At 35.2% G+C, this 64151-nt stretch overlaps 1 protein-coding gene across 1 annotated transcript; it reads left to right on the forward strand.

Moving 5' to 3' along the window:
• The first annotated feature begins 13859 nt into the window (after positions 1-13859).
• Positions 13860-17299, forward strand: LOC140818788 (uncharacterized). The gene is made up of 3 exons (XM_073178836.1): positions 13860-15388; positions 16332-16418; positions 16986-17299. The coding sequence occupies exon 1, from the start codon at positions 14033-14035 to the stop codon at positions 15380-15382; it is 1350 nt and encodes a 449-aa protein (XP_073034937.1). The 5' UTR covers positions 13860-14032; the 3' UTR covers positions 15383-15388; positions 16332-16418; positions 16986-17299.
• The last annotated feature ends 46852 nt before the right edge of the window (positions 17300-64151 follow it).

Below are 64151 nucleotides of genomic sequence, written 5' to 3' on the forward strand. Positions count from 1 at the left end.
ATTAAGGAATGAATTAGCGTCCGGGTCCCCACAGGTATGACCTGTGATATCATTGACGTGGGATACATTTAAATACATGTTTTACCACAAATATTTTAGCAAAGATGTACGAGACGAGAAAGCTAGTGATTTCCTTAATCTAAAACAAGGAACCATGTCAATGACTGAATACATACAACAATTCGAGGCTGGAGTCCAATATGTACCATATATTGCACATGATGACACAAGTAAGGACTAACACTTCATGCGGAGACTTCGCTCGGAAATTAAAACAGATGTACGGATGTCGAAGGTTGTTACATATGGAGAGATAGTGGAAAGAACACTTATGGCAGAACAAGATGAGCAAGACATTGACAGAGATAGACAACAACGAAGGCAGCAGTACTAACAAAGGAGCCAAGGAGCAGGACAAGGCAAAAAGACTGATAGTAGGGGTACTCGACAAGAGGAACCTTGTGGCAAGGGTCCCCCTCCATGTAAAGAACAAGAAAGACCACCTTGTCCTAAATGTGACAAACTTCATGGCGGGGAATGTATGCAAGATTCCAATGTTTGATATCGTTGCAAAAAGTCAGGGCATCTCGTCAGGAATTGTCTAGGGAGTTCTGAGAAAGTACAGGGACGCCTTTTATCCATGACCAAAGAGGAAGTGGATGCGGATATATCGATGATCACTGGTATGTTCTTGATTTCTGGTATTACTGCTTTTATTTTACAAAACTCAGGAGCCACGCATTTCTTTATTTCGGGGTCGTTTGTAAAGAGACTGGGCATTGCAGCAAGTACAACAGAGACACAACTCTCCATAGCCTTACCTTCCGGGCAATAATTACAGACATATCATATGGTGCGAGGGTGTCCAATATATGTCCAAGGCCATCAGATGTATGCTGACTTGATAGTTCTGAGGATGACTGATTTTGATTTGATATTGGGAATGGATTGGCTCTCGAAGTACAGAGTTACTATTGACTGTGGCATAAAGATGATCAAATTTGCACGAGTAGGAGCTGAACCATTCACAGTAGCAAGTGTAGGTATATCCTTACCTCTTCGGATAATCTCTTGTATGAATGCTTTTAAATTACTACAGAAGGGGTGTCAAGGATACTTAATATATGTTTTAACTATTGACCCTCATGTTCGTGAATTAAAAGATACAGATGTTGTTTGTGAATTCCCAGAAGTATTTCCTGATGATGTAACAGGCTTACCCCCAGATAGAGAGATCGAATTTGGGATTGATATTGTGACAGGAGCTCATCCGATCTCAAAAGGTCCTTATTGATAAGCTCCTATAGAAATGAAAGAGTTGAAAGAACAGTTACAGGAGTTACTTGATAAAGGGTTTATTAGACCGAGTTTTCATTGTGGGGTGCACCTGTTTTATTTTTGAAATAGAAAGACGGTACCCTTCATCTATGTATTGATTATAGGGAGATGAACAAAGTGACAATTAAAAACAAATATCCACTCCCCAAAATTGATGATTTGTTTGATCAATTACAAGGAGCTGCTATCTCTTCGAAGATTGATATACGATCAGGCTATCATCAACTAAAAATGAAATAAGATGATATCTCAAAGACTGCCTTCCGAACGAGGTTTGAGAATTTTGAATTTCTTGTAATGCCATTTGGACTAACGAATGTACCAGCTGCTTTTATGGATTTAATGAACAGAATTTTCAAGCCATTTCTAGACAAATTCGTGATTGTGTTTATAGATGATCACGAACTATAGATGAGCATCGAGAACATCTGAAATTAATTTTGCAAACTTTGATATGTCAAATGGAAGAAATGCGAATTTTGGCTTGAACAAGTAGCATTCTTGGGTCATATCATTTCAAAATAAGGCATATCTGTGGATCCAAGCAAGATTGAAACTTTTAATAACTGGCTACGACCAACTACTATTACTCAGGTACGTAGTTTTCTTGCGTTAGCTGGTTATTACCGTCGGTTTATAACGGGATTTTTCGAGATAGCATTGCCTTTTATTGCTTTAACTCGAAAGAATGTGAAATTTGTATGGAACGAAGCATGTGATCACAGTTTCCAAGAATTGAAAACAAAATTGACATCAGCACCGGTCCTTGCGAAACCAGAAGGACCAGAAGATTTTGTGGTATACAGTGATGCTTCGAAACAAGTTTTAGGAGCAATCTTAATGTAGCACGGGAAGGTGATTGCTTATGCCTCAAGACAATTGAAAGGATATGATGGCACAAGTTACTTTGTCAGTATCTTCCATATGAAGGTAGGAGAATATGGACTCCAATGACTTAATCCATTCTTCTGCTACAGTCGGATCGGTGCTTCCCATGAATTCAGGGGGATTCAGAGGTCGAAAGCGATCATATACATCTGTTTGAACAGACCTTTTTCTGGGTATCATGGCTTGTGTGTGTGCCTGCTCATGAGTAGTCCGTTGCATCTCAAGTAATTGATGAATCTGCTCCCCATGGACTTTTGCTTGTTGTTGTAGCAGTTGAGAAAAATCATCTACAGGTCGTGGCACACTGCCCTCACCTTCGACTACTGGGGCATTGCCCTTAGATGACTCTCCTTCATGTACCTTGCGTTTAGGAGGCATCGTCTTTTATCTTAACCTACATGTAGGTCACGTAGGAGCACATAACTTAGCATAAACTATGGCATATAAAGATACTTACTTGCCGAGTTCCCTAGGTATGGATGAAGTGCAGTTCCTTCCCTGTCGAAGAACTGTGGGCTCTGATACCATTCTAAAATGTTACACCCTTACTCTATACTTGACATGATTACCATAATCAAAATAGGATTTGAATGATATATCTATATTATGAAGCAATTTAAACAAGGGGTATCAATATGACGGCTTATAAAAATTATAACCGCAAATTTTTTTTTTATTTTACGAAAAACAATAGCGACAGAAACCATGAGACAAACCATCGCTAATTAGCGACGGACAGCTTAATAAAAATCGTCGCTAACTTGCGACAGAAACAATAAAAACCGTCGCTATTAGCGACGGAGTTGTTTAGAAGAACCGTCGCATTAAAATGATTAATATGAAATCGCAGCGAATCCAAGGAGGGATTTCCATGTCAATCCCTTTTCAAGAAGCAAACACAGCACTCGAGAGCATGTTTTAGCGAGCAAAAGACGTGTGCAAAGATCCGTCGCTTCACTGCACCACGGACTGGGACTGGAGTAACAGATGCCCGCCGTGATTGGAAAATATCGGGCTTGGAATCGAAAGCCGCGTTGAACTTGGCCATTGTATAGGGGAATTGCACGGTTTTGAGTTTGATCTGGGCTCTCTTTTACAGGGGTCGGCTTGGCTCAAACGTGGGTCCCGCTGGGATCGGGAACGGGACGGTATTATCATGGAACACGCTAAAAAGTTTTGGATTGATGGATTGTTCTTATTATATCTTCGATCATTACGTGGGCCCCATGTTTTGTAGTAACGAATTGTTGGGATCTGGGAAAGGGGACTATGGTTCAGTCTTTATAAGCAAATTGTTTGATTTTGTTTAGTTTGATTTCCAGCTTCCGAAAAATCGATGAGAATGTAACAAAAGAATGGAATCAACCATTCTTCGATATTTATGCTTTAAATATTAGGCCATTTAAAAAATATAATATAACGGATGGTTTTATTTTGGAAAACATTATTTTTATAATAAATTATTAGTGTCACGTCAACCACATGTTAGAAGTTCAAGTTAAAAAGAGACTAAAACCGCAAGCTATTTTAATGGTCAAAATGGCAATGAGTGCAACTTGCCGCATCAAAGTCCAAATTTTCCTATCCTTTTTCGTGCCCCGTCGTGTAGTTTAAAGTAGGTTTAAAATTTTATTGTATGAAACCAAATAACAAGACTTTCCTGGAAACAAGTCCATTCTTGCAAAAAACTCCACGTAATCAAAGTTCCAAAGTGGTACAAAATCCCCGGTCACAAATTCAAAAGTGTTGTCCCAGAAATAAATGTTCTGCTTCTCAAGTGGGGCAAACAAACTACTACGACTATCATGGTTCACTTTTTTAATTACAGGATTCCAAAAATTGCCAATAGTTGTCGTCTCAATTCAATCGAAAATTACGAACCATCATGAAAATTGTAATAGTCTCATGCCATAATCACGATTTCATATATTATTAAATTAATAATTTATAAATATATATATATATACTATATTATTAAGTTATATCATGGTTTATTTTTTAAAAAACAAAAAATATCTTTTTCCAAAACTACAAAATATATAGATTTTGAACTTTTAAATAAATAATTATATTTTTCATAACATAAAAAAATACAACATTCCTTTCGGGAAAAAAGCCTATGTCTTGGTAGCGGATTATTACATATATGTACACATCGGTGATGAACAAGGTAAATTTGGTGTAAATAAATTTATTTTGTGAATTCGAAATATTATATTAAAATTTTAAAAAAAATATTGGGAGAATTGGAGAAAAATCCCCATCCAGAAACTGAAATTTGTATTCAGTACCTATGTCAGAATTTTTTTAACTGCACTCCCTCACAAACAAAAAACTTTATTTTACGGTACCTGTGTAAAAAAAATTCGTATTTAGCGACGGTTTTAAAAACACCGTCGCTATTTACATATAGCGACGGATATACAACCGTCGCAGAAGTTTTTGAGCTGCACTTCCTGACACATCAAAATAAAAAAAAATATTCGTATTTAGCGACGGTTTAAAAAACCGTCGCTAACGAAATATAGCGACGGATATCAAAAACCGTCGCTAAGTTTAAAAATGCGACGGTTTTTATTTACGTCGGTCATAGCAACGGTTTAAACAAAAACCGTCGCTATTTTATCCATTTTTTAAAATTTTTCTCTTACACGATTGTGTACATAAATTGATAATTTGAGCATATATTCTGAGATGAGCTACTAACAAAAAATGCAAACTCATGTCTCGATTTAATGAAGTAAGAGTTGAGAAATCAACTTTTTACCATGGCTTTAATCCACCTAACACAAGTCATTAGCATAATAATTTCCAGCACAAAATAGGTTAATTCAATGAGAATTTGAGCACTATTGAGCACATAAATTGGGAATTTGAGCATATATTCCAAGGAGAACTACTAGCATAAAAAATCAAACTCATATATCAATTTATTGAGTAAGAGTTAGGAAATCAACTACTTACCATGATTTTAATATACCTAACCAGAGTTGATAACATAATAATACTCAGCACAAAATAGGTTAATTTCATCACACAAACACAACAATTTTAGTATATATCGTACTCTATTACATACATAAATTGAGAATTTGATTGCGAGGGACCACTAGCATAAAAAAGTAAACTCATATATCAATTTATTGAGTAAGAGTTGGGAAACTAACTCCTTACCATGATTTTAATCTACATAACAAAAGTCAATATCATAATAATATTCAGCACAAAATAGAGTAATTTCACCATACAACCAAAACAATTTCAGTATATTTCATATTATATTAGGTACACAAATTGGGAATTTTTGAGCATAAATTTTGAGGAAAACCACTAACATAAAAATGCAAACTCATGTCTCAATTTAATGAGTAAGAGTTGAAAAACAACTCATTACCTTGAATTTAAGTTATTTAACAAAAATAAATATCATAATAATATTCAGAACAAAATAAGTTGATTCAAGTATACAACCACAACAATTTCAGTACATTTCGTACTCTATTGGGTACATAAATTGAAAATTTGAGCATATATTACAAGGGGAACCAGTAGCATAAAAAAGCAAACTCGTATCTCGGTCTATTGATTAAGATTTGGGAAGTCAACTCATTACCATGATTTTAATCAACGAACAAAAGTCAATATCATAATAATATTTAGCACAAAATAGGGTAATTCCACCATACAACCACAACAATTTCAATATTTTTTTATGTATTATATTGGGTATATGAATTGAGAATTTGAGCATAAATTTTTAGAGAAACCATTGGCATAAAAATGCAAATTCATGCCTCAATCTTAATGGGTAAGAGTTGAGAAACCAACCTTTTACCATGATGTTAGTCCACCTAACACAACAATTTCAGTATACAACCACAACAATTTAAGCATATTTCGTACTCTATTGTGTACATAAATTGAGAATTTGAGCATATATTCTGAGAGAAACTACTAACAAAAAAATGCAAACTCATGTCTCGATTTAATGAAGTAAGAGTTCGGAAATAAACTCTTTACCATGGTTTTAATCCACCTAACACAAGTCAGTAGCATAATAATTTCCAGCACAAAATAGGTTAATTCAAGCATACAGTCACAATAATTTCAGTATATTTCATACACTATTAAGCACATAAATTGGGAATTTGAGCATATATTCAAAGGAGAACTACTAGCATAAAAAATCAAATCATATCTCAATTTATTGAGTAAGAGTTAGGAAACCAACTACTTACCATGATTTAATATACCTAACAAAAGTTGATATCATAATAATACTCATCACAAAATAGGTTAATTTCATCACACAAACACAACAATTTTAGTATCTATCGTATTCTATTACATACATAAATTGAGAATTTGATTCCGAGGGGGACCACTAGCATAAAAAGTAAACTCATATATCAATTTATTGAGTAAGAGTTGGGAAACCAACTCCTTACCATGATTTTAATCTACATAACAAAAGTCGATATCATAATAATATTTAGCACAAATTAGGGTTAAACCACCACACAACCACAACAATTTCAATATTTTTTTATGTATTATATTGGGTACATGAATGAAGAATTTGAGCATAAATTTTTAGAGAAACCACTAGCATAAAAATGCAAATTCATGCCTCAATTTTAATGAGTAAGAGTTGAGAAACCAACTTTTTACCATGATTTTAGTCCACCTAACACAACATTTTCAGTATACAACCACAACAATTTAAGTATATTCCATACTCTATTGTGTACATAAATTGAGAATCTGAGCATATATTCTGAGAAGAACTACTAACAAAAAAATAATAAGAGTTGGGAAATCAACTCTTTACCATGGTTTTAATCCACCTAACACAAGTCAGTAGCATAATAATTTCCAGCACAAAATAGGTTAATTCAAGCATACAATCACAATAATTTCAGTATATTTCATACACTATTGAGCACATAAATTGGGAATTTGAGCATATATTCCAAAAAGAACTACTAGCATAAAAAATCAAACTCATATCTCAATTTATTGAGTAAGAGTTAGGAAACCAACTACTTACCATGATTTAATATACCTAACAAAAGTTGATATCATAATAATACTCATCACAAAATAGGTTAATTTCATCACACAAACACAACAATTTTAGTATCTATCGTATTCTATTACATACATAAATTGAGAATTTGATTCCGAAGGGGACCACTAGCATAAAAAGTAAACTCATATATCAATTTATTGAGTAAGAGTTGGGAAACCAACTCCTTACCATGATTTTAATCTACATAACAAAAGTCAATATCATAATAATATTCAGTACAAAATAGGGTAAAACCACCACACAACCACAACAATTTCAATATTTTTTTATGTATTATATTGGGTACATGAATGAAGAATTTGAGCATAAATTTTTAGAGAAACCACTAGCATAAAAATGCAAATTCATGCCTCAATTTTAATGAGTAAGAGTTGAGAAACCAACTTTTTACCATGATTTTAGTCCACCTAACACAACATTTTCAGTATACAACCACAACAATTTAAGTATATTCCATACTCTATTGTGTACATAAATTGAGAATCTGAGCATATATTCTGAGAAGAACTACTAACAAAAAAATAATAAGAGTTGGGAAATCAACTCTTTACCATGGTTTTAATCCACCTAACACAAGTCAGTAGCATAATAATTTCCAGCACAAAATAGGTTAATTCAAGCATACAATCACAATAATTTCAGTATATTTCATACACTATTGAGCACATAAATTGGGAATTTGAGCATATATTCCAAAGAGAACTACTAGCATAAAAAATCAAACTCATATCTCAATTTATTGAGTAAGAGTTAGGAAACCAACTACTTACCATGATTTTAATATACCTAACAAAAGTTGATATCATAATAATACTCAACACAAAATAGGTTAATTTCATCACCGAAACACAACAATTTTAGTATATATCGTACTCTATTACATATACATAAATTGAAAATTTGATTCCGAGGGAGACCACTAGCATAAAAAAGTAAACGCATATATCAATTTATTGAGTAAGAGTTGAGAAACCAACTCCTTACCATGATTTTAATCTACATAACAAAAGTCAATATCATAATAATATTCAGCACAAAATAAGGTAAAACCACCACACAACCACAACAATTTCAATATTTTTTTATGTATTATATTGGGTACATGAATGAAGAATTTGAGCATAAATTTTTAGAGAAACCACTAGCATAAAAATGCAAATTCATGCCTCAATTTTAATGAGTAAGAGTTGAGAAACCAACTTTTTACCATGATTTTAGTCCACCTAACACAACATTTTCAGTATACAACCACAACAATTTAAGTATATTCCATACTCTATTGTGTACATAAATTGAGAATCTGAGCATATATTCTGAGAAGAATTACTAACAAAAAAATACAAACTCATGTCTCGATTTAATGAAATAAGAGTTGGGAAATCAACTCTTTACCATGGTTTTAATCCACCTAACACAAGTCAGTAGCATAATAATTTCCAGCACAAAATAGGTTAATTCAAGCATACAATCACAATAATTTCAGTATATTTCATACACTATTGAGCACATAAATTGGGAATTTGAGCATATATTCCAAAGAGAACTACTAGCATAAAAAATCAAACTCATATCTCAATTTATTGAGTAAGAGTTAGGAAACCAACTACTTACCATGATTTTAATATACCTAACAAAAGTTGATATCATAATAATACTCAACACAAAATAGGTTAATTTCATCACCGAAACACAACAATTTTAGTATATATCGTACTCTATTACATATACATAAATTGAAAATTTGATTCCGAGGGAGATCACTAGCATAAAAAAGTAAACGCATATATCAATTTATTGAGTAAGAGTTGGGAAACCAACTCCTTACCATGATTTTAATCTACATAACAAAAGTCAATATCATAATAATATTCAGCACAAAATAGGGTCATTTCACTATCAACCAAAATAATTTCAGTATATTTCATATTATATTAGGTACACAAATTGGGAGTTTGAGCATAAATTTCAAGGGAAACCTCTAACATATATTACCGTGATTTTGGTCTACAAAATACAAGACCATATAAAAGACACAAAATATAATAATTCATGCATAATATCTCGAAAATATGGTATAATTTGGTTACAAATGAGAATATAACATGAGAATTTGAGCATAAATATGTCCTGAACCGTTCATAGTAGTCTAATATCTCGACGGATTTTAATTAGCGACTGTTTAATAAATCGTCGCTACAATTAGCGACGGTAGGTTCATGAGTTCCGTCGCTAATTTTAGCGATAGTTAATTCGTGATTTTTGTCACTAATATTTTCAATAAAAAAATTATTTTTAATAATTTAATAAATCTAAAAAAACTTACCATTCGAATAGGCTAACAATATTAATTATCTTAACTAACACTTAAAAAATTTACTAGAAAATTAAAGCGAAAAAATTTACCCTAAATCGAAACACTTAAAAAATTTACCAGAAAATTAAAGCGAAAAAATTTACCCTAAATCGAAACTAAAATCGTGTAAGAAGAAAAATTTTAAGTGTTGTGAAGTGGTAAAATCGTGTGGGAGAGAAGTGTGTGTGGTAAAATGGATCAAATAGCGACAGTTTTTGTTTAAACCGTCGCTATTAGCGACGGTAATACAAACCGTCGCTATTAGCGACGGCAATACAAACCGTCGCCTTGTTAAATGTAGCGACGGTTGTATTTTTAAAACCGTCGCTAAATACGAATTTTTTTTTCACAGCTACCGTGAAATAAAGTTTTTGATTTGTGAGGGAGTGCAGTTAAAAAAATTCTGACATAGGTACTGAACACAAATTTCAGTTTCTGGATGGGGATTTTACTCTAATTCTCCCAAAAATATTCCACTACCAAACCAAGGCTTTTTTGCCAAATAGGAATGCATTTGCGACCGTGAAATCCACATCTTAAGAGGTTGACTACACGGCCTCCAATGAGGCTGATGTAATTCAATAATTGTAGCGTATTAGTTGCTCTCTATTTTTTTTAGGGGATCTCGATAGTATGCATATTTCATCTAAAAAATACCTTCGAAAGTTGTCTTGTCACCCGTTTCGACTCAACTAATTTGAAAAACATCTCTCAAACTTGTATGATCAGCCATCAAACACCCATCACCACAGATCCCACATTGGACGGCGGTGCGGGATAAGTTGGAAAACAACTTTGATTTGACTCACAAAATCAAGGGCTCAATTATCATATTATATAAAATATAAAATTAGATAAAAAATAAATAAATCATGCAAGCACTATCGGCGCATAAACAGATAAGAATTATGAATTCAATCAACAACTTTGAAATTTATGATACCAAAATTTTTCTCATGAAAACCAGAAACTCTTTAGGGCTAAGGCCAGAATTTGTTCGGAGGAAGACCAAGAGCTCTTTCGAGAAAGGCCGAGATGTGCTCGGAGGAGGAGGATGAACTACTCTTATTCTTCGGTTCCCCACGAGAATGTTCTTCATTATATTCCTCTGCGTGGTTCTTATCCTCACGATTCTCGTTTTCTAGGTTCTCTTGACGATGAAACATCTTTCCTCTTCTTTTTTGATTTACCTTCTTATCTCTTTTTCTTCAAGGTCCCACAAACACTATCAATTTATGATACCAAAACTTTTCCGCGGGTTCAGTCTAGAGAACGGGTCTTCAAATCTTCGTTGTTGAGTGGGTCGGGTCAGGTGATCTTGGTTCTCGAGTTCGGTATGGAGAGAGTTTTTTTATGTGTCCTCTCAGATTCTTAAGTCAGTCCGGAGAGCAAACTTAAGAGAAAGATATAATAGAGCTAAGTGAGCAAGAGAATGACTGTAAAATTGTAGCTAATACCTTGTAGTTATAGATGCACGAGGATTAGTTACCTGTAGGAGTAGAATTCTAGTTGAGATTGGACACTTCCTGAGATAAGAGACATCATGCGGTAGGACCCAGTGACCACAACATTCAGGACTCTCGATGGTGGGTAGGACTATTGCCTTATCTCGATGAGATTTGATCGAATTTCGTATTTTTCAGAGTTTCTCATTTATCAACGAAGATGTCTTCATGTTCCCTAACTGCGTTAGAGCTCGGACTTCCCGACCATGGGAGTGGGCTCGGACTTATAGTAAGCAATTTGGACCTTTAATGAACAAGGTTGAGGGGTCCAGTTCTTTTAGCAATTCATGAGCTCAGACTCCTGGGCTCGGACCCCTTACAATATGGTTGGGCACAGTAGTTGGGCCCTCGATCAATAATGAGGTCTGGGCCTTAAAGTGCTAGGGAAAATTTCGAGATGGACCTGGATCCGTCTAGATGTATCAATTTTAGGGGGGGCATCAGAATTAAACAGATACCATGGGGAATTGTTGAGCAAAGAAAGTTGTGCTTACTGAAAGAAATACCTGCAAAATCATGTGTGTGTATATGAAGAGCTTACCATAGACTGTGTTCAATCCATGATGTTTATCATACTGCCGTTTTGGTTCGTTGAGCGAATGTCTGCAATGAGCATTTTTTTTGGGCTAAATTATATCAAAGTCCAATTAATTCAGCCCAAGAAGATGGATTAACCAACAAAGTTAAATAGCACAAGCCAATTAATGATTTGACAGCTGGATCACTAGTTGGAGGGTTCAGTTGAATGATGTGGGAACTAGAATTGGGAGAGTTAAGAAACTACCTCGGAGATCATTCAAAAAATGAAGAATTACCAGACAAATAAGCACTCAACAACAATACTTGCAAACACTCTGCAAATTTTATCAATCTAGTTCAAGATTTTTTTTCCATATGTTCAGTCTAGTTTCCAGTATATTTTCATTCAAGTTGTTTTGTTTTATGTTTTCTAACCGTAGGTTATTGTAAATACAAAAATCATGTCGGGAGTTTCTTTCTTGAATTTCAATTTAATTTCCATTGTATTACTTTCTTTCCGGTGTATATTAGCTTAGAAGATCAACAATTATAACTAACGATCAAATTAGATATCCACAATTATTTTGTATTTAAAAGTTAGATTTATTATTGTTTTACACATCAACATAAATTTTGTGCGAACAATCTCATATGCAAGTAACATATAAGGATTGAACCCTTGTTTTTTAACTGTATTTAGCCCATTGGCTTGGTTTTCTCCTTCTCCCTATATGAATGCAGAAAAGCGCCAAAGGAAGCAAAATGAGTCTCTATCTTCTGATATCCCTTTCGGCTTTCGTGAACCATGATTTTATAATTCATGCCAAGACTTGATTTCTTAGTTCCATGTGTTGGGACTTGGGCCATGCCGATGTTATATAAGTGTGAGTCTCATATGAGACCGTCTCACGGATCCTAATGACGGGTCAACCATATCCATATTCACAATAAAAAGTAATACTCTTAGCATAAAAAATAATATTTTTTCATGAATGACCCAAATAAGAGATCCATCTCACAGATACGACCCGTGAGACCGTCTCACATAAGTTTTTGCCGCTATATAATTGAGGGACCGACCCTTGGATCCGTCCCCATTTGGTAAGAAACAAAAGACTTGTTGAATATCTATTGAAATGTGTTTATTATTATTTGTTTTTGTTTTTTTTTTTTGGGGTTCAAAAATGCTGTGAATTATGATGGTACAAACACGATGACTATCTTTTCTTGTAAGGAACTATATATGAATCGTGGTCAACTTATATGTCTACTTTATAAGTTGTGAATCAAAAAATCGCGGTTTTTTAAAAATAATCCCAAAAATTGCCCATAGTTGTGGTCTTAGATTTATGTACTACCTATATTATATATTATATTATATTATTTATGGTTGGGTTGTTCCGTACAACCCGTGGCTTTTGTTGAAATATGATTGTCATATTAATGTTGAAGTATGTGGAGGGATTAAATGTGTCAAGTACATATACAAGTATATCCATAAAGGTCCTGATCGAGTCGCACTAGAGTTACGAAATAAACAAAATTGTGATGAAATCCAACAATATGTGGATGGAAGGTGGATTTGTGCGCCTGAAGCATTATGGCGAATTTTCTCATTTGAGTTCAGTAGGATGTATCCTTCAGTCATTAGGTTACAAATACATACACCAAACCAACATTTGATTTATAGAATTTCCACAATATTATACATGGATAAAATCTGAAAAAAAATGGAGTCGTCGACGAAGCTACAATAAAGTGGTTGGAAGAGTATATGTTGTGTCGCCATTTGAAGGTGAGAGGTTTTATCTTCGTATCCTTTTAAATCATGTCAGGGGACCGACATCTTTTGAAGATCTGATGACTGTGAATGGGTTAATATATTCAACATTTAAGGATTCTGCTCAAATGAGAGGACTTCTCCAACAGGATGATTATGTAAAACAATGTCTGGAAGAAGCACGCTCTGTTAGAATGCCATCTTCATTGAGAAGGTTATTTGTGTCCATACTGGTGTTCTGTCAACCAACAATAGTTCGAGAACTATGGGACGAATTCCACCCTAGCATGTGTGAAGATTATGGTAGAGAAATACCATCAAGTAACTTATTCATCAATAAGTTATTGCTTGAGATACGAAGGTTGTTGCATTAGTACAAAAAAAAACTTGATGATTTTGATTTGCCATCAATAAGTGTTGATTTTTTAGAAGAAACACCGCTACCAAAAATAATTGAGGATGAACTTTCTTATCAGATTTCTGATGATGATTTGCTATCTATTGAACGTTTGAATGCTCAACAAAGGATTGTGTTTGACACCATCATAGAAAGTATTATGCATAGCCAATCGAGGCTTTTCTTCATTGATGGTCCTGGAGGTAGTGGTAAGACTTTTCTATACCGTTCAATGTTGGCACATCTAAGAAAAATGGGTAAAATTATTATTGCGGTTGCAACATCTGGGATAGCTGCGACATTGTTGCAAGGTGGAAGAACCGCACATTCACGTTTTCAGATTCCACTTAGACCAACTGCATCATCACTTTGCAAAATAAAAAAACAGACAGAACTTGCAGAACTAATAAGGCGCGCATCAGCTATAGTATGGGACGAGGCTCCAATGGCAAATCGATACGCTTTTGAATCCGTCAGTAAGAGTTTCCAAGATATTATGGAAAATCAGATAGCATTTGGAGGGAAGACAATGGTTTTTGGTGGCGATTTTCGACAAGTGTTACCGGTTGTTAAACGAGGAACAAAGGCAGAACAAATTGCTGCAAGTATTTCAAGGTCAACATTCTGGCATCGCGTAAAGATAATACACCTTCAACAAAATATGAGATCTGCTCAAGATATTGAGTTATCACAATTTCTCTTGCGCATAGGTGATGGGTTGCAACAAACTGTGAATCATGATTTCATAAAATTACCAGATTCAATTATCATACCATGGGAAGGTGAACAATCAATTCAGATGTTGATTGATTCTGTTTTTCCTAATATGACAAATCATGTTAATGATGAAAACTATATGGTCAATAGAGCCATCATCACACCAAAAAATGTTGATGTCGACAATATTAATCAAATGCTCATTCTCAAGTTTCCTGGACAGGAAAAAGAGTATACATCTTGGGATAGTGTCGAAGACGACAATCACAACCTTTTTCAAGAAGAATTTTTGAATTCTCTTAGTCCAAGTGGTTTGCCACAACATAAAATCATATTGAAAGTAGGAAGTCCTATCATGCTCTTGAGAAATGTTGCGCCCGAACTTGGTCTATGCAATGGAACAAGATTAATATGTCGGGGTCTTCGTAGAAATTTCATAGATGCCGAGATCATAACAGGTCCTTATAAGTGCACCAGGTTCTTTCTACATAGAATGCCCTTGAAAAGTGAAGATACCTCTGGATTACCATTTGAGTTGACACGTCGAGAGTTTCCCATAAGGCTTAGTTTTGCATTGACAATAAACAAAGCCCAAGGTCAAACAATCCAAAATATTGGCATATTTTTGGGTAACCATGTGTTCAGCCATGGTCAGCTATATGTGGCACTTTCAAGAGGAGTCTCCCAACATTCTACAAAAATTTTGGTCAAAGACGGGAATTTACAGCATCGATCTGGTGTATTCACAAGAAACGTTGTTTTCAAAGACGTATTGCTACCAACCAGAGAATGATAAAGTGTAAGTAAATCAACTCTCTTTCTTTTAAATTTTAAAAAATACATTATGGACAAATACATACATTAATTGAAAAATACATGCTATATTTTTTGGCATTATAATTTGGGGATGCTAATATATATATTCCATTATCTGTGTTCAATCACAGTCAGCTATATGTGGCACCCTGTGTTCTGTACATGGTTTTATCTCTGCCAATGTTTCTTGACTTCTCATCCTCTATCTTATCATGTCTCCCGAATAACCATTTATTACACGGGCATTAAAATTTCTATATTTATTGATTCAAATTTGAACAGTACTTTGTTAGTGACTAATTGATAAACATATTATTTATTATTTTTTATTTTTGGTATAAGTTGAATATTTTTGCTGGTTTTGAATTTTGTTGGTGCTTTTTTCTCAAAAGCTCAAAGATACATGTTGCAAACAAAGTATTTGTACAACTGTCATACTCAATTCAATGAAAAATATCTACTCGCCCACATCTTCATCTGGTTCGTTTTTAATAATGAATAAGTTTATCTCTACGAAACATTATGTTGATTGTGTTGAGTGATCAAATTAGTTTGTTCGTTTTGATCTTGCAGGTGATAATGTTAATTAATACAATCTTCAAGGTCCTATTATTTAATCTTTCACTTATTCTCAATACACTCAATAAATCATTATATTAAGTCTTCTTACACATTGATTTATTATAATGTTTAAAAACAAATTTACATTTAGGTTTATAGAATTTAAACCGCCTTGGGCTTTTGTCTTGATTTACCTGCTTATCCTCCTATACTTGCAATGTCATTAGCCATTTTTATTGCTTCATGTAAACATCAGCTTTTCCGGCACTACATATGCATTTGTTTTATTTATAAATGGCATAACTCGTGCGTTAGTTTCTTTCATCTGTTGGTTTAACTCGTGCGGATTGTTTTTCTTACTTTAGGTTTCACATTAAAAGTTGTTATCGGGATGCTTCTTTGTGTGATCAAGGGACCCGGTCTATTCTCGGATTTCTGCAAGAAAGCAAAAGGTTTGATTTATTAATTCCAACATTAATTTTTCAACAATAAATTTTTTATATTGGAGGATGTGTATCTTTTTTGCAGCATTATTATTATTTGGTTTCTTTACGTTGATGGAATTGTAGCTTTGATAACTATAAATAGTTATTTACATGATCTATATAATTGTTGTTATGATTATGTACTCTAATTGATATTAAAGAAACATGATATCAAGTTCATGCTTCATATCAACATCAAATGGCAAGATGAATGCTGAATGATTTGGGGTTTGATGTGAGAAACTTGGTTTACATTTTCTTGGGGCAAGGGGAAAATAATGTGTTCTTTTAATGGGGGGAAGTGTAGTTAGTGGGATGCTAGGTTTAGTGCGTGTGGATTAGTATCCATTCTACATTTGATGTTCTATTTAAAAGTTGTGAACTGTAATCAATGATTATTTTATGGTCTTCCTGAACCGGTCAGTTTATTTGTTTATCATCGTAGATTATGTTACTGAAACATTGTCTATAGTATTTATGTTTGCTGACCGATTATTAGTCCTGTACCTTGATTGTTTTTTTCCCTGATTAAAGCTTACAGTGAAAAGGCATCAGCGCATTGTTTGGAGCTTAAGGTTTTGACTATTTGAGGTGGGATTCCAGTTTTTCATGGGTTGAACTCGAGAAACATGGATAGTTTCATATGCGACACCGAAGAATCTTATTTTTTTAAAATGCTCAGGAGCATATTTCACCAGAATCTGATTTTGAATTGGATTTTTGAATTACAAGATTTTGTGATTTCATATTTGTAAAGTCATTTACTTAAAATATTTTGGTTTTTCTGGCATATAAAAATAGTTTGTCAATTCCTATTTTAATTGCTTACATTTTGTGATTTCAACTCAATTTGTTTACAGAACGCTTTAATAGATTGTTCTATTTATTTTATATGTTTATGTTGTACTTGGGTATGATTCTATAAAAATGAATATTTTCTTATTAAGCCTAATATAGAGATGGTTTAACTTGTGCATAAAATACTTAAATATAAATAAATCTATTATTGTTCTTTTTAACAATTTGTTAGGTGAGATGATATTATGGTTCCAAAAAAATATTACTTTTTATGCTCAAAACCTACATCATTTAAGTTAACAAAATGAGTTTGACAAATTTATTTCAGCTTTGGAATCCATTAACTTTCAATATTCAAGTACAAAATGTTTTGGTGTCATAAATGTTTAGTCTATCATTCAATGTTTAATATATTAGCCTCATATATTCATGACACACGCAACGCGTGTGCCTCGGTGGCTATTATTATAAAGCAAGCTGATCTTATAATAATTAACTTTGCTTTAAAGTATCTTATCCATCTTAAAAAAATTAAAATTTATAAAAGTTTATTTATTTATATTTTATGTTTCCATAATGTGGCTTTCATGTAAGGTGTCGAGAATTGCTTCTTCTTGTTCACTTAAAAAAATGATAATTTTTAAGGTTGTCTTATCACCCGCCTCAAGTCAACTCCACACCCCGAAAGTTCCATAGCCACCGCAATCACACGGCCAAAGAAGCCGGATAGCACCATTTTTGCATTAAAAATTTGATGGATCTAAACTCAATTAAAAGCAGCAGGGTTTGATAATTAATAATTAAGGCAATTATCAGAATCTTCCTTACGACTCCAAGTGAAGTAAAACTTGAAACGTATTACATAGGCTGAACTCCGACGAAGATTGACGGAACTCAACATGACACGTGAAATACTGCAAAACGAAATGACAGAAAACATAAATCTCATAGCTCTCCCTCTACCTCATCCATTACTCAACTCGCGGCAATCGGAGCTCGAACACCGTAACCTGAGTCCTTTTTACAAACACAGAAACACAACAAAACAAGGAGCGGCATTAAAATCATTAACATGAAATCGCCGCGAATCCAAGGAGGGATTTCCATGTCAATCCCCTTTCAAGAAGCAAACACAGCACTCGAGAGCATGTTTCAGCGAGCAAAAGACGTGTGCAAAGATCCGTCTCTTCACTGCGCCACGGACTGGGACTGGAGTAACAGATGCCTGCCGTGATTGGAAAATGTCGGGCTTGGAATCGAAAGCCGCGTTGAACTTGGCCATTGTGAAGAGGAATTGCACGGTTTTGAGTTTGATGTGGGCACTCTTTTATAGGGGTCGGCTTGGCTCAAACGTGGGTTCCGCTGGGATTTGGGAACGAGGATGGTATTATCATGGAACATGCTAAAAAGTTTTGTCCGAACCAAACAACAAACCCAACCAAACCTATGGATTGTTTTTAGTATATCTTCGATCATTACATGGGCCCCATGTTTTGTTCCTACGAATTGTTGGGATCAGGGAAAGGGAACTATGGTTCAGTCTTTATAAAAGCAAAACAGAGACCGTCAGACAGATACATAACCAAATGGTTTGATTTGGTTTAGTTTGATTTCCAGTTTCCGCAAAATCGATGAGAATGTAACAAAAAATGGAATCAATCTAGTTTTGCTCACCTCTGCTACTAACTCAAACGTGGGCAACCAAATAACCGATCCCTCTAATTCACCATTCTTCGAGATTTATGCTTTAAATATTAGGCCATTTAAAAAATATATAGTATAACAGATGGTTTTATTTTTGGAAAACATTATTTTTTTTAAAGGAAAAATTGTAAAATTACTACGATTTGTTCTTTTTACTTGAATTTTAATCCATCATCATCGTTTATTTTATAGCTTGTCATTCTCACCAAAAGTTCCAACATAGTGTTGGAGACACCGGCAAAACCTAATGTCAAGTAATGAATTATTGGTGTCACATCAACGACATGTTAAAATTTTAACCAAGACTAAAAACCACAAGCTATTTTAATGGTTAAAATGGCAATGAGTGCAACTTGCCGCATCAAAGTCCAAATTTTCTTATCCTTTTGCGTGCCCCGTCGTGTAGTTTAAAGTAGGTTTAAAATTTTATTGTATGAAACCAAAGAACAAGACTTTCCTGGAAACAAGTCCATTCTTGCAAAAAACTCCACGTAATCAAAGTTCCAAAGTGATACATAATCCCCTGTCACAAATTCAAAAGTGTTGTCCCAAAAATAAATGTTCTGCTTCTCAAGTGGGGCAAAAGTAACCACAATAAATTATAGATATATTTATCTTTTTTCACAAATAACATATTTAGTTTTTTTTTTTTAGTTTTTTTTTTTTAGAAAAAGTAATTCATTGTTGATTAATTATCGAATATCATTGATTTTTTTAAAGATATTTATTGTGGTAGTTAATATGCTAGAAACGAATTTTTTTTAAATATAAATAAGAAGATGACGATTATGATACTTATGTCATAATCGTCAGCGAGAATGAGGCGCTATTGTATTTTAGTACCATAGTAATTCGCAAATTTTAAGTTAATTAAATTAACATTTTTTTTAATTTAGTTTATTTTTATCCCCCTATAATCACAAGGGATTATATATACATAACTTGTGATGCATTGATATATTGAATGCTACATGTGATTGAACATGGAATTTTGTGAGATTTGACTCAAAAAATTAATAAGATAATTAATTATCGTCACAATTTAATTAAAATCATGAAATCATCTTGTGGATTGAAATTGAAATTGAAATTAAAATTAAATGTCTAATACTATGCTTAGAAACTTACATTCCACCAAATTTGAATTTATTATATTTTCTTATATTTTATTTAAATAATCATTGTTTTATAAGAAATTGTGGGGCCTCTTGGTTCCTCCCCTAGTAGATATGAGGTGGGGAATTGAATAATTATTTGAAAAGGTCACATAGTAATAAATTTTAATAAATAAAAAAAAATATGGTCGATCCCCATATAAAGTTACATATATATTTATAAATTGGACACTTTTTCTGTCAAACAAACAACTACGTCTATCATGGTTCACTTTTTTAATTACTGATTCCAAAAATTGCCAATAGCAGTCGTTACAATTCAATCGAAAATTACGAACCATCATGAAAACTGAAACTAATAGTCTCATGCCATAACCACGATTTCATATATTATTAAATTAATAATTTATAAGTATATATATATATATATATATATATATATATAAAATATTATTAAGTTTTGAACACAAGCATAACTAACTTTTGTATCATGGTCTATTTTTTAAAAAACAAAAAAAAAAATATATTTTCCCAAACTACAAAAAATTCTATTTTTTTGTTTAATAAAAATGTTTTCAAACTCATTTTAGTAATAATTTTATTAGGATGTGGTAGGTAGATAAGATACCGATTTACTAAAATGAGTTTTAAAATATTTTTATTAAACAAAAAAAAGCAGAATTTTTTGTAGTTTGGGAAAAGATATATTTTTTTTTTACCGAAAAATAGAAAATGACATCAAAGTTGATTACTCTAAATATCTCAAACTTAATAATAAATATAGATTTTGAACTTTTAAATAAAAAATTATATTTTTCATAACATAAAAAAATACAACATTCCTTTCGGGAAAAAAAGCCTATGTCTTGGTAGCGGATTATTACACAGCTTTATCCATGTATTGTTTATTTAACATAATAAATTTTTTTAATATATATATGATATATGTACGCATCGGTGATGAACAAGGTAAATTTGGTGTAAATAAATTTATTTTGTGAATTCGAAATATTATATTAAGATTTTAAAAAAAATTATTCCACTACCAAACCAAGGCTTTTTTCCCAAATAGGAATGCGTTTGCGACCGTGGAATCCACATCTTAAGATGTTGACTATACGATCGATCTCCAATGAGGCTGATGTAATTCAATAATTGTAGCGTATTAGTTGCTCTCTATTTTTTTAGGGGATCTCGATAGTACGAATATTTCATCTAAAAAATACTTTCAGAAGTTGTCTTGTCACCCGTTTCGACTCAACTAATTTGAAAAACATCTCTCAAACTTGTATAATCAGCCATCAAACACCCATCACTACAGATCCTACAGTGGACAGCGGTGCGGGAGAAGTTGGGAAAATGTTATTTTGCATTAAAATTTGATTTATCTGATCTCCATAAAACAATAGAGTTTGATGGGTGTTTGTGTTTAATTTGATGATTTTGGGATAAAAAATAACTTTTTCTAAAAGGATATTCAAGGCTTAGTTTTAGGACTTATTTGAAAATTTTCTATAATCAGAAAACTTGATTGTACAAGGATAATTTTCTATAAGAATACAATTCTAGTTTGGTACACGGGATATGTGAGAGATTGCTAAATAATCATACTTATCCCACGTTTGGTACTTTTTTAAAAAACCCATAATATCATTAAAAAAAAATTATCACACCTAATATAAAAGACATTTTATCTTTCTAAAAAATTTATCACACCTAAAAATTATCACTCGATTAACCTTAAAAATTGATATTTGACTTGACTCACAAAATCAAGGGCTCAATTATCATATTATATAAAATATAAAATTAGATAAAAAAAAATAAATCATGCAAGCACTATCCGGCGCATGAACAGATAAGAAATATGAACTCAAGCAACAACTTTGAAATTTATGGTACCAAAATTTTTCTCATGAAGACCAGACACTCTTTCGGGTAAGGCCAAAATTTGTTCGGAGGAAGACCAAGAGCTCTTTCGAGAAAGGCCGAGATGTGCTCAGAGGAGGAGGATGAACTATTCTTATTATTCGGTTCCCCACGAGACTGTTCTTCATTATATTCCTCTGCGTGGTTCTTATCCTCACGATTCTCGTTTTCTAGGTTCTCTTGACGATGAAACATCTTTCCTTTTCCTTTTTGATTTACCTTCTTATCTCTTTTTCTTCAAGGTCCCACAAACAGTGTCAATTTATGATACCAAAACTTTTCCGCCGGTTCAGTCTAGAGAACAGGTCTTCAAATCTTCGTTGTTGAGTGTATCGGGTCAGTGATCTTGGTTCTCGAGTTCGGTATGGAGAGAGTTTTTTGATGTGACCTCTCAGATTCTTAAGTCAGTCTGGAGAGCAAACTTAAGAAAAGATATAATAGAGCTAAGTGAGCAAGAGAATGACTGTAAAATTGTAGCTAATACTTTGTAGTTATAGATGCACGAGGATTAGTTACCTTGTAGGAGTAGAATTCTAGTTGAGATTGGACACTACCTGAGGTAAGAGACATCATGCGGTAGGACCCAGTGACCACAACATTCAGGACTCTCGATGGTGGCTAGGACTATTCCCTTATCTCGATGAGATTTGATCGAATTCGTATTTTTCAGAGTTTCTCATTTATCAACGAAGATGTGTTCATGTTCCCTAACTGCGTTAGAGCTCGGACTTCTTGACCACGGGAGTGAGCTCGAACTTATAGTAAGCAATTTGGACCTTTAATGAACAAGGTTGAGGGGTCCAGTTCTTTTAGCAATTCATGAGCTCAGACTCCTGGGCTCGGACACCTTACAAAATGGTTGGGCACAGTAGTTGGGCCCTCGATCAATAATGAGGTCTGGACATTAAAGGGCTACGGAAAATTTCGAGATGTACTTGGGTCCGTCCAGATGTGTCAATTTTAGGGGGTATCAGAATGAATGGATACCATGGGGACTTGTTGAGCAAAGGAAGTTGTGCTTACTTAAAGAAATACCTGCAAAATCAGATGTGCATGAAGAGCTTACCATAGACTGTGTTGAGTCAATGATGTTTATCATACTGCCATTTTGGTTCGTTGAGCTAATGTCTGCAATGAGCATTTTTTTGGGCTAAATTATATCAAAGTCCAAGTAATTCAGCCCAAGAAGATGGATTAACCAACAAAGTTAAATAGCAGAAGCCAATTAATGATTCGACAGCTGGATCACTAGTTGGAGGGTTCGGTTGAACGATGTGGGAACTAGAATTGGGGGAGTTAAGAAACAACCTCGGAGATCATTCAAGAAAGGAAGAACTACCAGAGAAATAACACACTCCACAACCATACTTGCAAACACACTGCAAATTTTATCAATCTAGTTCCAGATTTTTTTCCCCCATATATTCAGTCTAGTTTCCAGTATATTTTCATTCAAGTTGTTTTATTTTATGTTTTCTACCTGTAAGTTATTGTAAATACAAAAATCATGCAGGGAGTTTCTTTCTTAAATTTCAATTTAATTTCCCTTGTATTACTTTTTTCCGGTGTATATTAGCTTAGAAGATCAACAATCATAACTAACGATCAAATTAGATATTCACAATTATTTTGTATTTAAAAATTAGATTTATTATTGTTTTACACATCAACATAAATTTTGTGCGAACAATCTCATATGCAAGTAACATATGAGGATTGAACCCTTGTTTTTTAACTGTATTTAGCCCATTGGCTTGGTTTTCTCCTTCTCCCTATATGAATGCAGAAAAGCGCCAAAGGAAGCAAAATGAGTCTCTATCTTCTGATATCCCTTTCGGCTTTCGTGAACCATGATTTTATAATTCATGCCAAGACTTGATTTCTTAGTTCCATGTGTTGGGACTTGGGCCATGCCGATGCTATATAAGTGTGAGTCTCATATGAGACCGTCTCACGGATCCTAATTTGTGAGACGGATCAACCATATCCATATTCGCAATAAAAAGTAATACTCTTAGCATAAAAAATAATATTTTTTCATGAATGACCCAAATAAGAGATCCATCTCACAGATACGACCCGTGAGACCGTCTCACATAAGTTTTTGCCGCTATATAATTGAGGGACCGACCCTTGGATCCGTCCCCATTTGGTAAGAAACAAAAGACTTGTTGAATATCTATTGAAATGTGTTTATTATTATTTGTTTTTGTTTTTTTTTTTGGGGTTCAAAAATGTTGTGAATTATGATGGTACAAACACGGTGACTATCTTTTCTTGTAAGGAACTATATATGAATCGTGGTCAACTTATATGTTTACTTTATGAGTTGTGAATCAAAAAATCGCGGTTTTAAAAATAATCCCAAAAATTTCCCATAGTTGTGGTCTTAGATTTATGTACTATCTATATTATATTATTATAAAGCAAGCTGATCTTATAATAATTAACTTTAGTTTAAAGTATCTTATCCATCTTTAAAAAATTAAAATTTATAAAAGTTTGTTTATTTATATTTATGTTTCCATAATGTGGCTTTCATGTAAGGTGTCGAGATTTGCTTCTTCTTTTTCACTTAAAAAAATGATAATTTTTAAGGTTGTCTTATCACCCGCCTCAAGTCAACTCCACACCCCGAAAGTTCCATAGCCACCACGATCCCACGGCCAAAGAAGCCGGATAGCACCATTTTTGCATTAAAAATTTGATGGATCTAGTCTCAATTAAAAACAACAGGGTTTGATAAATAATTGTTAATAATAAAACTTGGGCCTAACTCAACCCCAAAAGCTAGCTCAAGGAGAGGATTGTCCAAGTCCATATATACAACACCCAGATTATTTATTCGTGAGACAATTAACGATAATTAAGGCAATCAGAATCTTCCATAAGACTCCAAGTGGAAGTAAACTTGAAACGTATTACATAGGCTGAACTCCGACGAAGATTGACGGAACTCAACATGACACGTGAAATACTGCAAAACAAAATGACAGAAAGCATAAATCTCATAGCTCTCCTTCGACCTCATCCAGTACTCAACTCGCGGCAATCGGACCTTGAGCTCCGTAACCTGAATCCTTTTTACAAACACAGAAACACAACAAAACAAGGATCGGAGTGGCATTAAAATTAATAATATGAAATCGCAGCGAATCCAAGGAGGGATTTCCATGTCAATCCCCTTTCAAGAAGCAAACACAGCACTCGAGAGCATGTTTCAGCGACCAATAGACGTGTGCAAAGATCCGTCGCTTCACTGCGCCACGGACTGGGACTGGAGTAACAGATGCCCGCAGTGATTGGAAAATATCGGGCTTGGAATTGAAAGCCGCGTTGAACTTGGCCATTGTACAGGGGAATTGCACGGTTTTGAGTTTGATCTGGGCTCTCTTTTATAGGGGTCGGCTTGGCTTATTCAGAAAAATATGGGTCCCGCTGGAATTTGGGAGGGAGAATTGGAGGACAGTCCCCAATCAAACCCATTTTAGTCTCAACTCCCTGGAGAGAGAAAATGCTTATCCTAATACCCTTATTACCCTTATTCCCTATTTTATTTAAAATGATCCTCGCGCTTCGAAAATGGTATCAGAGCCTTAGGTTGATTTATTTCAAACACAAATTTTATTATTACTAGCAACTAAATGTATGAGAAGGAGAATTTCGAAAATTATGAGTCCGAACTTTAGTTCGAGAAAAATAATTCACAAGAACTATTCCAATATTTTGGAATATACACAAGTTTATCTAACTATTGTTAGATATCAGAAACGGGAGAACAGAGGAAACTCATCTCCTGATGAAAGACAGCAGTGTTTGCAAAACCTTGCATACACAAAGGGTAGACTCTTACGGGCCGAAAAAACCAGATCTTCATCGATCTGTTAAATATGCCAGGAACTACCATCCAGTTCGAAATTGAACTTATTTCGCTAGAAATAATTCAATTAGAGCAAGAATTACAGCGAAGTACATGCTTCACTGAACTCAGCACAAAAGGTATGCGTTTACAAGGTCTAAAAAACCGGAAAAACATACTTCAAAATCTACTCAGAAGAAATTCTTCAGAGAACAATGGATCTGTATAAACAGAAGATTTACGAAGGGAAGCTATTGCACCCTCAGGTAAAATCTCAGGTAAACTTATGATTCAAAATAATAAGTTTCTGGAAATAGTTCCAGACTCCTCTAAGCTCTCTTTAGATCTTAGAGAAATTCAAAAGACAGTCCAAAATTATGGCAATATGCTATATTTTGTACCGCAACGAGTTGAGAAAATCCTTGAAACCCAAGAAGAAATTCTGGGATTAATAAAGGATATTCAAACAAGAATTCAGAAATTAGAACAACAACCGAGTTCTAGTAGAAGAACTTCAGGAGGTTGGTTACCACCATCTTTTGGTACTGAACCTTTGTTACATCAACAAGGGAAGGCCAGAGTGATGTCAAAACCTTTGACTGAAGAAGAAAAGATGATCAATCTAATTAAGTCTGTCTCAGAAAAGAAATTCATCTGATGACAACTTTAGAAAGGATTGGTTTGGAGGATCTACAAGAGCTTGCGGAATCTTTCGCAAATCTCAAGGTAGTAGATCTAAAGATGAACACAGCAGTAGGTGAAACACCACCTGCAATAACCTGGTCATCTTCTCAGGAACCACCAAGGGAAAGTATGGGATCTCATAATGTAAATATGAGAGAATCTCAAACTGATTTCCATACTGGTGGAGGATCACACCCAGCGGGAACAAGGGCAAGGAGAATTCAAATTCCTTTGCACCAAACACCCTATGGGAAAACTGTTTTAGATCCTATACATCCTTACGGGGTTATGCTTAACCTTGATGTATTGGACTTCAAAAACAGAGAAGATCTCATAGACGATTGGACATCTGCTATGAGGATTGCAGCAGGAACACTTGATCTCAACAAAGAAGGATTCATTAAACTTTTGGAAATGAGTCTCATGGGATCAGTGAAAATTGCTTGGGACATGACTTCATCAGACATGAAAGAGTCAGTCCTAGTTGGGAATCTCTTAGTGAGATCGCTGGAAAGATGGCTACCTTATTCAAAGCACACTTTATAGGGGTAGACTATTTCAATAGTCAAGACACAGAGAAGAAGAAAAAATATACTCAAGCTCTGTATAGTCTTGAATTACATGATATATGTTTGGTAGATGAATACATTATGTTATTCACCAAATATAGATGGAATTCAGGAGTCGAAGAAGATATAGCTATGCAGCTTTTCTTCGCAAAAATGCCAAGTCCTTGGAGAGAAATGCTCATAAGGGAATACGTACCTGGTAATCCAGATACATTGGCAAGAAGAGCCTCTTTCCTCAAAGGAAAATTGGCAGAATGGTGTCACATGGCAGCATTACAAAAGAATTACAAACGCTTAAGGGGTATCAACAAAAGAACTTCTTTGTGTTGTAAAGAAAATGATCTTCCAACAATTATTGGAAGTAAACCACAAAAGCATAAAAGGAGAGGTTTTAGAACTCATCCTTATGCTAGAAGTGGCAAGAGTTCTTGGAAACCAAGAACAATATGGTCAGGACAGAAAGCCAGATCTTATAAATCTGGACAAAGAAGTGGACCATCAAGAAGTAGGATATCATCCCAAGCATCGAGTTCATCTCGAAGCACAGGAAGAACACCTACAAAGAAAACTTTCAGAAGAGCTCATACTAGAGCCAATGAAAGTTTCAAGGATTGTAATTGCTGGACATGTGGAGCAAGAGGTCATATCTCGACCAATTGTCCAGAAAACGAGAAAAGAGGTATTAAACGCTTTGATCCTACTCCAGATATTGAAGAAGCAGTTTATTACCAAGATCTTATTCAAATATACCGATTTGAGGATATCGCCTCAGATGAAAGTATATATGAAGAAGAAGAAGTCTTAAGTCAAGAAGAATCTGATGGAACAGAATCGGAATCTGACTGAAGACGAGGTGTTTCGACACGAAACAAATGAAGATCTGTCTGGATTTTTCAGCCAGACAACTATATCTCATAACATGGTTCAAAGAATCATGAGAGAAAATCCAAGTCTACAGAGATATCAAGGTTTCTCTGCAGGGCAGGTAGAAAAGTTCTTAGGAAGTCTTGGCCTAAGAAATAGAAAGCATCATCTAATCTATAAAGTTTCTCGAAGGGAAATGGCAATCCCGATGGAACTTACAGGAAATAGAATGGAGATGCAGTTAATTCCTTCCGAAGAAATCAAGGAGGAATTACAAAAACTCAAGATAGAAGTAGCAAGGACCATGTCCTGGATTCATATCGGGGCAATCCAAATTATGATAAAGGCTACTTTCAAAGAAGGGATAGATTCACCAATCGATATTGCTATATGCGATAAAAGAATGGGGAATCTACAAGATTCAGTACTGGGAACCATCTCAGGAAACCTCTGTGCAGGAAAAATTGTAGGAGTAATCTATCCAAGGATAGCCTACAATCTGGCAGATCGAGATTTCAGCCGAGCCTTGACCTTGCATCAGAACTTCAAGGAAAAAAGGCTGATGAAAGAAGGTAATAGGCCATACTCTATTACCTATCAAATTTCATATGCTCTATCTAATACACATCATTCTGAACTGTTTATTAGAAATGAGTTTATTGAAATCCCTGAGATATTTGGAAAAGTTGCTCAGGCAATTTATCCAAAAAGAGTCGAGTTTCCTTTAATACAGGAAACAGATATCCAGATCCAAGACAAACCGATTCTACAAAGGAATCAGAGTCTTAGATTGGAATCAAGAAGATTATCTTTTCAAGGGGATAGAATCACAAGCTATAGATGGGATAAAAAGCCTATCATAGAAACCCAACAGGAATTGAAAAGTTTTTCTACAATAGGAAAGCTTAGATGCCCAGAAGGGTGGAAGGAGGTAGAAATAGTATTTGACATTACAAAGCAAAGGAATCAATTTCCTTGTAATTCAATATACTATTTGGAACAGCGACCAAGGTCTGATTAATATCGGAGAATTGGAGGTTCACATTCAAGGAATTCCAGGGAAAGAATCAGATCGACTGATTCTTGGATTAGAGTTTCTCGAGGAACACAAACCTTGGAAACGTCTAGAGTTTGGAATGGAGTTTATGGCAGAGGATAAAATGTGGAAAATCCAATGACCACAAGTCCATTCTCCATATACATTCCAATAGGAATGTTATATGAACAATATAAGGCAGAATACTTTGCTGCTTATATTGATTCAGGTGCTGGAATCTGTACAGCAAAACGAGGAATTTTTCCAAATAATTTGGAAGAAGAATTACCCAAGATTGCTGGAAGAGATTTTTCCAGAAGAATCTTAATCTTATGTAAAGGGATTAAGATGACTGAAATCATGATTGGCGGTGCTGGACAAACACCTTGGTATAAGGTGAAGACACCACCAATTTATTTTCATGATACAGGAGCTGACATATTGTTAGGAAATAATTTCCTACAAATGTTCAAGTCCTATACACAAGAAAATGAGACTAGAAGATTAGTGTTCACAACACCATGTGCTCACAAAATCATAGTCCAGAGACTTCGGGAGGCATTTTACAGAAAATTGCCGATCCACTTTCGCAGCAAGCGTGGTGATTCAGGACAACTTCTGAACCCAAAAATGAAGGATTCTAGACGGTTTGGAGAAACAATGCTCCAGTTGAGAGCAGATAAAAAACTCCAACCAGATGATATAGAATGCCTTAAGATAACTCTACAAACAAATGAAGTAGAGTTTGAATCAAAGGTATCATTGGAAGATGTCAAGAAGAGGATCAAAGAGAATTACAATGAAGATCCCTTGGCATGGTGGGGCAGAAATCAACTCAGGGCTTGCCTTAAGATCAAGGAAGGCAAAGAGTATGAATTTGTCTGTTGTAAACCCATCCCAATGAACATCATTGATCAAAGGGATATGCAGATTATAATCAAGGAACATTTGGACCTTGGTTTGATTAAGGCAGGTATGTCACCATATAGCAGTCCAGGTTTCCTGGTAAGAAATCATGGTGAAATAAAACGAGGAAAACCCAGATTGGTTATTAATTATCAAGAAATTAATAAAATTCCGGAGTTTGATGGGTATTTTATACCAAGTAGAGAACATCTAATCAGTTGCATACGCAATGCAAAGATATTCTCTAAATTTGATTGTAAGTCCGGATTTTATCAGATTCGGATGGAGGAAGGAAGCAAGAAATTCACAGCTTTCTCCACACCTCAAGGACATTATATCTGGGAGGTATTACCAATGGGATTGGCTAATTCACCACAGATATTTCAAAGAAAGATGGATAATCTTTTCAAAGATTATTTTAAGTTTATGTTTGTTTACATCGACGATGTTTTAATAGCATCTAAAGATATGAATGAACATGTTAAACATTTGGAGATTTTCTCTAATGTTTGCAAGAAAGAAGGACTGGTTTTATCTGAAAAGAAAGCAGTCATTGCTACAAGGAAGATTGAATTCCTCGGAATAGAAATCGATGAGTCAGGAATAATTCTGCAAGACCACATAGTTGAAAAAGTGCAGAATTTTCCAAGAAGTCTCAAAGACAAGAAGCAACTTCAAAGTTTCTTAGGAGTTGTTAATTTTGCTGGGATGTTTATCAAAAACCTAGCAAAACACAGGAAAGTGTTCAGTCCATTGTTGAAAAAAGATGCTAGATTTATATGGACAGACGAACACACAAAAGGACTTATCCATTTAAAGAAGGTTTGTAAAAATCTTCCAAAAATGGCTATTCCTCAAGATGAGGATGATCTGGTATTATATACCGATGCCAGTGATCATTGGTGGGCAGCAGTTCTCACTAAGCTCACCCCAGATGGAGAACAACCATGCAGATACTGTAGTGGGTTATTCTCAGATGCAGAAGCCATAAGATGGCATATCAACGAAAAGGAATTTTATGCAGTAAAGAGGGCTTTTGAAAAATGGCCATTATTTCTACTTGCAAAGAAATTTACTTTGAAAGTTGATAACACACAAGTTAAAGCTTTTTTAAGGAATAGAATTGAGTCTAAACCTGAGAAGGCTAGATTATTACGCTGGCAAGCACTATGTCAGAATTATATTTTTGATATTGTGATAATTAAATCTCATGAAAATATTCTTGCAGATTTTTTAACAAGAGATGGACAGCATTGACATAGATGCTATTATCAAGATGCAGAGGCATTTGAGGGAACACCTTGAAATGCTTCAAAACGAGTTCAACAAGCTAGTCGTAAACGCAGAAGTTGCGGAAAGACTACAACAAGCCGATAAGAGAGTTGTCTCTGATCGCATTACAGGATGCTTACAGGCATACACTCAGTTATGGTCTATAACACAACGGCCTATCCTCCAGGGCATTGAGAAGCCATTGGTTTCCCAAATGGAGAGTTTTCGAGTACAGGACTCTATACCTGTAGCGGGGGATTCAAATACCCCTTGCACAAGTGTTAAGTCGGGATCATCGCCAGATGAGTCGGCCAAAACAAAAATTGAGACTCCTGATCCTTATCTTGAGTCTTCAAGTCAACCCTTCACCTCGGGGATTGAAGAGGGAGAGATTAACCTTAGGCCTCGTATTGACAAAGGCAAAACTAAGGTTGATACTAATGAAAGTGTAATTTCTCCATTTCAAGTTTATCAGCAGAATTGGGAGAAATTAAAAACACGTATTGGCATTAACCCAGCTACCAATAGGGTTGATGTATCAGGAAAATATCCAAGGGTATGGATGAAACAAAATTCATATCCCAAGGAGTTCAAGACATGGTATGAATTCGGGGCTCTTGCCTCAGTTTATACTACATCACCCAGCTTTCCGGAGATTTCATGTTTACCAAAATGGATCCAGGAAGTTGTTCATGAAACTTGGGTAAATAATGATTATTTGTCCAGAGGAGATATTCTGGAATTGTATTTTTTCAGTGCAGCACCAGAACCAGCAGGAAAAGGCACACATGAAGCCTTTCATTTTATCAAGCTAAGGAGGCCAGATTCAAATGTCCAGAAATTTATCAAGGACCCTCCGACAGAAGAAACACCCCTGGTGTCTTCAATTTCTGAAGATGACATTTCTACCAGAAGAGCTTGGAGTTTATGGGTCTGTCTTACTGAGATGGACAAAGTCAAGTTTCCGTTCAAATTTTACAATCATTCAGTGAACGGATCATTCCTGTTGAATACAATGACAGGAAAAACAACAAGTTTCGCAGAAGATCTATTTGAAAAGAAAAGAAATCTCTTGTGGAACAGCAAGCTACCGGCAAGCAAAGAGACTCGCCGAAAGTTCTGTAATATGGCACACATAGGAAGATGGTCGGAGAACATCTGCCCTGAATGCCAAATTCAGAAAGAACCAGAGTTCGGTAAAGGTTTCAAACCGAGATCTGATCGGAAACATTTTACCGAAGCAAGGACAAGTGGGGAAGGACCACATTCACATTTTCCTCGAGGAAACAAAAAGCCTAAGATTCCTCGACAAAATTAAAAGGGACATGTGACCCTCCATTACAAAAGCAGGACCACTACCATATGAGTGGTAGAAACAAGACAACCACTAATTAGTGGTAAAGGACAAATGGACCACCAATAATAGATGGTGGATGACACATTGGATACCACAAAAGGAATCCAATGAATAAAAAGTAAAATAACTGGTCCCGAAAATTCATCGATAAATAAGGACAGAATGGAAACCAGTTAACACACCAGAATCAAAACTTAAAAATGTATAGGGTATATTTGAAAGTTTTGAAGAGAAGATTAACATACAAGAGAAAAGAGGCAGAAGCTCTTAAATGGTTAGTAAATCATTTCCGAGAATATAAAGGAGATGAAATTACTGCTGATATATTGGAAACTCATCGTCAATGGTATCTGAAAGAGATAAAAGAAGATGAGAAATTGATGTCAAGATTGATAATCTAGACAGGGACCCCTCAACCACCAAATGGTCCCCAATGCAAGCTGTAAAGGCTTATGAAGATTTGAAATCCGAAGTTCAAATCCGAAGGAGCCTTCTATAAATAAGGCAGGAAGAAGGAAGTGGAGATCATCGAACATTTTCCTCATTTCTTTCATATAAGGTTGTAATATTTTCTTTCAAGTTGATGTGTGTAGGGAGTTCAGCTACTGTGAGTAGCTAAACAAGTTTCTCCTCCTCTACAGGAGGTTACTATGTAATAAATAAATGTTTGCGTTTGAATAAAAGAGATCTTTGCTCTCAGCCCCTCTCATGTATTATTTTCAAAATTTTATATTTTATTATACACTCTAAGGTAGGAAACGAATTAGAGTTGTGCCGAGTATTGCTGAAGGAATCTGCGTCAGTAACCATCGGTTGCGATCGCGTGGTTGGGCTGTGAGGAGCAGTCTGTAAAATACGGTAGATATAACCCGGTGGTACTTCGGTCAAAGAGGTAAAATATTTAATTTTATTTTACGGAAGCATGATGGGCCATTATTTAAAAAGAAAATCAAATTATTTAAATATAAAGATTGAGGGGTAATATAGGTAATTAATAGATAGGAGGGAGTTGAATGAAAGTTTTTGGTCAAATGGGTACTGAACCCCAACTCCCCCGATTTGGGAACGACCAACGAAGTCGGTATTATCATGGAAGATGCTAAAAAGTTTTGTCGGAAAAAAACAATAAACCGAACCAAACCTCTGGTTTAGATTGATGGTTTGTTTTTTAGTCTAACCAAACCTCTGGTTTGGATTGTTGGATTGTTCTTAGTATATATTCGATCATTACGTGGGCCCCATGTTTTGTAGTAACGAATTGTTGGGATCTGGGAAAGGGTACTATGGTTCAGTCTTTATAAGCAAATTGTTTGATTTTGTTTAGTTTGATTTCCAGCTTCCGAAAAATCGACGAGAAAGTAACAAAAAAATGGAATCAATCTAGTTTTGCTCACCTCTGCTACTAACTCAAACGTGGGCTACCAAATAACCGATCCCTCCTCTAATTCACCATTCTTCGATATTTATGCTTTAAACATTAATAGGAAAATTTGGATTTTGACTTGAAATTGTAACATGTCTTTGATGTGACACTAATTATTTATTTTAGAAAAACATTATTTTTGTAATAAATAATTAGTGTCACATCAAAAACATGTTACAATTTCAAGTCAAAATCCAAATTTTCCTATCCTTTTCGTGCCCCGTCATGTAGTTTAAAGTAGGTTTAAAATTTTATTGTATGAAACCAAAGAACAAGACTTCCCTGGAAACAAGCCCATCCTTCCAAAAAAAAAAAAAAAAAAACTCCACATAATTAAAGTTCCAAAGTGATATATAATCCCCTATCACAAATTCAAAAGTGTTGTCAGTGGAGAAATAAATGTTCTGCTTCTCAAGTAAGGCAAAAGTAATCCCCATAAATTATAGATATATTTATTTTTTTTTTACAAATAACATTTACTCTTTTATTTTTATTGAAAAAGTAATTCATTGTTGATTAATTATCGAATATCACTGATTTTTTTAAAGATATTTATTATATAAGAAATTTTATGTTGGGATAATCTTGATAATCAATTAAATGTGGACTGTGATTAAGATTTTTTTAAATATATAAATAAGAAGATGACGATTATGATATGTCATTTCACTCACAACCGAGAATGAGACACTATCGTATTTTAGTACTATAGTAATTCGCAAATTTAAAGTTAATTAAATTATCATTTTTTTAAAAAATTTAGTAATATATAGTGAGAATTGGCTGAGATGACCTATAATCACAGGCAGGGACGGATCCAGGAATAAGAGTTGGGGGGAAGGCTTGAACTCAATATAATAAGTTGTGTATTATTAAAAAAATTACATTATATCGTTCAACGAAATTGTGTCTTACGAGATTTTAAAACATAAAATTCATCAATGATTGAATTTACATAAATATGTTTAGCTAAATCTCATTCAATATACAAGAACACACATTCATAAATACGTATCTACAATTCATTGATTAAACCCACAGAATGCGCCAAATTTTCAAAAGTATTCAAGAGGATGGTTGCCAGGAAAATTAGTGATGGTGATTTTAATTTGACAAGGCCACCAATTTGAAACACACAAACGTACAAAAAAGACTGAAACACCTGAACCCTTTATTCTATTGTTCATTTGAGTAAAAAACAAATGTCAGCTTCTAGCAAATTTCCAGCCTCTCTAACTACCGCATATCTACATATATTGGAGAGAGAAAACAAAATAGTGATCGGCATTTCATCAAACAATTCATGGTCAATGGAGAAAAAGACAACCAAGATGAAGAAACACAAATCACGCATAGAGAAACCATCAAAAACAAAATCAAACATATATAGCTGATTCTTACCTGGATTGTTACCGTGCTGGATGAGTAATTCGATTTTTTGGTGAGTCCGATTGGGCCTTCTTTCTGTCGCTAAAGGAGTTAAGGAGAGATTTTGTAGAGTTGAGGTGGACCTAAATTGAGTAGAATTGATTTGGGCCGAAATTGGGTTGGGCTAGACTGTGTTGTACTGGACTGGACTATTTTAACTAAGTATTAAAAAAAAGTGGGCTGAGCTATAGCCCAGTATAGCCATACAGTGCATCCGTCCCTGATCACAAGGAATTATATATACATAACTTGTGATGCATTGATATATTGAATGCTACATGTTGATTTAACATGGAATTTTGTGAGTTGTTGTGATTTGATTCCCAAAATTAAAGATAGTTAATTGTCGTCACAATTTAATTAAAATCATGAAACCATCTTGTGGATTGAAATTGAAAGTCTAATGCTATGCTAGAAACTTATATTCCACCAAATTTGAATTTATTTTTTTATCATCATATTTTTATATTTTCTTATCTTTTATTTAAATATCTTGTTTATACAAGAAATTGGGGGGCCTCGTGGCTCCTCCCTAGTAGATATGAGGTGGGGAATTGAATAATTATCTGAAAAGATGACATAGTAATTAATTTTAATTAAAAAAATGATGGTCGATCCCTATATAATGTTACATATTTATAAATTGGACACTTTTTCTGTCAAACAAACAACTACGTCTACAATGGTTCACTTTTTTAATTACTGAATTCCAAAAATTGCCAATTGCAGTCGTCACAATTCAATCGAAAATTACGAACCACCATGAAAACTGAGACTAATAGTCTCATGCCATAATCACGATTTCATATATTATTAAATTAATAATTTATAAGTGTGTGTGTGTGTATATATATATATATATATATATATATATATATATATATATATATATATATATATACTAATATTGGAGTTTGATATGTTGCACACCTATGTGAGCACCGATGTGTACATATATATTAAAAAAATTTGGTGTAAATAAATTTATTATGTGAATTCGAAATATTATATTTAAATTTTTTTAAAAAATTTATTCCACTACCAAACCAAGGCTTTTTTTTCCCTCAAAAGGAATGCATTTGCGACCGTGGAATCCACATCTTAAGATGTGGATTATCTAGAAGATTTGCTTGGAGCTGTTCTACAAGGTCTCCATTAGGGGATCTCGATAGTATGAATATTTCATCTAACGGAGCTTTTCATACTATTGCTTAAATACAACAACATAATATTTATTGATATTTTATGAATGGGTATCAATTTATAATATCGAACTCGAATTAATACATAGACTTTAGACCCCGGGGTAATTTCTAACCAAGGGTTCATTTCTAACCAAGTTAGGATAGTCGGTGGTAGACTACATGTTTTATCCTATAAATACCAGGTTTGAGAATCTCATTCATTCACTCATTATATTAATTTTTAGCAATCTCGTTAGCTGCTCTGTCATTTACTCTTTGTATCTGACTTGAGCGTCGGAGGAGTTACGCCGGGACACCCTTTCGACACCCTCTCATTAAAATAAAACTAATTTAATATTTTTAAAACATCGTGCATTTTAAGAGTGACAATATGAAAATAAGTTGAAACGACAATTTTATGAAAAATGTTTGGCATATAGGCAATTTTGGAAAAAAATTGGTGTCTTTTTTTTCACTATTCTAGAGATTCTTTAGACATTATGATTTTTTTTTTTAAAAATATTTTTAACTTTTAATTTTTATTTTTCTGAAATATATATATATATATATATATATATATATATATATATATATATATATATATATATATATATATATATATATATATATCCACATTTCATGTTTGTCCCTTAAAAAGCAGTGTTCTAAAAAGTGCGCTTAAGCGTGCTTTAAGTTTGGAGCTCGACGAAAACGCTCCGCTTCGAAGAAAGCGGAAAAAAGCGGTCAAACTTACGGTCAAACTATAGATTGACCAAATTAAGCGTAATTAAGACTTTAATTAAGCGTACTTAAACACAAGTAATCGCAGATGTTTATTATTATTATTATTTTTTTATTCTGAATGTATGTTTTTATTTCAAAATAATAAATTCGACTTATAATTTAGATGTTTATTTTATAATTTTAATTATTTTTAAGCGTGTATGACAATGATTTGACAAATATTTAGCATTTTTTAATGTGTTCTAGTTGCAAAAACAAATAAAGATTGTAATTTTGAGATTTTTATGCTTTTATAAATATGATAATTAATGCATCATACTTAAATTTATCATATTTATGTATTATTTTATCTATTTATTGGTTTGAGATAATTACAATTACACTAAAGATAAAAAACGTTTTTCCACGCTTAAGCCCGTGCTAATCTCGCTTAAGCTTGAAAAGCTTGGAGCGAGACATCCGCGCTTCGGGACGCTTCACGCTTTTTAGAACCTTGAAGTACCTTCAAAAGTTGTCTTGTCAACCGTTTCGACTCAAATAACTTGAAAAACATCTCTCAGACTTGTATCATGTGGGGACCCGGACGCTAATCATCTTCTTAATCATCTTTGGGATTTAATTATCAATTCAGATAAACAGGATCTAAAAATTTTTCTTTTTAAAATGTGGTGCGGAAGGTAATGGAATCAATCTATTATACATTCAGTATAATAATACAAATCTTGTATAACATTTATTCAAACTAGTCTAAGGTTCAACTACTAATTTCAAGTATTAAACCAGGTCTACAATAAGTCCGGAATCACCACTCTAAACTCGTCTTCTCTCATCATCTTCTGACCCCGATCTTGTCCCACGTGTTGTCATGCACACATACAAAACAAGACAACAGCCGGATACTCCGGTGAGAATAAATCCCAGTATAAAATATGGTAGATATGCATGTACACAATATAAATCATAAAGCATACTATCATGCATAAAATCCATAACAATAGATTTCATAGTCTATGAAAACAAATCAAAATAAGCATGCATTAACAATGGGTTCCATAGTCTATGAAACCGATCTATCTAAACATGCAACTCAAATCAATTCATATCTGAATTCGACTCGACTCTAACTCTAGGGATCCCGGTGTGAATAAGACGTCAATGACTGTCACCTACCCTCCCAATCGGGGTGACTGTATGTCTTATTCCTAGACTTCGGTCATATCTGTATCGAATGTCTACAATCGGATTGAATCTGGTCCTAAGCGTCGATACCACCGAACGTCTAGTTTGGCTGGTCTGCCAAAGACTCTCCTATCTCAAATGCTTGAATATAGATCTATAAACAAAGCATCATCTTAACAAGAGAATTGAATATAATTCTATAAACAATTCCAAATCATATCAAAAGATAAACAACAATTCTAGTATGTGATTTTGTTGAGAAACTCAAATTGAATCTCATTTGAGTTATGTCTTCCCAAAACAAAACATGAATTATACATTTGTCTTCGTGGTCTGATGAAATCGAAGTCTCGAAGTCAAATCTATCCATATCAATCTGATAATGACAATTCACATAAATACCATTTCAGTATATAACTCAATTCAAGACCTGTTCTGATCAATACTCAAATCAGTAAATAATCTGATCCATATCTGAATAAGGTACAATCTTATTCATGTCAATGATATCACGATACAATCTAAATCATTATTGAATCTGATCAATCTCAATCAATACTGAATCTGATCAATATCAATCTACTGATGTTTCGACAGCATAACAATACAGTCTTGATATCCCGTCAATCTCAACATCACAGATATAGTACCAGAACTCATAATCAGTATCAGTACAATTCATAATCTCAATATCGGTACACTTAAATCAGTAATAACTCAACTCTGATATGAAATCTCAATCAATTCATCTATGAAAATCATAACAATTGTATACCCAGTCTATTCTTTAATCTGACTTCAATTATACAATTTCTACTGTAGCAGAAACACTATATCTGAATCATATTCAATTCTGACAATATCATAATTTCAAATCATGTCTAAACGTAACAAAACTTACGTCTAGTTGAAGCCTGCGTCGATAGGAACACAATACTACAATCGGATTCAAAACAGACGGGCGGATTTCACGTAATTCGTGATTATTCGTACGGAACTTGGAGCTTCCCTCGGCTGTTTCTTTCTTTCATTCTGATGAATTTCGCATGCTTATATATATATATATATATATATATACATATATATATATATATATATATATATATATATATATATATATATACATCCATCACGTGCATGCAAGGCAAGTGGCATCGTGCATGTTCTGCACGTTGCGCACATATGCGCGAACAAGGTCGCGCATGTGCGCCGGTAGCTCGCACCAGTATTTTGTCTACTCGTGCATATGCGCAATTTACGTCGCGCATATGCGCCAATCATTCTGCCCAACCCGCGCATGTGCTCCATTTATGTCGCGCATATACGCCGATCATTCTGGACGGGTCGCGCATATGCGCGCCTTATCTCGCGCATGTGCGCCGATGCTTCTGTAATTTTCGCGCATGTGTGCCGATACATGTCGCGCATGTGCGCCAATCCTATTCTTCACACATAATGTGATTTCTTCTTTCGGCTCTCCCGATCTGATCCGTTTCGTTTATAATCATCTCGATTAATGAATAAATCATTTCAGATTAATCTCAGATTCCAATAATAAAATCTCGGGCCTTACATTTCTCCACCTCTTAGATCTGAGTTCGTCCTCGAACTCGCAAGAAATCAATTCAGATATCTCAGACAAAATGTATACAAGAGTTTAAATCATAAACTCATTTCAATGAATCTATTCTGAAATCTCAATCTTATATCAGATTCTATCTCTCAAATGATTTCTTTGAGATTCTGAAAATCTTACTGTGTTTTCAACAAGAGAATAATCTTCGTTCTGAAATATTCTTCTTTTGCGGATCTCTGATTCCAATCTGGAATAAGAATTCAAGAAGTATAATATCATAATACCATCTCAAAATAGTTCTGACAAAATCAATCTCGTAATACTGGCTATACAACATCCGTATATGCCCATCCACAGCTCATAGCGAGTCAACATCATCAGTTGTTATCAAATCTGTTTATCCCAGTTAAGGATATATTAAATCTTCAACTTCAAATACCAATCGTCACCATCCGACGTCGGCATATTAAGTCTATCTGGTCTGAGCTATCTTCATTCTCTTCTGAATTAGCTACATGTTCTTTGTCATATTTCTGATCGTATCAGATCTTATCTCAGATATCTCCGAGATATTATTCTTATACCAAAGAAATCTGCAGTTCTTACTGTACAATGTCTCGTTTGTAACTATCTCATTACTCACCTGATGACTATCATTGTACCGTAATTCATAAAGTGACAATATGTCATATCAACTAGTGCTAGCATCTAGCACTATAGCCCACATATATCTTCCAATATCTGGATAGTACACTCTGTCTACCTGTCTGTCTGGGGATAATATATGAATGAGCTCATGGTATATTCTGCCATAAGTACAAACTCAATCAAGGTTCACAATCTGATATAATTTATTTCAACATTCTGGTCAATCTGACCATTTTTTGACATCGATCTTTGTCATCTGGTCATGTTTGTACGTCATCTTGTACAAACTAATAGATATAGATTGAACAATCTGTCAATCACAATCATATCACATCACAATCTAGAAAGTATTGCAGTGGTCTTATTACAAAATTCATCGAATTATACTCTCCATGTCTAGTCAGAATTATACAAATTCTGTAATAAATCTTCTAATCTCTATCTTTCTATCTTCATTTATTGGCAATTCAGATATTTCAGTACCAATTCTGCCAATATTTCAGCATAAATTCTGCCATAACTGATTTAATCTGTCTATATCAAAACTGTCAGTCCGAATATTATACATTCTCAGTCACCACAAAGAAAACTGAATTCACTACTGTGAGTTTATGACACTATCTGTCATTTCAAATTCGAACCATTTGATATAAACAAATCAATTAATAATATAAATTAAAGAAAAATACCTACCTGGTATCCGGTTCTGACTATCGATATCAAATTATGTTGTACAATTCTGAAACATTTGGCATCACCGATAATCATTCTCATACAGTAAAAATCACATATCTGTTACTCTGTTCGATTCTCTGCTCTGATTATCGAAATCTAGTTCTGAACATTCTGATCACATTTCTGAACTGCTTTAATTCTCGAAATCAACTCTGATTCGTATTGAACTGTATATAATCTCAACGGTTCACAATGATCTGTATAAAATACAGCTGTAGAAATATAACAATACTCAGGCAGACACAAACAACAATCGTATATGATAATCTGTCAATTCAGACCAAAAATAAATTTCTGACATTTCTGAAATTTCTGATCTTTCTGATCTCGGTGTCATTCTCATTCACTGATCATGATCTCAACTGTGTCAAAATCAATCGGTATACTAACTTCAGATATCGAATATTCTGAATACAATCTATTTTCAAGCAGGATTCTTATCTGAATAATTTCTGTATACAATAATCACAGTTATCAGAATATTCAATAAAATCTTCAAATATTCAATTCAATCAATCAAATGCTGCAAATATATCAAAATATATACAACGAGCATAAAACTCATCAGAATATCTCTGAACATACTGAAACATGCCAAAGAGAAACACTAAATCAGATGTAACTCCTGGTCGGTCCTCTTCTACTGATCTTTTAATTCTTTCAATTCATTCTGTATCATTCTGTACATTCAATATCATTCTGTACTGAATTCTAAACCAACAAATAGCACTTGATCTCAATTCAATTCTGAAATCTAACTTTCTGATATAAAGCAAATATGAAATCTTATCTAGGCAACATCAGCCAATTCGTATATTTGCCAATGCTAGGCTCGATTTCAGTAAGACTACTGAATACATAAGGATACCGTCTGTTCCTTTCTGTATCAATCGAGTCCTTAGACAACACAGATATCAAAGGAATTCTGAATCTAGAATTCTTACCGTAGAATCTCTCCTCATCAGCCATATCTGGTCTGAATCTTACATTCTTCTGAAGGGAATCTATAATAGTTCTGTACTTGTTTAGCATATTAATATCAATAATGCAATCCAATCAGAAACACAAGTACATCAAATCTAAGTCGATCTCATTCTCATCTTACTGTAGTATACAATATTTCGCAGAAATCTCTAATATCAACATTTCCTCCTCAAAAGTAAGGAAATCAATACTACAGTACAAACAGACCCAACAGATACAACATATCTCCATGCAATTCAGTCAAGGATAATCGTAGGGAATGCATTAGTATATATCAATACATATGCAATCTAATCATAAAAGAACAATACCTGCCACTATATCATCAAGTGCCTCTTGGGTCTGTTCCTCGGTCGCTACCACCAGATGGTCCTGATCCCTGACATCTTCGGGAATCTCTCTGTGGACAAACTCTAGCAAAGTGTCCCGACTGTCTACAGATATTGCATCTACCAAGTACTACTTGGCAGTGCTCTGTGGGATGTCTTCCTCCACAATTTCTGCAATATACTCCAGTATAACTCGGGCTGGGAATACTGGAGCTAGATGAACCACTCGGTTCACTTTCTAATTTTTCAAACTGTTTCTTCTGAATTTTCATCTGTTCTGTCCTTTCACCGCTGCTACCGCCAATCTCAACTCTGGAAGGCAGTTGTTGTGAATTCGGTGCTGGAAGATCATATGATGTTCTCTTTCGTCCCATCAGGACTGCTTCTGCTCTTTTGGCTCTGTTCAAAGTATCAGCAAAATTAATTGGTCGTTTCACATTCACCAATGTACGTATCTTCGGATTCAATCCCTGAATGAACTGACTAGATATAGCTTCATCATTCCTAGCCATATGAGGGACAAAACGTAGTAACGTAAAGAACTGAGCCAAATACTCATCAATACTCAAGTGACCCTGTCTCAAATCTGAAAACTCTGCACTTTTATCTTGTCTGTATGATAAGGAGAAAAATCTTTGATAGAATTCAACCTTAAAAATTTTCCACATAATTCGTGAACTACGTTGTTCCAAAGCTTCTTTGGTTATTCGCTACCTAATTCTTTGAAATTTCTTGTAGCTGGTTTTCAGTAAGTGTAATTCTACAATCATCTGTGAAACCAAGAAATTCAAATAGCATTTCTATGTCTTCTAACCAATTCTCACAGTCGACTGGCGTCTCAGTACCCTTCAGAATCGGCGGTTGAAATGACTGAAACTTCTTCAATTCTGTTTCTATCAAAATTTCTGACACACCCATCTAGCTAGTCGAAGTACTGCCTCTTTCTGGAATTCTTCGAGGCGGTATATCTGCTTATCAAACAGATTAGTACACAATCTATACAATCTGTCTCAGCCCTCCTCTGATCATATACCTCTGATCCAGAATCGGTTATGATTCAGTCTTGATCAATACATGCTGTAATCAACTCAGATAGCAATACAACATGTAATAAGGAAAGCATAACTCATGCTAGCACACATAATATAAATCAACATTATAATAAATCTCATGCTAGCAATTACATGCAAGGAAAGAAACTTAGTCTACCCCGCTCATTCTCTTCTATCTCAGTCTAAAGGATCTATCGCTCTGATACCACCTGTTGTGGGGATCCGGACGCTAATCATCTTCTTAATCATCTTTGAGATTTAATTATCAATTCAGATAAACAGGATCTAAAAATTTTTCTTTTTAAAATGTGGTGCGGAAGGTAATGAAATCAATCTATTATACATTCAATATAATAATACAAATCTTATATAACATTTATTCAAACTAGTCTAAGGTTCAACTACTAATTTCAAGTATTAAACCAGGCCTACAATAAGTCCGGAATCACCACTCTAAACTCGTCTTCTCTCATCATCTTCTGACCCCGATCTTGTCCCACCTGTTGTCATGCACACATACAAAACAAGACAACAGCCGGATACTCCGGTGAGAATAAATCCAGTATAAAACATGGTAGATATGCATGTACACAATATAAATCATAAAGCATACTATCATGCATAAAATCCATAACAATAGATTTCATAGTCTATGAAAACAAATCAAAATAAGCATGCATTAACAATGGATTCCAAAGTATATGAAACCGATCTATCTAAACATGCAACTCAAATCAATTCATATCTGAATTCGACTCGACTCTAACTCTAGGGATCCCGGTGTGAATAAGACGTCAATGGCTGTCACCTACCCTCCCAATCGGGGTGACTGTACGTTTTACTCCTAGACTTCGGTCATATCTGTATCGAATGTCTACAATCGGATTGAATCTGATCCGAAGCGTCGATACCACCGAACGTCTAGTTTGGCTGGTCTGCCAAAGACTCTCCTATCTCAAATGCTTGAATATAGATTTATAAACAAAGCATTATCTTAACAAGAGAATTGAATATAATTCTATAAACAATTCCAAATCATATCAAAAGATAAACAACAATTCTAGTATGTGATTTTGTTGGAAAACTCAAATTGAATCTCATTTGAGTTGTGTCTTCCCAAAACAAAACATGAATTATATCTTTGTCTTCGCGGTCTGACGAAGTCGAAGTCTCGAAGTCAAATCTGTCCATATCAATCTGATAATGACAATTCACATAAATATCATATCAGTATATAACTCAATTCAAGACCTGTTCTGATCAATACTCAAATCAGTATATAATCATGATCCATATCTGAACAAGGTACAATCTTATTCATATCAATGATATCACGATACAATCTAAATCATTATTGAATCTGATCAATCTCAATCAATACTGAATCTGATCAATATCAATCTACTGATGTTTCGACAACATAACAATACAGTCTTGATATCCCGTCAATCTCAACATCACAGATATAGTACCAGGAACTCATAATCAGTATCAGTACAATTCATAATCTCAATATCGGTACACTTAAATCAGTAATAACTCAACTCTGATATCAAATCTCAATCAATTCAACTCTGAAAAGCATTATAACCAGTCTATTCTTTAATCTGACTTCAATTATACAATGTCTACTGTAGCAGAAACACTATATCTGATTCATATTCAATTCTGACAATATCATAATTTCAAATCATGTCTAAACGTAAAAAAACTTACGCCTAGTTGAAGCCTGCGTCGATAGGAACTCAGTACTATAATCGGATTCAAAACAGACGGGCGGATTTCACGTAACTCGCGATTATTCGTACGGAACTTGGAGCTTCCCTCAGCTGTTTATTTCTTTCATTCTGATGAATTTCGCATGCTATATATATATATATATATATATATATATATATATATATATATATATATATATATATATATATATATATATTATATATACATATATATACATCCATCTTGTGCATGCAAGGCAAGTGGCATCGTGCATGTTCTTTAAACATGGTGAGTTTTTTAAATAAAATTAATGATGAGACCTTTCAAAATTAAAAACCCATATTTTGAATAAGATTCAAAATTAATATCAAGCCTAAAAAGGGGAATTATAAAGTTGTTTATAATTTTCATGTCTTCCATCGACAATGGGTGCATGATGAACGCTACCCGTGTTCGAGGCTTAGCTCATATTATTGGGGGGCACTGGACACCGGAAAGTGTTGACATCCATTGACATGGTGATGTGAACTACGTGGAACTCTCATGATTTTGGCTCATATTATTGAGAGAACTCATGGAGATCGTCCATTAATGTTCAACATCGATGGGTAAGGCTTGACACGTAAAGATGAACGACGTCATATTATTGGGTTCTAATCAAACTGTGAGACAAAAGTTTACGTAGAGGTTGCATTGTGATGCAATTGCAAACTACCTTTTAGGAATTATGATTGACTGATATTATTCGAGATCATAATTCGCTAATTGCATCTTGCATACCTACTGAGGAAAGTAGTGAAAAATGTCAAAACTATGGGAGCGAAAATTTATAAAGTAAAAGTCCATACTTTATATCTTACTAAATATTTTAAAATAGTTATTAACATTTATCTGTTTTACTTTTCAGTACAATTTTTGACAATGTCTTCAATTCGCAATCCGCTATCTGCAATACTCGAAAAACACATATTAACCAGACCTAATTACCTCACTATGGCTAAGAAACCTGAAGATCGTCTTGAATTCGGAAAGGATAGCATATACACTGACTGAGTCGCCCCCTGTTGAGGCTCTGACTAGATGCACTCCTGAGGGATTGCAGACTTACAAGGATTGGTGTGACCATGACTTGAAAGCCAAGTGTTATATGCAGGCTTCTATGAATGATGAGCTGCAGAGGCTTTTTGAGGATGCGAAGAGTGCTGCTGACATTCATTTGCATATAAAGGATCTCTTTGGTGAGCAAACACGACCTCTTAGGCATGCTACCGTCAAGGAGCTAATCACTTTACGCATGCGAGATGGGGCTTTGGTCCATGAGCATTGCCTAAAGATGATTGGGCTTGTGGACAAGCTCGTTGGCATGGATCTGATGTTGCCTTTGGAGTTGACCACCGACGTGTTGCTCTTGTCATTGCCTAGCTCATTTGATCCTTTTGTGGTGAATTTCAACATGAACAAGCTGGATCCTACCCTTGAGGAGTTGGTGAATATGCTTGAGAATTTTGAATCTACTATCACGAAAGAGAAGTCGGTTCTTTATGTGGGTTCATCATCTGGTACGAAGATTGATCCACGTGGGAAGGGAAAAAAGAGTTCTTTCCAACGTCCCAAGAAGAATGTGCCCTAGAATAGGCAAGCTCTGAGTCCCGCTGTGGCAGCCACACCAGTTAAGGCTGACAAGACTACTGATGTATGTCATCATTGCAAGAAGCCTGGACATTGGAGGCGTAACTGTAGGGAGTATCTTGCCCAGAAGAGTTCTGGAAACGGTATGTTCTTTATTGAAGTAAACATTTCAATTAACTCTACTTCTTGGGTATTGGATACCGGCTGTGGCGCACATCTCTGTAATGATTTGCAGGTGATGGGAAGAAGTAGAAAACTTAGGGAAGGTTAGACCTTCTTGAGGATTTACAATGGAGCAAGAGTTGCTGCCAAGGCCATATGAGATGTTTACTTGCTTTTGAACAATGATTTAAGTTAATTTAAGAGAAGTTTTGTTTGTACCAGATTTGGTGAAAAATATTGTTTCCATTTCTATGCTTGATAAAAATGGATTTTCTTGTTTATTTAGCAAAGGTGTTTGCAACATTTACAAGAATGAATATTTAATTGGTACTGGAGAATTTGAAAACGATCTCTAGACCTTAAATTGAAAGATATTCCACTAAACAATGTCCAAGCTATAACAACAACAAAAAAGCGAAAACAAAATACTCTAAATTCGGCACAATTGTGGCATGCTCGATTAGGACATATTTCCCTAAGAATGATGAACAAGCTAGTGTGAGTGGACATATTTGATATGTCTGATATTAATGCTCTCACAACTTGTGAATCCTGTCTAAAAGGAAAGATGACCAAAATTCCCTTTAAGGGCCATGTGGAGCGAGCCAAAGTGTTATTGGATTTGATCCATACTTATGTGTGCGGTCCGCTTAGCATCACCACTAAGTATGGACATACCTACTTCATCACCTTTACCGATGACTTTCGAGGTATGGGTATGTTTATTTGATGAAATACAAGTCTGAAGCCTTTGAAAGGTTCAAAGAATTCAGAAGTGAAGTAGAGAAACAGTTGGGATGAAGCATCAAGACACTTCGATCGGATAGAGGTGGTGAGTACTTGAGTGCCGAGTTCCAAGAGTATCTTAGGGAGAATGGGATTCTCTTGCAGTAGACTCCGCCTGCTACACCACAGTTGAATGGTGTTTTGGAGCATCGTAACCGAACATTGATGGACATGGTTTGGTCTATGATGGGGTTCACGGAGTTGCCGCCATCTTTTTGGGGATATGCGCTTGAGACAGCGGCACTGTTGTTGAACAATGGCCATTCAAAGACAGTTGATAAGACACCATAAGAGATATGAATGGATAACCCTCCCAAGTATTCTTATCTTAGAATATGGGGGTGCCCTGCTTATGTGAAGTAGGTAGCAGGATATAAATTGATATTCGATCCATTTTATGTTACTTTGTGGGATATCTAAGGAATTCTGTTGGATATTATTTCTATCATCCCCAAGAAACAAAGGTGTTTGTTTCTAGGAATGCAACCTTTTTGGAAAATTTTTTTTATTTGATAGAAAAGTGGAGATAATAGAACTCGAAGAGGTTCGAGAGACACCCACAATTGAAGAACCCACACCCGAAGAGCCAAGAGTGGAGATACAAGCTCTTAGAAGATCTGAGAGAGTCTCGAGACCACCTATGAGGTATGGTCTGCTTCTTGAAGAGGGTGTTGATGAGTCTAACCATGGATATGATCCAAGGACCTTCAAGGAAGCGTTATCTTATGCCGATTCATCCAAGTGGCTTGAAGCAATGAAATCTGAGATGAATTCCATGCATTCGAACCAAGTGTGGAATCTCGTGGATCCACCTGAGGGAATTGTTCCCATAGGGTGTAAATGGATTTACAAGAGGAAACTTGGGGCGGATGGGAAGGTATTGACCTTCAAGGCGCGATTGGTAGCAAAAGGATATACTCAAAGACAAGGAGTTGACTTTGAGAAAACATTTTCTCCAGTTGCAATGTTCAAGTCCATAAGGATATTGCTAGCCATAGCTGCATGGTATGACTATGAGATATGGCAGATGGATGTCAAGACAATCTTTCTTAATGGGGATATTAAGGAAGAGATTTACATGTCTAAACCCGAAGTGTTTACATCTGTCGGAAGTGAGCATATGGTATGCAAACTTCAAAGATCTATTTATGGTCTAAATCAGGAATCTAGGAGTTGGAATCTTAGATTCGATAGTACAATCAAAGAGTTTGGTTTTACTAAGAATCCTGAGGAACCCTGTGCGTATAAGAAGGTGATTGGGTTATGATGTGGGAACGTTGCAATCAACTAAAATACAGATGTGGGAACGTTGCAATCAACTAAAATATGGTTAGCGAGTAAGTTCTCGATGCAGGACTTGAGTGAAGCATCTTTTGTATTGGGAATACAGATCTATAGAGATAGATCAAGAAGATTGCTTGGTCTCACCCTCCACATACATTGATACCATCGTGAAGCAGTTCTCGATGGATGACTCCAATAGAGGACATCTACCAATGTGTCATGGCGTGTCCTTATCCAAGTCTATGTCTCCCAAGATTGATGCAGAGATAGCGGCGATGACACGCATTTCGTATGCATCTGCAATTGGTAGTATCATGTATAGGATGATATCTATACGTCTTGACGTGGCTTTTGCACTAAGTGTAGTGAGTAGATATCAATCGAACCCTGGTCTTACACATTGGAAAGCTGTGAAAGACAACCCCAAATATTTGAGAAGGATCAATAAGTTGTTCTTTGTCTATGGGGGTGAAGAACTAAAATTGGAAGGCTATATCGACTCTAGCTTCCAAAGCGATATCGATGACTCAAAGTCAACCTCTGGGTTCATATTCATGCTCAATGGTGCTGTTGTCTCTTGGAAGAGTTCCAAGCGAGACAGTACAACGGATTCCACCACTAAGGCAGAATACATTGCTGCATCAGCTGCAACAAAGGGGCTGTTTAGATAAGGAATTTCGTCCAAGAGTTGGGCGTCATTCCTAATGGAGTTGCTCCTGTCCTGGTGTTTTGTGACAACACGGGAGCCATTTCTCAAGCAAAGAGCTAAGGTCTCATCAGAAGTCCAAACATGTATTGAGAAAGTACCACATCCTCCGAGAGATTGTGAAAAGAGGAGAAGTCTCGATTGACAAAGTCGGCTCCACAGATAATGTTGTTGATCCACTAACTAAGCATTTACCTGGACAATTATTCGAGAAGCATCGCGAATCGATGGATTTGAAGCATATGGGTAGTTGGCTCTAATGCAAGTGGGAGATTGTTAGAGTAGGTGTTCGTCGAGCCAAGTGTTGGCCGAGTGTTCACAATGAAACTCTATGTATAAACAATCTTTATTTTAATAATATTTGAAATTATTGTTTTGGCACATCTTTATCTTTATACCCATGCTAGTTGCATAGATAAAGTCTTTGAATATACAAATAGTAGAAAGAATATGAGATGCTCATATGATGAGTATCATGAAACTCATATTTGTAATACTTTATGTTCTAAATAGTTCCTAGTCGATTCAGCCGCCGCTAAGAAGGATATAGGCCGCTCGAGTTCGAGACTAGTATCTGAGATGTAAGTACCATGTTTCATTGGTAGGGGACATTGTGATGTCCAAACATGTAGATAGGTGCACCTTGTAGAGTACCCTGAACAACCCTCCATAAAGGACTTTTCAAGTGGTTCTCACTTATCGAGTGGAAACGTCCTAGTTTATAGTTGTACACCATTAGTCCATATGACCCGGGACAATATTGAGACTCTATATGCTAGCATTTCACTTTGACTTGTCTACCGACTCTCATGGGGTGATCATGTGGCAAGGTTGGGTGTTTTGTCGAAACATATAGGAGTCGATGCATTGTAGTCGGGGATTCACCGCTTACCTTCGGGTATCGATATCCTATGTGATCACATGTATATGTAGTATGAAATCTCTGATCAGAGTATGGTGGTAATTATGAAAGGGGTTTCATATATTACACCATCGATGCAACTACGACATGACACATAGTATCGATTCATTGAAAACTCTCGATATACCAATGGTTGTCGAATCGGTCGGGATATATGAGATGAAAGGATCGTACTGTACGCTAATCATAATTGAATGGTTCTTGCAGGCACTATCATTTGATACCTAGGGAATCATGTAAGCGATTTCGCTAGGCGTTTAACATGATTGGTTGGATACTATCAGACTTGAGTTCTGACGTTCTTGTTATCAAGGAGTTGATAATTAAGAATGGAGCAATTAGGGTATGCTCGAATAAGAACATGTTTAGTCCGAATCACATGGAGATGTGAACCCACGGCTAGTTGTATCAATGAACCATTGAGAGCCACACAAGTGCTAGCTTTCTAGATCCCGTTGAGAAGCTAAAATAATTCACTGTTTTGAACGGCTTATAAAGAAGTTTATAAGCGTAAATAAAATAGAAATATGACTTCTATAAGGAGAATATAACTTTTAATTTGAGGAAGTGTTCCTAAATTAAAAGTTGGCCAAACGAGTAATGTATTTGAAAATTGTGATTTTCATAAACATTATTATGGACAAAATTAAATTAATTCAAGTGTTGAATTAATTAAACACTAGTGGACCTAGTAGAGTCCAAATAATTAAATTAATTCAAGTGTTGAATTAATTAAATAATATTGGGCCTAGTAAAGGCCAATTAAAAATAATTATAAAACTAGTGGGCTTGAGTAAAATCAAGTAAAGTTTAAATGGACTCAAATATGTGAGACATTTAAATAAAAGTCCATGAGCCATGTAATTATTACAAGCCCAAATAGAATTGCATGCTTGGAAGGTAAAGGGTTGGAGGCAACTTTTGAGTTAATGGCATGGCATGCACATGCAAATTTTTGCTTTTGCTTTTTGCACAACCAAGACAACTCATCCTCCCTTCATTCCAATGTGTGGTGGCCGAAATTTGCTCTCAATATTCTCCTCATTTTTCTTTTTCAATTGTTGAGGAATTCATACTCTTCTCTTTGAAAAATCCTCTTATTTTTCTAGTGCAAAAGAGAGGTTCTAGCTTGCAAGTGGTGGGCCTAATTTTGAAGAAAAGAGGCTTATAGATTGTCATCCATTCAAGAGCTATGATGTTTATAATTTAGTTGGAGCCATAACATCATCTTTGTGATTGATAGGTAAAAATTCTAAACACACTATGAATGTCATATTTCGTGTTTTTCATATTTGCTACACATTATAGGATTAGGGTGCTCGGTTTTTGCCCTTGAAAAATAAATTTTGAAACTTCCGTTGCGTATTCGGGCACCTTAATTGATCCCCTTTCATTTTTCTATTTGGGTCCTGAAGTGATTAGACCCTTAGAGACCCACATCTAGATTATCCTGAGGGACTTTCCATTGTGTGTCCCAAGATGAATGCGGTTGTGTGCATAATCTGGTGGTGTGTGTAGTGTTCTTACTTTTACAGTATGTTGTATTTTCGTTTGTCCTTATCACTCAATTTGTACCTCTTTTGGACCGATCGACCGTTGTAGTATCGGTTAGGTCTTATTTTTGAGTGATATCCTATTGAACTTGGCTTTCTGCGGACCAACCTGAACTGTTGTGAGTGGTTGGATTTGGCCTGCATCTGAGCCATGATTGATTGGACTTCACACTCTCAAATTCGACATATCCTAGACCACGTCGCCTTCCATAGTTCTCAAAATTTACATTCTGATTGATTTAGACTTCAGGCTCATTATTTTCATGTACCGTACTAGATCTGACAAATTTAATTGATTTTAAACTATCTTTTTCTAGTAGCGGTTGAGTTTGTGCTTCTGAGGCGCTGCATTCATTGATGCTGTAACCTAGCCATGTTCTGTCTCCGGCCAGTTTCTGCATCTCATGCATCCTTTCAAGAGAAACAGAGGACTTATTCCGTGAGTTGACTGTGTTAATTAACCTTTTATTTTCCTTTAACGTGGCATGGAATAATTTTCGCAAGTCGTCATTCTCAGCCGCTAGCAGACTTAATTTTACTTTCAAACCGTCAACCTCCTTTTGTTGTGAGCAGCTGGAGAGGATTAACTTGTTTTCAAGTCTTGTTTTTCTGCCTTAGCCTCATCGAATTGCTGTGATAGTCCTTTAAACTCTTTCACCATGTCATGCAGTGCCGTCACAAGGTTTTCCCGTGTAAATTCCAGAGAGTCGAAGTCAAATACCATTTTTCGGTGGATTCTGATACTTCATCATCCATGAGACATTTTACTACCTCATCGTCGCTTTCACTCGAAAATTCCTTGGATTTGGACCTTTCTGAGTCTGAATCGACCCATTTGATTTTTCTTTCTTCTGCAATTAAAACTCGTTGAACTTTATTTTTGGTGAACCTTTTATCATCTTTAGACCTTCTTCTATCAATCGGTCTCTTTTCATCTTTCTTCGGCCTGTTACATTCTGTAATAAAATATCCATTTTTCTCACAATTTAAATAAGCTTAACCATCATTTGTATGATTCTTATTGAAATGTGGTTTAGTGAAGATTGATTTTTACGCATAATTTACAAAATTTCTTGACAAAAAGGGACATAGCTTCATTGCTCAGTTGCTCAACTGATTTCTTATTTTTGGACTCTTCGATCGGAAGAGTCACTATGGTAAATACCAGGGATTTGGTTTGTTGAGAAGTGGATGGTTCTTCTTTAGTTCGTATTTCGAGCTCGAATTCGTACGCTTTAGGGTCAGCAAAGAGATTGTAAAGCTCCAGCTTGTTCAGATCTTTTGATTCCCACATTGCTACTGTCTTCATGTCCCATTCTCTGGGAAGAGCTGTCATTAACTTCAAGACAATGTCACGATTAGAGTATTCTTTACCTAAAGAAATGAGTTCAATAATAATGCTACTGAAGGGAAATATAATTTCCATAGTAAATTGATTTCTCTAATATTATTTTTTCCTTGTTGATTTGATTGGGTATAATATTTAATTATGATTTTGCCTTTCTAGATAATTATGTTAAGATTTTATTGTGATATAATATCTTCCTTAAATTTAATTTCTTTCTTGATAAGATATTGGGTTTTACTTTCCTAGATATTATATTTATGATAAAGATCTTATAGATATAATATTTATGATAAGGATTTACATGATATGATATTATTGATTTTGTTTCTAATATAATTCTTGTATAGCATATCTTATATATTTCTTTATGGAAGATAAACTCTAGGAGAGATGAAGGCTATAAATATGAGATGAAGATTCAAAAGCATTGAGAGATAGAGACGAAAAAAAATTCAGAGAGTTTTAGTGGAAGAGATTTTTCGGGGAAGAGATTTTCGTGGAGATAGTTTTTCGTGGAGGTGATTTTCGTGGGAGTTCTTCGGGGGAGATTTTTGTGGTGGTCTTTTCTCTCTGTCAATTATTCACTCACATGTGCACGTTCAGAATTTCGGAGAAAACTTTATTCAAGAGACGTGCTGTGTGCAGAAAAGTGGTGATAAGGTATTGCCGTGAATGTTGAGAACATCTGCAGACAACATCTGTGAAGAAGTTGGCTGAAGACTGCTTTTCGTGGATCTCCTTTTGGCATCACGTTTTGCTTTCTTGTTTTAGTTTTTATTCTTGTTATTTGTTTTAGAAAGCATTTGTTTTCTCAATTTGTTGAGGAAATTGATTTTTGTGAAAATCACTAGTGATAGGTTTTTGTAAACGGTTAAGTTTTCTAGTGATGAATTTTTTCCCTGAAGCACAGTACTTGTGCAAATTTAATCTTGTCCATCTATTAATTTAAAGTCAATTTGTGTTACAAAATATAATATTCTGCTGCATGTTGTCCGAGATGTTGTAACATCTGGCACAACATTTAATTCTGACAAGACACGAATTTGCATATCTCGTCTAGCTGTTTATGTTAAGTGAATTTGTGTTACAAAGTATAATATTTCGCTACATGTTGTCCCAGATGTTGTAACATCTGGAACAACACCTAATTCTGACAAAACACAAATTCTCTGTTTTATATCCTATACTGATATTGTTATTAATTTTAGCACATGTAGGACAAAATAATTTTACAACTACTAAACCGTTCATCAAATTCAGAGAGAGTTTCTCCTGACTTCATCTTAGCATTGTAAAACTTCTGGATTGTAACTGTCTCTTTATTTTCTTTGGTCTGGTCATTGTCTTCACACAGTTGTGTCAGTTTCTCTCATGTCTCTTTTGTTGTAGAGCAAATTTTAATTTTGGCAAAAATATTCTTATCTAAAGTTTTATAAAGTATATATTTGGCGACGTTGTCAAGGTTCGCCTTCTTTTTGTCATTAACCGTCCATTTGGATCAATGCTTTTCCACTATTTGGAGAGCACCTTCAGTTATAGCCACAACTGGATTGACTTTCAAGATCTTTATAGGCCCTTCAGTGATGACATACCGCATGTCATTGTCTTAAGCTGCAAAATATGCATGCATACAAATTTTTCAGTCATCATAATCTTCTTTAGAAAACATAAGAATCTTGTTAAATGATGCCATATGTATAAGTTGTAGGTATCGATGTTCGAAAAAACTTTGCTCTGATACCAGTTGTTAGGATCGGGAAAAAGTATAGAGGGGGGTGAATAAACTCTTTAAAAATATTTGATTTTAAAATTTGTTTCCAATCATTTTTTTAGGCGGTTGAAAGTTTTTCTCAAACGGTTATAAATATGAACCACTTGAAAAGTGTGGAAAACGGTTCAAATTTTCTAATGATAGCTTCAACTGGTTGGGTGGCTTGTTAACAAGAAACGGTTTGAAATGTAACATTTAATCAGCTGCAACAACAACATTAAAATGACCGGCTCATTGATTAGCATCATTTTATAGCAACTGTTATTAGCATCAAAACTTGTAGGATGCATAAGTAATCTTATATTCTGGGATTGTGACATTAATGAAGATCTTTATCGGGACAGGTGCAGGACCTAGTTGACTTGTAGCAGTGCAAAACCATTGAATGTCATGAGCCGGTCAGAGAATATTTTTCATTAAGTGAGTAATGAATAACTCTTTAATGAAGCGGTCGACATATGTCTTCGAACAACTGATTGGAAATCTTCTAGCAGTTGAAGCTCTTCTATTGCAAGCTGTTGAATAGTTCCTGCTATACCAGATAAACAGCAGTTGTTTTTCTGAAATAGTTAAGTATTATTTTGATTTTGTCAATCACTAAAACTTTAGATAATACTAATAATTTCTTAGAAAAAATTGAGGTCATTTAAAAAATATAGTAACAATAGAATCGATTTTATTTTGGATAAAACAATCATTTTGAGAAAGGGGAAAATATAAAGTTCCCTCTAATTCGATTTTTCTGCGATTTTTATTCTTTTAAATAATTAAATTTTAATCTTAGTTAGCGAGCAATCTTTGTTTAATTTGTAATTTTTTTACTTTCTCCGTGAAAGTTAGCACGTGGTGTCGAACATGCCTGATGGCTAACACTTGGTGACATATCAGTAGTGGGTCGTACCACGCCATAGCTCTAACCGAGACGAACTAAAATTTTAATATAAATAACTAATTATAAAACAAATAAGATCATATGAAGGACGATTTAGGAGATTAAAGTTACAATTTTCCTTTATATATATATACACATATATATATATATATAAACATATTATTAAGTTTTCCCTTAATATAGACAAAGGACTTGGTGTGTTTTTGTTGTTCTCATCTCTCTTGACAAAGGACTTGGTGTGTTTTTGTTGTTTTCATCTCTCTTTTTTCATTTTTTTCAATTTATTATTGCAAAATTGTAGATTAGTCGCTCACTATTTTTCTCAACGATGATATAACCCTCATTCGAAATTTCAAATTTACCGTTTCAACACTCATTAATTTTCACAATTATGATATGATCTTTATTTAAATATAAATTAAATTAATTATAAATTTTTTTGGCAAACACGCATTAATAAATACATATAGTTTTGTGTCAAATGTCACTATTGTGTGTATATATATTTATTTATTTTATATTTTACCTCATTATTGTAGCTTAAATTACGTTTCAATTTTTATTAGTATGAAATGAAATAATATAATATTCTTAGAAGCGTGTCCATTAACCAACCCTGGTTAAATTGAAGTCAAGGCAGATAGAAAGCATAATTAATGCTCCCAAAGTAATACAAAGTCCCCGTCACACTTGATGAGTACGGAAGAATACCGAAATCAGCGTGGATTGAAGTAGGGATGTAGTTTAGTCGAGTCGAATAGTATTACGTTTGAGCTCAGCTCGTTTAATGTATACACAGGTTCTAATTCGGTTCGAGTTTATATTATGGGGCTCAAATTTGGATCGTTTTAAAATTATTAAGCTCGCGAATAGCTTGAGTTCAACTCGTTTATCATTTTTAACTAGTCTCATTCTACTCATTAAATGAGCTCGTTTTCGAGCTTAATAAACAAGATCATTTTCGATTACATTAAACAAGCTCGTTTTCGAAATCGTCGACCATTCTTATCCGAAAGATCAACTAAGATATGAGAATTTAAGGGGTATTCTTCTCATTTTATAGTATTTCAATCATTTTCTTTATACTCAAATTTCGATGTGGGACAATGCAAGTTATTATTATACACTCAAAGTGTCAGCAATTTGTGATAATTTGAAATTAATTAAATGCATTTCATATACATCATTTAAGATAGTTGGTGGTGTGGACATGAAAAAGTTGCGGAAATTTCATACGCAATTCAATGTTCACATCTCGGAGTTCGATTATAAATAGAGGCACAATTCAATCATTTCATTCATCCATTCTCGTTTATTTTATTTCATCTCATAGCATTTGAGTTCTTTGTTATAATATTTGTAAAATGTTTGTCCTCGTATATTAAGAGAGTATGAATTCTATGTAGAAACACAGTGAGTGATTGCACACCATAAAATATTTTATAAAATTCTTTTCATCTTGCCATTGGTTTTTGCCCTAATAATTTTTAGGGATTTTCCACGTAAAACTCGATGTCCAGTTTTATATTTCATGCTCATAATATTATCTCAAGATGATGCTCATTTGACCAACAAGTGGTATCAGAGCATTGATTTAAAATTTCTTAAAATTCTGAGTATGATCTGTGGTTGTAGCCTAAACTAATCTTCCACACTTGAAAATATTTTTTATTAATGTGGGATTACTTTGTCCAGTCTACTAAATTTTTGTAGACATAATGGCCGGCAGGTACGAGATAGAAAAGTTCAACTGAAGAAATTTTATGATGTGAAAAATCAAGCAGTTTTAAGAAACAAGAATTGTTTGGTGGCTATTGAAAATAGACCGAGGGAAATGAAGTATGATGGAAAATAGAATGAGGTGAATAATAATGATGTTGCTAGTTTATACTTGGGTATAGCAGAAAAAGTACTATCAAGTATATCTGAGACAAAGATGACAAAATTATCTGTGATACTCTGACAAAGATGTACGGAGTCAGTGCACTGCACAATAAAATTTTCTAAAGAGAAGGCTTTATACCTTTCATATGGCAAAATCCTCATTAATTACTGATCATATCAACACTCTTAATACTCTATTTATCCAACTCACCTACATGGGAAATAAAATAGAGAAAAATGAAGGTGCCGAGATTCTACTCAAAGTCTACCATATTCATATTATCCTCTGTAAAATTTGACGATGTCTTAACTACGATTCTTGGAGAAGAAAGTCGGAAAAATAATAAAAAATATAGGTTGGTAACTTCGAAGGAGGCATATGCTTTACCGATGATAAGAGGAAGATTTATAAACCGTGACTCCAGTGGGAGCCAAAGGCGAGATAGATCAAAGCCAAGAAGTAAGAAGAAAAATATTTATTTTTTAAACATACCAGTAATTGGAACTTCAAGAAAGAGTGTACGAGTACTGAGAAGAGTTTCAAGGAAAAATGACCAGTACTTAAGATTGTGGTGAAATATTATTCAGCGAAGCAGCAATAGTTGTAGAAGGCAGGCACAAATTTTGTGACACGTGGATTATGAACTCAGGAGCGACGTGGCATATGACGTCTCGGAGAGCATGGTTCGATAAGTATGAACCAGTCTCGGGAGGATATGTATTAATGAAAAATGATCATGCCTTGGAAATCATCGGAGTCGGTACTATCAAAATAATAATGTTTGATTGCACCATTCACATCATACTGGAGGTACAACATGTGAAAGGGCTGACAAGTAATCTTTTGTCCTTGGGGCAATTGGATGATATCGAGTGCAAAACTCTTATCAAGAAAGAGATGATAAAGATTGTGAAGGACGCCCTTGTGTTTATGAAGCGGAAAAATTTGTTGTAAATCTATATGTACTTTTGGGATAAATTCACAAAGAGGTGAAACTAGCTGTTGAATATATTAACAGTGTTATTGTGAGGCCCGGGGCCGAAGAGGGCGGGGGGTGATCGCCGGTGCCATCAGTTGCACGGACAATGAGCGGCTCCTGGCAGGCTTCTAGGTGGAGGGAACATGAATGAACCGATCCCATACCGGAATGAGAGGGATCCGAGACTGTTCAATGTAATGGACTGTACAGTTGAAGAGGGCTTAAAAGATTTGATTTGTACTACTCATATCACGAAGGTGCATCTTCTTTTCGGTAGCTCATCACATAAGAACTCCAAAGTTAAGCATGCTTGACTTGGGGCAATTTTGGGATGGGTGACCTCCTGGGAAGTTTCCTAGGGTACGTGTGACTGAGGACATAAGCACGCTGGAAAGACCCGTCTTGGTACAGTGAGGAAAGTCGTCGAATCTGGGGCGTTACAAGTGGTATCAGAGCCGACCTCTCTTAGTACGGTGTGGTTCGGGGATGAACCAATCGGAAGCTGGTGGGCATGTGAGGCCCGGGGCCGAAGAGGGCGGGGGTTGATCGCCGGTGCCATCAGTTGCACGGACAATGAGCGGCTCCAGGCAGGCTTCTAGGTGGAGGGAACATGAATGAACCGATCCCATACTGGAATGAGAGGGATCCGAGACTGTTCAATGTAATGGACTGTGCAGTTGAAGAGGGTTTAAAAGATTTGATTTGTACTACTCATATCACGAAGGTGCATCTTCTTTTCGGTAGCTCATCACATAAGAACTCCAAAGTTAAGCGTTCTTGACTCGGGGAAATTTTGGGATGGGTGACCTCCTGGGAAGTTCCCCAGGGTGCGTGTGAGTGAGGACATAAGCACGCTAGAAAGACCCGTCTTGGTACAGTGAGGAAAGTCGTCGAATCTGGGGCGTTACAGTTATGGAATAGAAAGCTCGGGCATATGTCAGAACGAGGTTCAAAATTCTCTCAGAATGAAAGCTGTTGTCGTGGCTTACAAAAGTGTCTCTACCCTTTTGTGAGCATCGTGTTACCAGTAACAACAAATGTTAAAGGTTGAAACTTCTACTACCAAAATTAAAATATATTGGAGCATATTCATTCGGATGTTTGGCAGGAACCAATTGTATCTCTAGTAGGAGAGAGATATTTTATATCGTTCATTGATGATTTCTCTAGGAAATGTTTAGTATATACAATCAAGAAGAAATCAGATGTTTTTCAGATATCCAAAGATTTAAAAGCACGAACTAAACTTGATTCTGAAAAAAAATCAAGTGGTTGAGTACTGACAATGAAGGAGAATATACCATAGACAAATTTGATTGATTTTGCCAACATGATGGCATCAAAAAACAGTTCACAATGGCTTACACAACTCAACAAAATGCAGTGATGGAGCAGATGAGCAGGACCTTGTTGGACAGAAAAAGATCCATGTTGAGGACTGCGGGTCTAGCCAAGTCATTTTGGGCTGAAGCAGTCAAGACAAGCTATTCATATCATCAATCGTTCTCCTTCAGCGGTGATTGATTTGAAGACTCAGATGGAGATGTGGACTGAGAAGTCGGTTAATTATGAGTAAAGGTGTAACGCCCCAGATTCGATGATTGTCCTCACTATATCAAGACGGGTCTTTCCAACGTTCTTATGTCCTCATTCACACGCACCCCAGAAAACTTCCCAGGAGGTTACCCATCCCAAAATTGCCCCAAGTCAAGCACACTTAACTTTGGAGTTCTTATGTGATGAGCTACCGAAAAGAAGATTCACCTTCGTGATATGAGTAGTACATATCAAATCTTTTAAGCCCTTTTCAACTGTACAGTCCATTACATTGAACATTCTCGGAATCCCTCTCATTTCGGTGTGAGATCGGTTCATTCATGTTCCCTCCACCTAGAAGACTGTCAGGAGCCGCTCATTGTCCGTGCAACCTCATGGCACCGGCGATTAGACTTGTCAAAATGGGTTAGGCCCGTTGGGCCGGCCCGCCCCGCCATAAAAATTGAAGGGGTTGGGTTGAAAAAATAGCAACCCGTTTGGAGGTGGGCCAAATGGGTTGAGCCCGTTTGGGTTGCGGGTCAAGACGGGTCGAGCCCAAACGGGGCGGGCTGGCCCGTCAAATTAGGATAAAATTTTACATTTTTAAGTTTTATATAAAAATTGGAATAAGTTTCATGCGTCCCCATGTTTTAGAACAAATATATTGATAATTTACTCTTAGAACAAATATACATAAAGAAAATAAAAAGAGAGAAATTTACAAATATACATAAAGCAAACAAAAGGGAAGAAATTCCTGTAAATTTTATTCATGAATCTTAAAATAATTATTAAGCATAGCAGTTGTTTGTGAACCCAAGAGCGGTTTCTTTTGAAGCCCGACGAGTTGCAGTGAAATTTTGTGGACCCGACTGAGGTTTGCTAAGTATGTGTATTGTTGAAGACATAATATTTTTTAAAATTTACAACCGTCTCTTTCCTCGACTTTATGTTCTCTTCCATGTCTCAATCTTCATGTTTGGTTTAAACACTTTACTTTTTATGGATTATGTTGTATGATTTCTTAATTTCTTATTTCAACGTTTTTAAGTATTTTATGAAACTATTTGACTGAAATATATTTTTCTTATATATTTACTTCGATACTCTTCAGAATTTTTTTTTAAAAAAAATAAGCGGGCCGGCCCGCCTAACCCGCGGCCCAAGGTGGGTTGGGCTGGGTTGACCATTTAGAGGCCCGCCAAAATGGCGTGTTGCGGCCGGTTGTGGGCTGGTCCGCCCCGCCAACCCGTTTTGACATGTATACCAGCGATCACCCCCCGTCCTCTTCGGCCCCGGGCCTCACATGCCCACCAGATTCCGCTTGGGTCGTCCCCGAACCACACCGTACTAAGAGAGGTCGGCTCTGATACCAACTGTAACGCCCTAGATTCGACGACTGTCCTCACTGTATCAAGACGGGTCTTTCCAGCATGCTTATGTCCTCACTCACACGCACCCTAGGAAAGTTCTCAGGAGGTCACTCATCCCAAAATTGCCCCAAGTCAAGCATGCTTAACTTTGGAGTTCTTATGTGATGAGCTACCGAAAAGAAGATGCACCTTAGTGATATGAGTAATACATATCAAATTTTTTAAACTATTTTCAACTGTACAGTCCATTACATTGAACAGTCTCAGAATCCCTCTCATTCTGGTGTGGGATCGGTTCATTCATATTCCCTCCACCTAGAAGACTGCCAGGAGCTGCTCATTATCCGTGCAACCTCATGGCACCTCCCCCCCCCCCCCCGGCCTTCTTTGGCCCCGGGCCTCACAAAAGGGGTTTCTCTTGTGGGATCCTACTGTCCATAAGCTTGTCATTAGTACAGATTTTATGATAAAGTGAAGGGAGACAAAGACATACTGAAATCAGAAACTACTATAATTCTGGTCTAAAATAAGACAGACGCAAATCAAATTTCTTGTGAAGAAGTACCGGAGCAAGAGGAACAAGAACATGTTGAGTTTGAGGTTTCAAAAGTGAGGCAATCAACTTGAGAGAGAAAATCACCAGGTTGGCTGTCAGATTATGTCATTGAAAACAATATTTAATATTGTCTATTTTCAGAAGATGGTGAGCTATCGAGTTTCATGAGGCTAGTCAAATCTCGGATGTATCCTTGTGTATGACAGCAATGCAAGAAGAATTGGAGACAATAGAGAGAAGTAAAACTTGGGATCTTGTTACACTACCACGAGGTAGGAAAACCATTGGTAACATATAAGTCTATAAGATTAAATGTGATGGCAAAAATCAAGTGGAGTAGTATCGTGCTAGATTGATGGTAAAAGGGTATGCTCAGAAAGAAGGCATTGAATTCAATGAAATATTTCTCTTGTGATGTGGTTTACAACAATCAGAGTAGTGTTGGCATTATGTGTGGCGTTTGACCTACATCTAGAATAGCTAGATGTGAAAACGATATTTCTTCATGGAGATCTTGAATAAGAAATCTATATGCTCCAGCCAAAATGTTTTGTGAAAAAAAGACAAAGTGAACTTGGTTTGCAGGTTGAAACAATTTATGTACGGTCTCAAACCGCCACCAAGATGTCGATACAAGAGATTTAATTCCTATATCACGATCCTTGGATACAACAAACTTAGTGCTGACCCTTGTATATATTTCATTAGGCATGATGATGATTATATTATTTTCTTGTTATATGTTAATGACATCTTGGTAGCAAACCCCAACAAAGATTAGGTCCAAGAATTGAAGGCACAATTGGACACATAATTTGATATGAAGGACTTGGGACCAGCAAACAAGATTCTAGTGATGTAAGTTCACCGAGAGAGAAGTAACAGATAGATTTTGCTTTCCCGGAAAAATTATTTGAAAAAAGTCTTGCAACGCTTCAACATACAATATCGTAAGACAATCTCGATCTCTCTTCCTGTTAACTTCAAGTTATCATCCGAGATAAGTACTAACAGTGAAATAGAGGGGATGAAGTTGTATAGAGTACCACATGCATCAACAGTGGAAAGTTTTATGTTCGCCATGATTTATACAAGGCCGGATATTGCTAAAGGAGTGGGAGAAGTTATTCGGTATATGGTGAATCTTGGACGAGAGCATCGAGGCGCTATTAAGAGGATTACTTAGATACATTAAGGGTACTTCAATTGCTTTATTATGTTTTG

Source organism: Primulina eburnea, chromosome 17 (genome assembly GCF_022965805.1).
Source record: "Primulina eburnea isolate SZY01 chromosome 17, ASM2296580v1, whole genome shotgun sequence".
In the NCBI taxonomy this organism is placed as follows: domain Eukaryota; kingdom Viridiplantae; phylum Streptophyta; class Magnoliopsida; order Lamiales; family Gesneriaceae; genus Primulina; species Primulina eburnea.

What these genes read in the sequence shown, in the direction of transcription:
- LOC140818788 (XM_073178836.1), top strand. Translation starts at nt 14,033, where the DNA reads ATGCATAGCCAATCGAGGCTTTTCTTCATTGATGGTCCTGGAGGTAGT.